This window comes from Brachycentrus maculatus, unplaced genomic scaffold, assembly GCF_059751285.1.
Source record: "Brachycentrus maculatus isolate JH-2025_06_01 unplaced genomic scaffold, ASM5975128v1 h1tg000423l, whole genome shotgun sequence".
NCBI lineage: Eukaryota > Metazoa > Arthropoda > Insecta > Trichoptera > Brachycentridae > Brachycentrus > Brachycentrus maculatus.
Window position 1 is genome coordinate 257,396 of NW_028281171.1, and position 57,004 is coordinate 314,399.

General features: G+C 42.1%; 3 protein-coding genes across 5 annotated transcripts; 1 reads left to right on the plus strand and 2 right to left on the minus strand.

Annotated features, from left to right (window-relative positions):
• Nucleotides 1–18,521: 18,521 nt before the first annotated feature.
• LOC148302660 (uncharacterized) lies at nt 18,522–21,574 on the minus strand. 2 transcript variants are annotated; one of them, XM_088271272.1, is made up of 4 exons: nt 21,507–21,574; nt 20,451–20,644; nt 19,532–19,699; nt 18,522–18,707 (listed from the first exon to the last, which is right to left on the minus strand). In XM_088271272.1, exons 2-4 carry the CDS (start codon nt 20,640–20,642, stop codon nt 18,531–18,533), a joined length of 537 nt encoding a protein of 178 aa, XP_088127398.1. In that variant the 5' UTR covers nt 20,643–20,644; nt 21,507–21,574; the 3' UTR covers nt 18,522–18,530. The 2 variants fall into 2 exon arrangements, with proteins under 2 accessions (XP_088127398.1, XP_088127397.1); XM_088271271.1 differs by lacking the exon at nt 21,507–21,574 and having other exon boundaries at nt 20,451–21,420.
• An 878-nt stretch (nt 21,575–22,452) lies between these two features.
• Nucleotides 22,453–46,115, minus strand: Gp210 (nucleoporin 210). Of its 2 annotated transcripts, none has more exons than XM_088271268.1 (31): nt 45,680–46,115; nt 45,187–45,337; nt 44,592–44,712; nt 43,554–43,632; nt 43,350–43,467; nt 42,332–42,569; nt 41,339–41,540; nt 40,701–40,884; nt 40,231–40,322; nt 39,985–40,152; nt 39,430–39,564; nt 39,259–39,350; nt 38,681–38,869; nt 38,284–38,417; nt 36,593–36,937; nt 36,079–36,264; nt 35,228–35,663; nt 34,937–35,146; nt 33,875–34,183; nt 33,571–33,656; nt 32,490–32,671; nt 31,949–32,093; nt 30,961–31,176; nt 29,877–30,197; nt 29,639–29,746; nt 29,054–29,186; nt 28,375–28,601; nt 27,820–27,969; nt 26,887–27,025; nt 25,821–25,874; nt 22,453–25,024 (listed from the first exon to the last, which is right to left on the minus strand). In XM_088271268.1, exons 1-31 carry the CDS (start codon nt 45,835–45,837, stop codon nt 24,855–24,857), a joined length of 5,478 nt encoding a protein of 1,825 aa, XP_088127394.1. In that variant the 5' UTR covers nt 45,838–46,115; the 3' UTR covers nt 22,453–24,854. The 2 variants fall into 2 exon arrangements, with proteins under 2 accessions (XP_088127394.1, XP_088127393.1); XM_088271267.1 differs by having other exon boundaries at nt 32,490–32,674.
• Nucleotides 46,116–50,639: 4,524 nt separating this feature from the next.
• Nucleotides 50,640–51,191, plus strand: LOC148302662 (uncharacterized). The gene has a single exon (XM_088271230.1). It carries the CDS (start codon nt 50,640–50,642, stop codon nt 51,189–51,191), a length of 552 nt encoding a protein of 183 aa, XP_088127356.1.
• The last annotated feature ends 5,813 nt before the right edge of the window (nt 51,192–57,004 follow it).

Below are 57,004 nucleotides of genomic sequence, written 5' to 3' on the forward strand. Positions count from 1 at the left end.
AGTATATTTTAAGAGCGAGTTTCCATTTTCACGTTTAACAAAATGATAGAATTCTTAAAACTTGTTTTAAGAATTCTATCATTTTGTTAAACGTGATCAGTAATAGTAATAATTAGGCAAGGAGTTTAGCCTTGCCTAATTATTACTATTACTCATCTAATTAAAACCGTTACTATCCCTGTACTGTGTTTTTTTTTTAACAGATTATTCTCCTTTAACTTTACTTGCCAAATCGAAAGAGTCTCTTCAAATCTTGCCCTTGTTTATAACCACGCATACTATTTACGTTTTACCCGATAGATTACAAATCAACTTTTAAAAATACATAAATAATTCAAAATAATTGCCATGAATTATAACGCAATAAAGTACTTACCTACTATAAATAAAATCTTAATACTTAATTGTAAATAAAACGTATTTTAATTGTAGTACATTAATGAAATTTGATTTATAGTAATACGATTTTTTGCATTAAAAAAGTATAGCATTAGTATGTTTGGTAAAATTAATATGCATATGTGTAAATAAGATTTGCAACACCTTGTAATTTGCCTGATAACTGTTCACTTTTCATGTGTAAGACATATTCAAAATATTTCTTATGTCAGTAGGTACATAACCAGTCACCGAGATTCTAGACTACTAGTTTCGAGACGTATCCGTCTCTTCATCGGGACAATTTCCACACCAGCATGGAAGTAACACTATATACGACGCTCCATAGCCATACCATAACCATACCATCTATTCACATACCTAATTACACCCACACAAATATTCATCATATATACGTTATTAGTTAAACTAAAGACTAATATCCAACATGCAAAACATATAATTGTTTTTTTTAATAATACCAACAAAAAAATAGGCGGGAGAGTTGCGGAAGTGAGTATTTAAAACATTAGTGACCCTTTAAGTGCGACAATATCCTCCCAAATAATTACAACGCGGCGGAAGCTGGACTTTATAGGTGCCGGTATAAATTTATAATTAAGAATGATACGAGTCTCTGTGAGAAATGCGACAATTGGGTCTGCTATACTATTTCATCCTCGTCAAACGAGACCGAAGGCGATATTAAATATTACATATAAGGTGGATAACTGATATATAAATAACAAAACGTCTATTTTTTTAAATAAAAAAATCGTGTTCGAAACAACCATTTTTTGACAATTCGACGAAGACATAAATATTATTTCTTTATTTTGTTTCAAAGAGATATTGTACAGCTATTATAACCACGAAATGTGAGAAAAATCATTAAAAATATAAATTTCTGGCCTAAAAAAATCCTATTTTTTACTAGAACTAAATACGAAAATCATTTTTTTAAAGTATTGTAAAATTTATAACCATGTCTACCTGGTAAACGTCGCTTAGCCCGACTGACAATTGACGTTATTTTCCGATTTCTAATCATTTCAGTTCGTGACTTCAACATAATGAGTTGTAAAATCATGTTCTCTACATTTCCATACTACCCATAAGGGCATAAGTTACTCACTAGCCGAAACTTCGTTTTGATATATTTTTTAAAACATTTTTGAACCTCAATTAAAGCTTCCCCAATGTAATCGTAATTACAATACCATAGCTTTCAAATGGGGCTGCTACAATCCATTGTCTGAAAACAACAATATTTATTGGTAAAAGATAACAATTTTAACGTTACCTTTTAAAAAATAATCTGCAAAAACGGTATTTTGGTAAACCAACACGACTGGTGGAGTTATTATTTATAAAGAAATCATATACTTGAACCATTTGATGGAAATTACAAGTTTGTGTGTATATATAATCTGCTAGCAAATCTGTTCACAGCATACGAGCATATAGGTACATATTATGGTACTCGTACAGGGATGTGCCCGCATAGATTCTCAGATAAAGAATGTAATAAGTCAGTCTTTATTTCATTACTGGGAAACAACGGGGCAGTAATAAAATGTTATGTTACTGGTAAATAGTGCCTGCGTAGTCAGTACTCCAAGCGCCGCGCCGGCAATAAAGCTATAATACTAAGATATCTCTCGTCTTGTGCTAATAAAACACAATTGCCTACACATACACAAACTACAAATTATCCTAATTTAGCGATACTCGTACACCAGTCATATTGCCCGACCGTTATATTTCCAGAATTGAAATTGCGGAAAACAATGATCGCTTAACTTCAAAAATATGAATATATAACGAAATGATGTTTTTTGCATCCTTTGAATCGTCATACGTACCTACGTGTATACGATTACATAACCATCACTCAATAAGTTCCTGGGATAGAAAAATAGTTTTGGGCGATCGTAAATTAAAGTTGCGAAGGATGCCTGACACCATAAAGGTATCAAAAGGTAGCGTATTCACCATTTTGCACCAAAATTCGTTCATGAGAAAACTCAGTTTGAAGTGTCGCATCTGTCGATCAAAAACAACAACGGGTCGACGATTCAGAGCACTATTTGGAGCTGTTTCACCGCAATAAAAGGGATTTTCTGTATGGTTTGTAACAATAGAGAGTCAAATTGGCGTCAGCAACCGGCAAATCCGCTCAAAGCGACCAAAAACGCTAATATCAACTGGCAAGTTTTTAACTTACATATTTTTGGATGAGCACGGTAGTTTATGAATCGATTACTCTTAAGAAAGAAAAAACCAGGAATAGAGTAAATTATATGCCGGTATTATTGCGTTAAGAGGAAGAATTATAAAAAAAACCGCACTAAATGAAAAAGTTTTACTAGTCATCCTGCGGTATCACATGCATTACTAGTAAGATATTATTGAACATTTACCATTTATTTTAAAATCTCTGATTTTTCCGAATAAGATATGTTTGTCTACCAATCGAATACAAATGAGACACGTTATAGTAATACTGAGAAAAAATGACCAATCTTAAAATGGATCAAATGACCATATATTCAAATGTAACAGAATCCTCTCGATTGCTTTTAAAATCAATAACTAATAACTTCTGGTTCTTGAAATCATCCAATTGATGCCATCAGTAAAGTAGAGATCAAATAGATTTTTTTTATGTATGTACCTACGTACATATACATATATATTTATAAATAAACTTGATTTTCAAGTGCAGAGTATGTGAGTAGGTACCGATATGCATTTTTAATTTATTTTTATTTAAGGGAACACACGAAGCTAAAAGAAGTATATTCTTCTACTCGTAATATCTCAGATAATAGATACCTCGTACTGGACCAAGAGCACGTCCTACATGAGGAAAATGCAAATTGAATTTCGTTGTCAATAAATGTATGCACAAATCGAGAATTAATTTGAGGAACGATGGAAGCGACATATATTATATTATCAAATCAGTTACTGCACATAAAAATAATATAAAGCATAAAAAGTGTTTACAAAATAAAGGGTGGATCATACCGCCCATATCACCCCTCTTTCTTGGAAATGTGATGAAAATTGAGAAAACCATTAGGCACTTTATCGCGATAATCTGAGTGAAATCGAAAAATTCGTTCTTAAATTATCTCCTCACTAACCGCAGGTATTTCCTTTTCTAATAGAATAAAATTTAGACGATTGATCGGGGCCATTTCTCATTATAAATAATTATTCGTGTTTACTAGATGTGTGGTTCCTCGAGCGCCCAATGAGGCAACTGAGCGAACCACGCTCTAACATTTATTTCATTTTCGCTAGATATTTACATCATTGTGATTGATGTTAATTTTAAATGGATAAAAGCTATAATTTTCTAAAGGTAAGCTTTAACTGTTACAAGTGCATCAACTGCATCATCATCATCGCCTCATTCTTATAGCAATGCGGGTACGAGCCAGCATGATACAATTCTAACAATCCGAATGAATACATGTTGGAATGGACGATAAGTGCCTTGTGTTAAGTGCAAGTGATCGTAGTGCTATTTATCCCTTGTCCTTCTTGGGGATAAATGATTGCAATAAAAATATAACAACGATATGCAATAGACAATACCGATCCTGGAACATGTGCTTAATCGGTTAAATTTTATAAAATAGAACGGTAACCTTAAATACCACAATTACGCCATCTCCCATTCGTACGCCAGCGAAAGCAGAAAACCTCAGTGACAAAACAGTCGTGTCGGGTCACGGAAGGGCGGAAAAGGAAGATAAAAGCGTTGGTTGCGTCCCGTTGGCACTGTGGTAGGCTGGCTGTTGGAAGTTGGCCATCCACAATGACGAGGAGCTCAACAAGTTGCTCTCAGGAAGGCGCCCTGCCCAACATCTTGGCCATTCTCCAGCCCATGAGGACCGAGAAGAAGGTGTTACGATTTGTCGGCTCATCTTTTCCTCGCTCCAGACTCAGTCCTTTCGGCATCCCAAGACAGATTGATGATGTTGCGGACGTCTGGCCTCCTATGAGGTGTAGCGGTCATCTGGACTTATTATATATATATATGTATTAGAATAGCATAGAAATAAGGTAGCATTAAGCATCAAATTGTCAAGCGTTTTATATATGTATTTTGATGTGTTCCGTACGGAGCGAATGCGGCGACTGAGCTCCGCCCGCCCGGAAGGGAGAGCGGGGAGCGGGGAACGCGGTCGCCCGCATAGAGGGGCCCGTACGGACAAGCCTCGGATAACGGGAAAAGTACCGTTACCTGAGTAACGGTACTTTACCGTTATACAGCGCCGTGAAACGCCGACACGGTATGAAACCGTGCCGGCTATGCAGCCTTATTTCTTAAATAAATTAGTGTGTGTTTTGTAAAAACCAAATCGGTCTTTTATTTTCACCATTCCTGTCGCTCCTTCGCCTCAAGAATTCGCCGCTGGACTTCGCCTGACTCGCCGTCTCACTGCACCAACAACGGACCGTTGGAAAGCCTTTCTCAAGGCTAGTGAGTACGCTTCAACACACGAGTCAGTGCGATCTCCCTGCGATCCTGCTCTCCGTACCTCAGTCTGGTATCCATTAGACCGATACCCAAGTCGGAGGCCCTTTTCAGGGCCAGTGGATATTGTTCGGCTACGCCGACCGGACTGAGCTGCGGTGAGTCTCTGCCACTTACAACGGCAGAGCCATAGCTGTGCTACAGACGACGGGCCCCCCAGTGGCATAGCGAGAGTTACGTCAGTAACATTTGGTCCTTCGAGCCGGATCTGGACCCCCCGTCTACAGCTACGATGCCGGCTTCTTTGCGATCGGGTCGCAACGCCGGTATGGATCCCGAGGGCCGCGAAGAGGATGCTGCCTCCGTTTCGTCCACTCATACCATCACGGGCGCTGAGCTGTGCCGTCAGCTAGATGAGATGGCCGAAAACAGCCGGAGGCAGAAGGAACGGAACGCAGAGTTGAGGGAAATGATCGACCGGCTGCAAGCAGCGAATGCAGCGTCGCTTGGAGGGGTTTCTGCTACGGGGAACGCGGCTTATTCTTCCCGTAGCGAGCCTAGGCCGGAGGACTCCGGCTCAGCTTCTCGAGCACCGGCAGACAACCCGGTTAGAGAGACGCCCTACACACACTCGCCGAGGCCAAAGGCTCACGGCCCGGCAACAGCGTACGAGCATCACCCGGATGAGTCCGGAAGACGCGGAGCGCAGGAGCGCTACGTAAGGCGTACCTACAGCGACAACAGAGGACCGGGAGAGCGTGACCCGGTTCGAGAGTGGGTGGATGACGCCCCCTCACTCTTCCCGCTACCCAGGACGATGGATCGAGGCGGTCCGGTGCAAGCAACAGTGCCCGGGCGAACCGATTTCTCCCCCTGGACCGGGGAAAGGGCATCGACCAGATGGTCGGGCCAGCCAAAATAACAGCGAGACACAAACCGCGAGAAACCGGCTGTAGCGCGAGAGAGGCGACACGTGTTTGTGTGTACTGTAGAAAGTTGCGCGTGCTGCGATGGGGCGCACAAACTCGCACGATGTGATATGTTCGAAACAAAGACTTTGAGTGAGAGACGGGCGCTCGCCCGCACTAGTTCCGCGTGTTTTATATGCTTGGAAGTGGGACACAGATCCAGGAGCTGCAAGGAGGAAAAGTGCGATCTGTGCGGCGGTCGCCATCATCGATTGCTACATCCGGACAATAGTGCACCGATCGATGTATTGATATCCGGTGTAAATACCGAGGAGGTACCAGTTACCTTCAAAGTTATACCGATAACGTTGAAGGGACCGCGCGGCCAAGTATCCATCGACGCGCTGCTCGATGACGGCTCCTCAGTAACTCTTATCGAACAGGGAGTAGCAACCGAGGTCGGGGCGACAGGCGCCGCAAACAACTTAGCCATTGCGACCTTGGGTGGTAAGGTTAACGCCGTGAGTTCACAGTGCGTGTCGGTATTCATCAACGAGTACGAGGTTCAGGCGCGGACAGTGCCAACTATGAACTTGCCATACCGGAACAAAGAAAGTGCGCGGGCCGGGGGCGTAAGGCCGCGGATGTTGATCGGGCTAGATAACGCCTCGTTAACGGCAGCGAGCGGCTCCCCTGTGTTTCAAGCGGACGGGCGGTTGACAGTAACTACCGCTTTGGGACCGGTAACATACGGGCTTACCCATCCAAAGCTACAGCGGACCACCAGTCGGGCTGGAGGAGTTGTTAAGTCTTTCCCAGGAGGGAAGGATGCCGCCGGGATGCTGCCAGGAGATGGCAGGAATCTTCACGCAGCGTATCACGTCGGAGTTTGCCGCATCGTGCCGGAGTTGTCCGGCCCACTGATGCCGCCGAGGGGCCACCTGTATCGTGGCGCGGCGCATCACAGCGAACGGCCGGAGATGTCCGGCACACGGATGCTGCCGCGGGGCCACCTGCATCGTGGCGCGGCGCACCACAGCAACACATCGATGCCGCCGAGGGGCCACCTGCATCGTGGCTCGGCGCATCATAGCGAGACGCCGGAGACGTCCGGCACATCGATGCTACCGCGGGGCCACCTGTTTAGTGGCGCGGTGCATTGCCTTGAGCGGTCGGAGCTGTTGTCCGACCCACCCCTGATGCCGCCGAGGGGCCACCTGGATCGTGGCTCGGCGTATCACAGCGAGACGCCGGAGACGTCCGGCAAACAGATGCCGCCGTGGGGCCACCAGCATCGTGGCGCGGCGCATCACAGCGAGACGCCGGAGACGTCCGGCACACAGATGCTGCCGTGGGGCTACCTGGATCGTGGCTCGGCGTATCACAGCGAGACGCCGGAGACGTCCGGCAAACAGATGCCGCCGTGGGGCCACCAGCATCGTGGCGCGGCGCATCACAGCGAGACGCCGGAGACGTCCGGCACACAGATGCTGCCGTGGGGCTACCTGGATCGTGGCTCGGCGCATCATAGCGAGACGCCGGAGACGTCCGGCAAACAGATGCCGCCGTGGGGCCACCAGGATTGTGGCACGGCGCATCATAGCGACTCGTCGGAGCTGTTGTCCGACACACGGATGCTGCCGCGGGGCCACCTGCATCGTGGCACGGCGCATCACAGCGAGACGCCGGAGACGTCCGGCAAACAGATGCTGCCATGGGGCCACCAGGATTGTGGCGCGGCGCATCATAGCAACACCCTGATGCCGCCAAGGGGCCACCTGGTTCGTGGCTCGGCTCATCATAGCGAGACGCCGGAGACGTCCGGCAAACGGATGCTGCCGTGGGGCCACCAGGATTGTGGCACGGCGCATCATAGCGACTCGTCGGAGCTGTTGTCCGACCCCCTGATGCCGCCGAGGGGCCACCTGCATCGTGGCGCGGCGCATCATAGCGAGACGCCGGAGACGTCCGGCAAACAGATGCTGCCGTGGGGCCACCAGGATTGTGGCACGGTGCATCATAGCGACTCGCCGGAGATGTCCGGCACACGGATGCTGCCGCGTGGCCACCTGCATCGTGGCGCGGCGCATCACAGCGAGACGCCGGAGACGTCCGGCACATCGATGCTACCGCGGGGCCACCTGTTTAGTGGCGCGGTGCATCGCCTTGAGCGGTCGGAGCCGTTGTCCGACCCACCCCGGATGCCGCCGAGGGGCCACCTGGATCGTGGCGCGGCGCATCACAGCGAGACGCCGGAGACGTCCGGCAAACAGATGCTGCCGTGGGGCCACCAGGATTGTGGCACGGAGCATCATAGCGACTCGTCGGAGCTGTTGTCCGACCCCCTGATGAAGCCGAGGGGCCACCTGGTTCGTGGCTCGGCTCATCATAGCGAGACGCCGGAGACGTCCGGCAAACAGATGCTGCCGCGGGGCCACCTGGATTGTGGCACGGCGCATCTTAGCGTCACGTCGGAACTGTTGTCCGACCCACCCCCGATGCCGCCGAGGGGCCACCTGGATCGGGGCTCGGCGCATCTTAGCGTCACGTCGGAGCTGTTGTCCGACCCCCCACTGATGACGTCGACGAGCCACCTGGATCGTGGCTCGACTCATCACAGCGCAGATCAAATCACAGAACCGGAGATGTCCGGCCCGCCGATGCTGCCGTGGAGCCACCTGGATTCTGGCGCGGCGCATCGCCTTGACCGGGGGGAGATATCCGGTCAACGTATAGAGCGGCTGGGGCTGTCCGGCCCACCTTGGATGCTGCCGGAGGATCGCAGAAATCTTCTCGCGGCGCATCACCCTTGCATGCCGGAATTGTCCAGCCAGACAACGATGCCGCCGGAAGACCACTTGCAGTCTGGCGCGGCGCATCGTTCTGACCGGCCAGAGCTGCCCTACTCGGATGCTGCCGGGAAATCACGGAGATTTTCGCGAGGAGCACCGTCTCGACCGGCCGGAGATGTCCGGCCCGGACCCGACGCTGCCGGGAGATCACTCGGATCTTCACACCGCGGCGCATCGCATGAACGAGCTACGAGCTAAAGAAACGTCCTGATGAGGAACCCACACGTCCTGCTGCATTCTGGGTACAGCGAAGCTGCACGGGAGGAGTGTTGCGGACGTCTGGCCTCCTATGAGGTGTAGCGGTCATCTGGACTTATTATATATATATGTATTAGAATAGCATAGAAATAAGGTAGCATTAAGCATCAAATTGTCAAGCGTTTTATATATGTATTTTGATGTGTTCCGTACGGAGCGAATGCGGCGACTGAGCTCCGCCCGCCCGGAAGGGAGAGCGGGGAGCGGGGAACGCGGTCGCCCGCATAGAGGGGCCCGTACGGACAAGCCTCGGATAACGGGAAAAGTACCGTTACCTGAGTAACGGTACTTTACCGTTATACAGCGCCGTGAAACGCCGACACGGTATGAAACCGTGCCGGCTATGCAGCCTTATTTCTTAAATAAATTAGTGTGTGTTTTGTAAAAACCAAATCGGTCTTTTATTTTCACCATTCCTGTCGCTCCTTCGCCTCAAGAATTCGCCGCTGGACTTCGCCTGACTCGCCGTCTCACTGCACCAACAACGGACCGTTGGAAAGCCTTTCTCAAGGCTAGTGAGTACGCTTCAACACACGAGTCAGTGCGATCTCCCTGCGATCCTGCTCTCCGTACCTCAGTCTGGTATCCATTAGACCGATACCCAAGTCGGAGGCCCTTTTCAGGGCCAGTGGATATTGTTCGGCTACGCCGACCGGACTGAGCTGCGGTGAGTCTCTGCCCCTTACAACGGCAGAGCCATAGCTGTGCTACAGACGACGGGCCCCCCAGTGGCATAGCGAGAGTTACGTAGGTAACAGATGACGTTTTATTTTTATTTTTTATAATTATCATCATCATTCAATTATTATCCAAGTCTTAATAAGCGCCCTTGATGTAGTATTTTACGAAAATGGCTCTACAAAAACTATCCAAATTATTATTATTATTATTAAAACTCTGCAGGGTCACTTGGTACGAGCGCCTGGGCGCTTGCTCGCAAGGGAGGAGTGAATGATGACATGTTTATTTGTATTAATTAATAAACTCATCCCTTTTCGGGAAGCGTCGAGACGCTAGATCCAGCAGATATTTTACCAATTCGACTTAAAAGTGATAACAAAAATAATTTTTGTTAGAAAATGCTGGTCGAAGTTTGTGAATACTCGTCCATTATATAATAATAAAGTGAATACGTGCAGTCCGAAGCGCTAATTTAGTTTCAATAGGTCTGGTAAATATACACTATAGTGGAAGTACAGTACTCGTATAGTAACTACACAATACACAATGGTTTCCCGTCAACCTTCATTCTGGTAAAACAAACGTAACGGTTGTTTATCACTTTGTGTGAATTTGCCTAAATCTTTTGTGACGAGATGAAAAAATACAGTTGGTACCGAAAATAATGAGAAAAACAACGTGAAGTTACATGCAATTACTATTTCTTACGCATAATTCTTATATTTAATTCTCGATTAAAATAATAAGTCACATCAAATTAACTTATAAAAAGTACTATATGACGAACAAATCAATTGAAGAAACTTCATATTTTATTAGTTAATTCGCACCCTTATCCTGGTGTTTGCCTACGCAATGTAGTGGTTAGCGTGCCGTGCCTGGAGATCCAGGGTTCAATTCCCAGAGGGGGTGAAATAAATAAACGTGATTGTTTTACTCCAATATGTATCTACATAATATCACCCAGAATCGCACGACTGGTCGTCTGTCTTTGCCTAACACGATTAATATAACACTGCATCGCTGTGATGCAGTCCCCTATGCACCAATGGGTGCGGATAAGGATTAAAGAGACATGGGATGACATCGCTAACGTCCAGTGGTCCATTGAGTGTGGATTTAGCATAATACGAGTAATATTGTACGCAGTGTAAACAGTGTGGTTAATAGAAAATGGCTTTATTATCGACTGGGCGTATTATTTCACGCAGTCCATTGTAACATAATAGTTCATAGCGAGGAGAGGTGTGTAGTGTGAAGTGTGTAGTGGAACAAGATGGCCGCAGTTTAATTAAAGCGGTTCGGAGGAAGGAGTCACTGACACCGCTGCTACCGCTGGCGCTGTAGCGAGGGGCCACAGGCTGAAAGTAATTACTACGGCTGTCAGGACGACAATGCCTCACAATTAAGAAGCGAATAATGATAGAAAATTGATTTCTAAAGGTCCCTCTCCGTGGAGTCTGGAAACATATTTCATTAAAATGACCCGCGAGAAATATCAATTTGCAAATGAATGCGATGTTTCCTTTCACACGTCCGACAATCGGCGACTCAATATCCATTTGGTAAAGCTTTTTCAGACGGGACGTCGCGTCGTACTCCTCTCAGCTGTACTGTGCTCGAGGCTGAAGGCTGTAGGCTGTGTAGGGTGCCAGTACCATTTTGTTGGACATGCACAATTCCCAGTGCTAACGTGATACATATTCGCACCAGCTCTTCGCAACACAACAATTATTTTATTCAGTTAACTAATTATGAATTTAAATTTCAGTTTCCCACCAATGCCATATTACTGTTAAAGAATTGCAGAGCTTCCGAATTCTTATTTGAAATCATAACTCTTTTTGTACAGGACTAGGATTTTGTTTCTCCTCGAGGGCCTCATACATCTTCACGGTAGATTTCACAAGCTTGTACGAGTAGGAGTATGCAACCCAGAGTACTACTTCTCTTTTGCTCTCTTAGTAGATAATATTTTCCCTACACATTTCCTTTAGCATTTAATATTAGTGTCCTTCAGCCTGTCCTCCTGTCTTGTGTTCTGTCTCTTTTCCAAATTCCTGTCTCTTTTTCTGCAAATGTATGTAAAATTATATAACAGCTTGGTACGCATATAACGCAATGTAACTGATACATTCAATTTCACAATAAATAAATATACTAACTAACTATCACGCCGCTTTACCGCAGGGATAGGCAGAGAGAACGCGACACCAATCTGCAGCCACATTCGTGCAGCTCCTCATACATGCCCGCCGATTATTCCGACTCCTGACCCGAGTACTTAGAAGTACATATTTGAAATACTTGATCATGCCAAATTTTCCTCGGACTTAAGTAAGTATCTGTGCTGAAATTTCGACTGTTTACCTGCCTATGTTCATATTTACATTTCGGGATGTTGGCATGACCCTCAAATATGACCCGCAATCTACTCGTACAATGAAACGTTATAAAGAGAATTGTCGTAATGGGTATAATAAATGTCTACCTAATAAGAATATAATAAAGATGTAGATATTTGCGCAGAATTTAGTTCAATTGTCTCCGGCGAACTACAAACGAATCTCTCGGTATTCCGTTGCATCCAGTCCTAGCACCTAGAAGTGGGTGGTTCGTGAACGACCGGATCTTAAAGATCCGTTCATTTACGGCGTTTGAGTGGCCGGATCTCATTTTTTAGTGAATCTAGTTCATTAACGCTGACCTTTCAACTCGTTTACTGAATCACAGATTCACATAGTCACTAATCATGGATTTGCTGATAAACTTCGGTCCGATATTCCCTAGTGACATTTATATAAGTTAATCCACAAATCAGCGAATCGTCGATGATTCTCCCTATGTGATGCAGAACCACTGATGCGGATCTTCCGAATGAACGGATCTCCACGAACACCTAGCCTAGCACTTAACGCCTCCCGTCTGCATAATATTACACGTTGTACCATATTTACTACGCAAAGTTGTGCAGAAATGTGAACATAAAAAAGCACTCGAGAAATCCGTGAGGTCAATGAAGAGCATGTTATTTTTTGGGGTAACGGCTAAAAACTAACAGAAAAGTCTGCTACGTTCAAACAGCAGGTAAGTATATTCAATTCAATACATAGTATTTTATTTTTATTGTCTTCTCCCGATAGTGCATAGGGCGCTGCATTGACTTGATGGCGCATAACATACTTCAAACTTCAAGAACAACGTCGCGTGATAGAGTTTGGTGATAAGTCAAACGATAATTAACATAACATATGTACCTATATTTAGACACAATGTTTCCAAATAATTAAAACGTGATTCACAGTTATTTTCATAACTAAACATCGAGCATTTTTTAAATATATTTTTAAAAATATATATATTTTTTAATAAATAAAATTCAAAATTTAAAAAAAAAATCTCGCATCAAATTTTTTCGTAATTTTTTTTTAAAAATTTTCATCTTCAAAAAATACCATTATAGTTTTTAGTGTTTAATTTATCTAATTTTATAAATAATTCAAACTACGCGACCGGGAGGTGCTATCGTCAATCGTTATTGTGTCAAAAATTGGAAGTAGTAACTATTATACTCGTTTCCAGTCTCTATTTTCGAATTGTCTATACGCCCAACCGGATTTAACGAAAAATAAGTCATGTAAAATGCGCTTCAGTTTTTTTCTATGGACTAATGCAGTGGTGGCGGTCTGGTTTTAATCCTCGTGAAAATAATTGGTTTAAAACTAACATACTTTTATTTAAAATATGTAAAATCAGTTTTCTGGGTGAATTTGTGTTTCTTTTATTATTAATATAACATTTCTTAGATTAGTTTGTTATTTTTTGCCGTGTTTCCTCTACCCACAGTCAAGGTAACAATAATCTTTTTATACTTTTTATTCAATTATTTTTTAAATTTCAAACATTTGGTTTGTTTCTCGCATTACTCATTTATAAAAAATGAGTGACAAAGAAAAACTTCCGGACCCTCCGGATGGAGAATCATATTCGTCACAAGCAACGATGGAGTCTGTCCCGGATGCGGCAGATTTCATCACAATTCAATGCCAAAACAAACCAAAAAAAAAACAAAAAATGACTTAACGTAGTGAGAGGAAGTCGAGTTCCGACTCGGATCGTCTCGTTCATAAAAGTCCAAGTCCACGCAATATTGTTTCTAATATTGTTACTTATCACTACAGTCCTACACCTCATATTATCACTCCTACAAAAAAACACAAAAATACCATCCAACGTTGCCCATCAACCAGTACAATCATTAAATTCCCTTTCAACAACAAACGGCTCCTCCGATGAAGCTTCTTTAGTGGAACTGCCATAGCCTTAGAAATAAGAAGGAAGACCTTCTTAATACACTTTACGAAGAATCTATATCTGTTGCGGCCGTCTCGGAGACATGGATGATACCGCGATCCAATATTGGATTTCGGGGCTACCATTGTCTCCGAGACGATCGCGAAGATGGAAAGGCGGTTCCACCCTTCTCATCAAAAACTCCTTACCATTCTCTCCCATCAATGTTAGACCTGAAGGTTGCTCTTTCCAAGTGACAGCCGCTAGAGTCTACGAATTGACCATCCTATCCAAATATATATCTCCATCCAACAAACCCTCAAAATCAATTCTTTTTTCTATTTTTCAGCAATTAGTCCCTCCTTTCCTAATCCTTGGAGATTTTAATGCCCACCACAGTCTGTGGAGTGCTCCGACATGCGATAGATTGGGAAGAGATATTATTGATCTCTCGGACGAACTGAATATGTGCATCCTTAATGATGGTTCACCGACACGCCTCCAAATTCCAAACCAATTACCCAGTGCTGTAGATTTAACAATCTCCAGCGCTGGAATTGCACTGACGCTTCACTGGAAAATCTTGTAAGACCCTCTCGGTAGTGATCACTATCCCATCATTATCGATTTCATGTCCAGTCACAAACATTGTAATCTAAACCGCTCTCCTGGGGGCTTGCACTGACCAAGATATATCACTGCAGGCGCCAATTGTAAGGACTTTTCGAAATCAGTAGAAAACAGGGTAAAGGAAATGCAACTCCAACCCAGCCCCATAGTAGGATAAGGAATGTACAGAGGCCATCCTGAAAAGAAAAAAACAGGCTGAAAATTATTCAAGAAACATGAGCCTCGAAAATTTCTTAATTTTCAAACAAGTGAAGGGTAAAACAAAGCATCTCTTGAGAAGTAAGAAGAGACAGGGATGGAAAAAGTTTTGTTGCTCTTTCCAGAGATACACCTCTTTCGGAGGTTTGGAGCATGATCTACCGATTTAGATGCTCTTTCAGTCCGCCAATCAGCCAACCTGAGACATCGGTTTGGGTGGAAGAGTTCGCCAACAGACTAGCCCCGTCAACCGCGAATAATTGGAATGAGACCTCTTACTCATACAATTTTAGAGAGAGAAGCTGGTTGCACCAAAATTTCAGTCTAGAAGAAATGAAGTCTGTCCTCAACCGCCTGAGTGACTCATCCCCAGGTATAGACGGTGTACTATACAGTTTCATCAAGCATAACAGTGACCCTTCCCTCTCCTATATCCTATCTATTATCAATGTTTTTTTTAATCTGGTAATATCCCCATCTCCTGGAAAACTCAATCAATTATCCCAATCCTAAAACCCAACAAAAACCCCAATTCCGGATCATTCTACTGCTCTATAGCCCTCTCCTCCACACTGTTAAAAGTAGCTGAACATATGGTGAAATATCATCTGGATTGGTTTGTGGAGAGCTCCAAAACTCTTCCCGAATCTCAATTTGGCTTCAGGAAAAGGAAGATCACTATTGAAAGCGTTTCTGTCCTGACTTCCGATATAAGGGTGGCATTCTCAAAAAATGAGTTTTTAATAGGAGTGTGTCTAGATATTAGTGGAGCGTATGACAATGTCATAATACACATTCTGGAAAGTAAAATGTTACGTCTAGGCGTTCCGTGTAAATTAACTTCATTTGTAGCAAACCTGATTCTTTCCAGACAAGTGGAGATTCCGGTACGTGGTCAGGCAACGGTAGGAAGAGAGTTGAGCAGGGGCCTCCCTCAGGGGTCCGTCCTGAGTCCAATTCTCTTCAATATCTATACGCATGATATAAGCAACGTAATCCTTAGACCCTTTGCTTTATTGCAATATGTGGATGACTTCTTCCTTTATTTGTCTGGTAGAGACGCAAAGACTTTGGAAACTGTTTTAAATACTAGTATGAGAAACATAAGGAATGAGTTAATGAAACTCGGCCTGGAACTATCAGCGAACAAAAGTAATGCTATAGTTTTTTGCAGACAGCGAAAAATCTCAGCCTTAAAAATTCAGCACGGAGATGATGTAGTCCCAACTGTGACACTAATTAAATTATTATGTGTAATAATGAACTTTCATCTTATATGGGACTCATACACAAACCACATAGTAAACAAGTGCCAAGCAGGATTGAACACGTTGAGAGCAGTCTCAAGAGTGTGGTGGGAAAGCCATCCGTTCACTCAGAGACTGTTCTACACTGCGTATATCCGCAGCCATCTCGATTATGTGTCAGTCATTCTGGAACCCTGTTCGAAAAAAAATCTTCAGAGACTTGACCCGATACAGTCACAGAGCCTGAGATTGATTGTCGGAGCGATGAAGTCCTCTCCAATTAACGCCTTGCATGTGGAGGCCTCTGATCCCCCCCTCGGAATGAGAAGACAATACTTGGCGGATAAATTTCCCTTAAAATGTTCGATTAAAAAGATAATCTTCTCTTTAAAAAATTAAAAAATCCCTCCCAATATGTGAATCTCTCCTCTTTTTGGAGAAACAAAAACCCCCCGTCATTAGTTAACAGTTTTAAAATCTACACTACCTTTAAAAATAATATAAACACTAAAGACCTTCTTCCCCTTTATCGCCATCCTTTCAGCGCCCATATATTTTCTCCAAGTGTTTTACTCTCGTTCAGAGTTCATAACCACCTCCAACCCAATAGAAATTTCCTCCAAATCCGGACTTCCAAGTGGACAGATTGAAAATCATCTTACCCACAGCCCACAGCCCACACGGGAGCGGCCTTTTATTGCGAATGCAATAAATTTCAAAAATTGTTTAAGCTTCACCGGGAAGCATCGATATTTACTGCGGAAAATATGGCTATTAGAGAGGCTGTAAAATATGCGTTAAATTCACAAGAAAACAAGTTCCTAATTCTGTCGGATTCTCTGAAGTCTCCTCCTTTCCTATACCCCAAAGATGAATGCTGCATCGAGACTCGATTCCTCTTACTACAAGCGACCTCGTTGAATAAAAAAGTTACTATTGCCTGGATTCCGAGCCACTGCAGCATAGAAGGAAATGAGAAGGTGGATTCCCTGGCAAAGGAGGCCGTCCTTAGTCCCCGCTAATATGTGAATAATATAATAATAATAATAAGCCCAGAATATGTGAATGAACTCAGCATCGATGACCTCCTCATTATTGTAAAGAAAAGACTTTTTCACTCATGTCAGGAATATTGGGATACCTCTGCCCAAATAAAGGGTAAAAATCTATATTATATATCTCCTTTAGTAACGGAGAAACCCTGGTTCTCTCGGATAACTGTAAACAAGTTGGAGACAACATCTACATATATGCAGAATGCGACTAAGCCACTGCTGTTGCAGTGCTCACTTGTTTAGAATACATGTCCGGGATACTGCCATGTGTGAATGTCGTCTTGAAGAGGAGGATCTAGATCACATGTTCTTAGGGTGCCCGTTGAATGACGGCTACCCGCTTGAGAAAAGAAAAGAAAATGCGCTTCTAAATGTATATATAAATTGTACGCCTGTAATATAAAGCAACGGTTCAAGATCCATCCCTTTTTGTGTGACAGGAATTTATAAATTCTTTGTCTCAATGGCGATGAAATATTAAGTAAATGGATATAGAAAAGTTTTTTAGTACCCAGACTGTAAAAAAAACGCTTAAAGCATAAACTAACAGTTTTAAAGAATTAAAAACTCAACTACCCAAATAAAAAATTGTTATGTGATTTCAAAAAATAGTTAGGTGTTTTTGCTTCTTCTGTTTTTCGTACCAAATGGTGTATGGGCCACTGAACTCAATTCTTACAGTTTGTCTTAATTAATAATTATATGAATGATATATTATAAGCTTCAGTTAGGAGCCCAGAATACCACAGTAAATATGAACAGATAACAATCGGTTATCACTGACTGTAATATGCCCATCTCCGTAGTATAATGGTCAGTACGCTCGGCTACCGTTCTGGAGGTCCCGGGTTCGATTCCCAGGGGGGTCAAATAAATACGAGTGATTTTTTTCACTCTAATATTTATTCCATATTACCCTGGACTGGTACCTGAAGCGGAGGGCTGATTTTTCCTTCATGTGTTAACGATCAAGATAACACTGCGTTTGTATGATGTAGTGCCTTATGCACCATTGGGGTGCAGATAAGGGTTTGAATTAATGAAAAGTAATATGCTAGGTTAACCTTTGGTCTAATATTAGTCGGCTATCGGGCCAATATTTCTTACATTGTTTGTGCTCTACTGTTTTTTTTTAATTTTTTCAAAACCATTGAAAAACTGTTTTTAAATCATTTGGTTGAAAACGTTTTGAACCTTTCGTCTATAACCCAGACTGACTTAAAATTTCCCAAGACCTTGTGAAGTTAAATCTAATATTGATAAACAGACGCTTAGACATACTTAATATGTATATTGCCAATTGTATTATTACCGATGTAACATTTATAGTTACAGTGGTTGATATGGTCGCAGAACATACAAAATGTGCTTTGTGACCATATAATTGTCACCACGAGCATAAATAGTCACAGAGTATTTACTATTTAAATTTTTTTATTATTATAAATCCAGTTCTCTGGTATCTACTTCTTCCTTCAACCGCAAGATATATTCTTTGATAGGGAATAAAAATAAAGTTTTTTTTTCATCATGAATCATTTATTTACATTGTTTAATGATAACATATTAGAAGAACAGGAAGTGGAGATGTCAGTATACGAAGTAGTCTCGGTGGAATTCCGCGGTGAGGAGACACTCTTGTGAGCGGAAGCGTCGGAAGAAGAATCGCAGATGGAGGGAAACGGGTTTGCGTAAATGTCAGAGAGCCGGCACTAAAATAAATAAAAAACAAAGTGTTCAAATCATAACAGCTTACATGGGATCTTTTTCTCCTATGAATCTGTTAATGAGTATAATAGTGTGGTCTACAGAATAACCGAGAGTTCACCAGATTATTTCACTGGGCTTTCAGGCAACTTGGGAAGAATTACTGAAAGCTGCCAGCAATCCTATAGCGTGTGTCCGCACTCTATCAGCTACATCTGTATCAGTATCTGATACATCTCAGAGTATTATGTAGTTATTATAAGTAGTGTTTTTTTATAGTAAGAAATAACTGCGAGGTGATTGATTACAGTGGGTAGATAGCAGATTTACTACATAATGTTGATAACTTTAACTTTACTTCTGGGCTTTTATGATATTTCTTATGACTTTGGAATTTTAAACTCAGTTGTTAAAAGGAAGGTTACTTTAAAGGAATTAATAATTGTTAAAACATTAAATGTTAAGCATTTTTCACCATTGCTCTGTTCGCAGATGAATATTATAATACTTATATATTTAATAAAAAAAGAAATTCTGATAATGAAAGTAAATTTACTTTGTAAATTTAAAAAAAAGTCTCCTCCGAGAAATTTTCTCAACTGCTTTCCTCTCTATTGCCGAAAAGCCATTCCTGAGCATTTAAAAATAAAATAAAGCACCGATTATAGGGGTGATAGAGAAATCAGATGGAGATTTTAATATACAACCTTATGGAAAGGTAAGAAGTTCCTTACACTTTAGCGAACCTCGAGGAATGTTCCTGAAATTGTTGTTAGCGGAATAACCTCAACATTACACTGGTTTAAGCAGTCTGAGTGGTGAGACTCACAGTTGGGAGGGGCGGCGAAGCGGGGCGGATGGAGTCCAGGTGACGCTGCACTTCCTGCTGCAGCTCCTCCTCCGGCCGAGTGAAGAAGGCCACTGCGCGCTCCGCGAGCCTGCTGCGAGGCTTGTCCTTCATCAGCCGACTCAGGAATACGGAAACCAGACCTGATATCTGCAGCATACATTGAGACTTGTAAGTAGTGCCAAATCCTGCCTCCAGAACAAGACAACACTTTTGTAATGAAACATCGTTATCCGCAAGATCAGCGGGGCGCCACTATAATATATAAGTTGCTTAGTTATAAGTTAGTTAGGTTAGTGCATATAAGGTTAGCTCTTTTTTTCCAACTTCACAAGTCTAGTATCCAGTCTCGAGAGGATGGGGAAGTGAAAATGTGAAAAATTACAAACAAATTTGTAATCCGATTGAAAATAAATATTTAATTTGCAATTGGCAGGAATCGGGCCGCAATACTAAGTCGAGCTTCTACCTACATATCTCTGTCTAACCACGCATAAGAGTATCTACTCAAATTGCGTTGATTCTATCATCTCTAAATACTTTTTTAATTTGAGTTTTACATGGTAAATACCACTATTTCTCAAAATCTATTGTGACACGTGTTTCATTGCATTCTGCATCATTTTCAAACACTGTACAGTGTTTGAAAATTATGCGGAATGCATCAAAACACATGTCACAACAGATTTTGAGAAATAGTGGTATTAACCAAGTAAAATTTTAATTAAAAATGGATAGATATTATCACAAAGTGACTGTGGAATTAATTAATAGAATCTCTAAATATGTTACATACTGAACCATTTGTTACAAATGTAATTAGTTATTTTATGTAATGTTTTTAATTGCATAAAAAAATAAATATTGATTAGAGTAAATTAAATAAACAATAACATCAAACCTCAGGATGTTGTGCGAGATATTCTTGGTTTTCTTTCCGCACTTGTACCGTCAGATCCTGCAGACCCTTGTGCTGGCCCGGTAACAGCGTCATGCACTCGCGCCATACTGCAGATGGCGCCTCCCGCAACCGGAACGCATGTAGACTCGGGGACACGCATGCGCACTCTGCCTCCGAATCCTCCGCGCACATCTCTTTACTCGCCGCCCACAAAGTAAACAAAATGCGGGGCTTAATTATTTATATTAATGAAAGATATAGAAACAATACTGAAGACTCGTAACGTCAGTAAGCAACCAGTAAATTGCTTGGTCATGCACAATTAGCACTTCTTGTGGATATCTCAGTGCATTGCAGCATCTAACATAATCCCAGATGTCGGCAAAACACGCTTTATAATAATTATGTAAATGCAAAGTAAATATATGTTGCATTACGCATAACAAGCGACTTTCATGTGTCTGCAGCGGTATGTCGGTTGATGGATGGTTTGTTCATCTACATTTCTCTACATCTACGAGTCATACATTTTATACAACCATGTATGTTCCATGAGACTTGTTGCCTGTCATGTGTGCAGAGAAAAGTTATTATATACCCTTAATGAACATTTCCTCATTACTTTTGGAAAAAAAATATTATTATAAATTTAAATAAAAAAAATATTTGATTCTACGGTCTTTTTTGTTTTTGACAGTGTTTCTGCCTTTCATCGACAATCTGTAGGTACTGAAAAAAATCTTACAAAATTTATTTATATATACATGAATGTGTTTTTTAATAGTTTTATAATCCCCTCACACTGTGAAACAACTATATCAATAATAGACAAATTCGACAAAATCATTAATTACTATTTGTGAAGTTTTTTTTTTTTAATGAAATTCTACAATCAGCACTAAAAGTAAACACCAATTCAAACATATTGTGATCATTTAATGATCATTTAATTTCTCTCAGATCTTCTTGACAGAACAGGGTTTCTTGACAGCAAAGCTATTGGACTGCTGACATTGTGTATTTCATTAGTTTACGCGTTAAAAGTGACAAACTTACCATTTTTGTTGAAAAACTGGAGAAAGAAGAATGAGCTCAGAATGAAATTAGATTAATTTTGAATACATACCATATTCCATAAAATCTTAAAAAGTTCCTACTTTCATTCCTGTTATTTAAAGCAGTTTTATGCTGGACGCACTCGCATGGAATGTCTCGGCCCTGAAAGTGCACTATTTATACTGCTGCTGGGAATTTAACCTTGAAGGTCTTTCAAAGATTGCATCCGGAATTAGGAACTAAAAAAAATTGGATATGAAAAAATGGTAGGTTCCGAAACTATACTCCCTTGCAAAATTGACCGCGGTACATTTATGTATTGGGAACCTATGTATTGGGAACGATTGTAGCGCCATTTGCACATGGCGAACGCAATTACGAACGAAAAAAAAGGCAATTTTAGCAATTATACTACTGCAACTTCTTCAAACCTTTATCCACACCCCAATGGTGCATAGGGCACTGCATCATATAAACGCAGTGTTATCTTGATTGTCAACACATGAAGGAAAGGTGATAAGCCCTCCGCTTCAGGTACCAGTCCAGGGTAATATTGAATTAATGTTATAGTAAAAAAATCACTTATATTTATTTGATCCCCCCCCCAGGAATCGAACCCGGGACCTCCAGAATGGTGGCTGAGCATGCTGACCATTACACTACGGAGGCGAACGGATACTACAACTAGCCAAATAATGTGTAAATGCCAACTTGCAAAGTGTTTGCTGACCTAAATTTGATACTAATATAATAATAATATATTATTATTAAATTTGATACTAGTGCCTGACAAACCCGTAATTTGACCAAGGGGTTAAATTTCATATTTTCATCAGAATCCACCATCTTCTTAATGTCCATGTAAAGGTTAATCATACTCAATTTGCTTTCATACCGAGAGGTTGGAACAGACAAGGTTACTTTGAATAAAAAGATAATATAATGAAAAAATACATATTTATTGAATCAAAATCATATAAATCACAACACTTTTATTGAGACAACATTCTGTCATGTGAATTCACAGAAAAACATAAATAATCCTTATCAAACAAAAAATACTTACATTCACATCAAATTGTTTTAAACAAATAATTCATTATAATTATATCCTAAAGAATAAAGCGAGCATTATGTACATAAATCAAAGCCCTGTTTACTAGAAACATTTACATTCGCAAGAAATTACAGTACCTGTCATTGAAAATTTATATTTATTTGTGTTCTTACCATATCCAAATACATTTTAATTTGATATTATCAGGTAAGCAGCTTGTGTTTGAAAATAGGAGTCGGGAACTCTGATTCAGAGCCCGCAACACTAACCAATAGACCACAACTCGGCATCACATTTATAAATTATATCCAAAATAAAAATTATATTAAAAACCATTTATTACTTAAAATACTAATAATTTTAACAGAACAAAAAAAATGTGTAGAAATTTTTTCCCTGTGAGTCGATTCTAATCTAAATACATTATTGAAAATCCAGATATTTAATTGAATTTTCACTGCATTTACTGAATCAGTGTTTCTTGTTATTCAATGCGATATAAGAATAGGTACTTTACATTAATTTGTACACATGGAGCAACAGAAAAACTAAAGAGCTCTTTTCTGTACATATTTACAAAACTAATCTTCACTAAAGACTGCTTCAAGGAAATGGTTCAAATTTAAATTTATAATTTTTAAATGTATTTTTTTTTAATTGCTAGCATATTGCTAAGAAAAAGTATTTAATGATTTTTTTTTCAAATACATTAAAAAAAATTATAATAGCATATTACTTAATTCAGTCTACATGTAATCACAATTGTGACAATATGATTTGAGATCGATATTGACATCTCAAAAGGATGAAGAAGTTTTATGAGATAGGAATCTGAATGTCTGGGTTTACGACCTGTTATTAACTAGATTGAGTGATATTTCATACTACTTGTAACATTTTTCATACTATGTAAAATTCACCATTGTCCCATGGTTGACAATCAAATTACTCAAATGTTATCTTCATTTTAATATCTTATTATCAAATTATTATTTTTGTGTATGTTGAAAAGACACAAAACCTAAAGTGGGGTAAAAAAATCATTTGTCAATTTTTTATCTACGAAATTGAAAATATGGTTAAATTTAATTTTGGTCTATGTTGCAGTATTTCTTACCTTGTAGAACTGTTTGCAAATATATTATTTCTAGACTAGAAAGTGTTATAGGGTGCAATTTATACAATTCTATTGTACTGTCAATTTAAGCCTTGTTCAGATGAAGCACTGACTTGCACGTCACAGTGCCGAGTGATTACTACCCGTACATATTATGACTTTTTGTTCACGTACACCACTGGATGAAACCAGAGTGAATTAAACAAACTACACCGACTTATCAGAGGGCAAAATTATTTTGGCACTCGCATATAAATATTTTCATCCAATCTAGGGTAGAAAGTAAAAAAAAAGTCAAAAAGTTATACAAAGTGATCGTCATCCGGATGAACGATACATACAGAGGCAAAAAAGGCATACATAAAAGGCAACAAATCAAGATTAAAATATCAATGCGGTTTTAGTCGGGAATATGCTTACATCAATCCTATCCGGATTTCGTGCCTTTAATTTAAAAAACCGGAGATTTATTTCTTTAAAAATAATTTGGTCACAGCCGCATCAAAGCTGTTTGAATCTTGTATCAATAGGTGGCACTCACTTTCACTCTTTATTTGTGTTTTATTACAGTAAAATCTCGTCTTTATGATTAAAATTTTTACGCTTTTCCACTTTTTCCACAGAAATACAAATTAACATAAATCAGCCCTGATTTTAAGTCACCCACAATAACGTAATAAAAATTAGCAAAAATAGTAGTTTTGCCGGGAAACAATAAGGATGAGTAATGTGACAGAAGGTAAAATCTTTGTAAAAAAAAAAACACGTTTGTTTCAGGGTTTTCAGAGTGCTAAATGTGGAAAGTGAAAATAAAAATAAAAAAAGTTGGAAAAAAGTGATATTAAATTATCATTTTGCTATAATTAGAAATGGTACAACTCCATTGCTACATGCATTTTTAATTTCCTCACTTTTATATTTGCCCTTATTCAGTCCCTTGGAAATTTGAAATAAGGTTTTACTATATTACATACATATTGATGCTGCACAGTGCACAGAGACTTCACGCTGCAGAATAATGAAGAACAAAAGCAATTTTAGCTATTGCCTTATGACAATATTTGACTCATATCTGGATCATAAGTCATTTGGAGTCATATAATTTTGGGTGCTTTATTTTGTTATTAACTCTGGATATAACTGTCTTCTGATAATGGTAAAGCCGTAGAGATGTCTAGAGGAAGCGCGGGTTGCGACGTCTCTCGGGCGAGGCGAGGAAGGAGGGGTCGCCGTACGCGGAGGGGGAGGGGGGCGAGAGGGGCGATCGCGAGGAGTAGGAGGCGGGGGCGGGGGGGGTGCGCAGGAGCTGCGACCCGTCCAGGCGGGACGAGTTCAGCAACGGAGCTGGAACAATATAATGCAATCCTTACAACACAAAAAAACATCAATTACACAAAAATTATACAATATCGATGATCTACAATCCAGTGTGTGGAGAAAAAATCAAATGTGATTTAAGTGATAAATATTTAAAACATTAAAGATGCTTTATGTTTTGTACCGACATTTTTTGGTGGAACTGCGTTTTATAAATTAAAACAAGTACAAGTTTTTTTCACTTTATTTTATTTGACCAATGATTTCCTAGTTACCGGCATCATTAGGCTTGTCTGATGATGTCGGTATCGACGAAACCCGGTCACTGGTCAAATGAAATAATAGTGGCAAGAACTGTATACTTGTTGATTTATTATGACATTAACTCTGGTCAGGCAGTTTTATAAGGATATAGATAGCCACACAAGATTTTCGTTTATTGATTTCGGTGCAGTGTTTATCCTGAAGAAGAGACGGGTAGCCCTCGAAACCGGTAGAAAAAAATCTCAGCGAGTGGTTATATTCTAACGTAACTGACATTATACTGATGAATATTGCTTAAATGGGAATAACATTTTTTTAATGTTTTGTGACTAGTTTGATAAATTTCAAGGGTCATTGATTTTTCCCGATGTCATTATTACGCTGTGATGTTAGTTAAACATCCATCATTACCAGCTGAAATGATAGATGCTACAATTTAGTCTAAAAAAATTGTTACCTAACTAATTTAATTCTGCAAAAACTACAAAAACAATAGCTGTAGAAAGTTGCAATTTAAGTATGTGTAGGAATAGCTCATAGTAATCTGAGGTACGCTTACCTTGAACGGGGATGGGTTTGGGCTTCAGCAAGGGAGATATGTAGCTGTTGTACACTGAAAGGGAAGTAGACACATAGTTAGTTGGTGGCCTCACTCCGCTACCTCAGGAACTTAGCTGATTACAAACTATGTTTGCTCGTGTTTAAATAATATGCAAAATTCAATTTTTAAATATATGATACAGCTGCAATTGCCATCGGTAAGATTGTTTTTAACCCTTTCGGGACAACTAGTTGCTGCTGCTAGCCACAAATTTAAAATAAATTGTCCAAGTGCCTACAGGTTTCTAGTTAAAACCATAGTGCAACATGTGTTGCCTATGTAACAGAAATAGTGCTTGTATAGATTTCATGTTGGTATCATTGTCTTCGAGCTTATTTCAGACTATTTATTGTGGCGATGTACACATGTCGGGGTATTTATAGGTTATCTGTATCTTAGTTAATCAATTTTGTGAGGTTATTAAACAAAATGACAAGTGAGTTATAGTATATTTATACTTTATAAAACATGGTCTTTGTTGCTAACCACCTGGCACACAATGTGTATTTTTAATTTTGTTGAGGGATAAATATTGTATCAATCTGTGTGCACACTTATTTGTAAATAATTTCTAGAAATAAAAATGTGTTAAGTAAAATATTTTTTATTCTGTCCTCAAAGGGTTAACAGTCCACAACTAGAGTTGCCCTTGCCCTTGCGGGTTCGATGACTTGAAATGTTATGCCATCAGCAGTTAGAAACAGAAATAGAGGATATTTAGAGAGAAACTAAAAACACATGTGTTTATTGAAACATTAAGTAACACATATTCCCTGAATTGTTATATTTATTATAACTATTAGGTGAGGTACAACTAAGTGAAATGATCAACAGGTAGTATCGTTTTTCTCAGTCCCAATTGATTTTCTGTAGAGCGATTTAAGTTTTAAAAGCGAGCAGAAGCGCTAAAGTTTACAGCTTCTTGCCGAACTGAAAGCCGACATATGGATATTTATTCGACAGACAAATCCTCAATGTTTGATGGCTCACCCTGCAGATGATGGAAGTGGGAGGAGTTATTTACCTATGAGGGTGAACACGGCGACGGCGGTGCAGGACACCAGCGCCACCAGCACGGGCAGGTGGTCCTGCAGCAGCGACAGCAGCGGGGAGGCGCCGCCGCCCGCGCACACTCCCTCGCCAGCGCCCCACGACACCTTCACCTGCACACACACACACACACCACTCATATATATTGAAACACATCAACTACTCAGCTGGAGTTGACATCTATGAACGCAGCGAGCAAATTTACTATTCTTTGCAGTATTGTTTGTATTCTTGACTCATTTTCAACATAATGAAATTAAAATTAAAAATATAATTAGGGTTAAACATTTTTATTTTTTAAATTTAGCAAGATATAACTTTGAAACTTTCGACAGTCTAATTATATAAACTGTAAGTGAAGGTTTCGTCACGTGTTGAGTGATGTAAATCTTGAATTGCCCAATAGAAAAGCAAATACATCACAGAATTCATGAAATATTACTTCTTGGTTCTAATATAAATTATCATTGGAAATTTTATGTTTTATGAAATGGCTCTGATTTCGCTCGGGGGTTTTAGACACATTAGGCCCTTTAACGAAAACATTAAAGGTAAAAGCTTACTTTGACTGCCCCCTCCAACAGACATTAAATCAATTCAAACATTAATTTGCGGGATTATCACTGGAAGCTCTATCCTTCCAATTCCATCTCAATCCGAAACCTGTTTTTCTAGTTTTTAGGATTTTTATTAGAATATAATATAATAATATCCACATTTCTCCACTATGGGGCACTCGGTGTGGTAAATATAAATACTTGTACGAGATGTACAAGATTGTCCAAATACATTATTAAGTGCTAAATGAATGTGAATGTAGTAACTCAAAACTGTATCTTAATAATGGAAAAATAAAACAATAAGAGGTCTGCAGTTACAGGATGTAGAGGGATGACCGGGAACTGACCTCGATGTCTTGATGAGTGAGCGGACACACGATCCTGACGTGCGCACCGGGCGCCCCCTGCGAGGAGGCCCCTCGCACGATGTACCGCCGCGTGCCCTCCCCCGCGCTCCAGGGGCCCTCCACACTGAGCGCCTCGCTGGACGGAGTCACCTGCAAACACCCAGCGGGATCAAATACACGACTCTCAACTACCTACATATCTTCTTTTGTGTCAATCCTGTGGATTGGTCTGCAGCAACAAATGACACCTCCTTAGCCACTCCGGTCTATTTTGCGAAACCCTCTTCAACTCCCCATACATCGCACAGCCCATGTCCTCGTATAAGTCGCAAAGATATTGGCGGCGTGGGCGTCCTCTGGCATTCCCTCTTTTATCAGGTGCAGGAAACCCTCCTGTCTGCGTGTCTGCGTCTGTCAATATCGCCTTTAGACCGGCCATCCCGAGATATCCCGCTTCCAGGGTATATAAACTCTCTATGAAAAGTTAATATTGCACAACGGGGACTATATAGCACCCCGTCTCTCGGTGGAGAAGGATGGGGATGGGGATAGTACCTGCAGTTGTTGCAGCAGTGCGGGCAGGCCGTGCACGCGCAGCTCGGCGGCCAGCGCGGGCGCGGGGGACAGCAGCAGGGAGGCGGGCGGCTCCACGCGCAGCGCGGGCAGCGTGCGCAGCGCCAGCGCGGGCGAGCTCGCCCCGCCCGCGTGCGCCACCAGCTGGGCGCTGCCGTTGGGCGCGCCCTCCACCCCGCCCGACCAGCTCACGCGACACACCCACGTGCCTACAAAACACCAATCAGAAACCGAGTAAGCGGTGACCGGTCTGCTGAGAAATAACTACCATTTGTTTGAATGGCCCAATAACTCGAGAGATTCTACAAGTTACATTTATAACATCATTCAGAAATGAAGACTCTAAGGAGCATATCTGGCAAGAGTCTACGAGATAGAATAAGGAACACTAGGATATGGGAAATATGCTAGATCCGAGACGTCGTTAGGTGGGGAAGACAACGAAGAATGCAAAGGTATGCGCATGCGAGACTGGAACCATCCAGACTCCCCCACATTGCACTCCACGGCCAGCCCCAAGGTAGACAACTCCCGGATGGAGGAGGCCACCAAAGAGATGTATTGACAGTTGGGAATCAGCATCGCAGGAGGCTAATTCATGTTTAAAATAAGCTACAAGGCCTACACCAAGCATAAGAAGACATTTATAAGTACAGGTCACCTTTGAGCACGTCCAGCGAAGGCTCCGCGCTGAGATGATCCCCGGAGTGGCGCAGCTCGCAGCTGAAGGGGAAAGGGAGGCGCTCCGCCTCGCCGCCGTCCTCTTGGCGCAGGCACTCTCCACCACCGAATAGCTGCAGAAAACTCCAACATTTAAACCTTTCTTACTCGTATCCTCCTTACCCGCATGTTGAAAATTACTACACAATTGTGAAGGACAATCAATTGACAGTAGTTTGAAAATGCCATAACAAGGCGAAACAATTGTCGCTTGTTTTATTTTTATGTATTTTTAATAATAAAATACAATTTAGATAATTTTAATCGGTTGAAGAAAAGTACCAAAAATAAAAGTGCTTAAAAACAAAGTTCTAATTTTATTTTATTAAGTTTTATAAAATGTGCCACAAAGTATATAAAATACAAGACTTTACAAGCAGGTCTAGGCGTCTCTGAGAATCGCCAGAAACGTTTGGCTTAGCTCCGGAGGGTCGGGAGACAGTGAGCACCAGAAATACAACCGAAAGCCTAACTCATTTGTTAACACAGTACGCGGACAGGATGGCGAGTATAAAGCATGGAGTACCACATTGGAAGTCTTGTCTCTCTCCTCCTTGTTGGCGAGCACCAGCGCTATATCCCTCGGCTTCTCATCCGTGATGACCTGCTCCTTGTCTCCATCCAGGAAGTAGATCTGGAAACACAATGTGACGGTGGGAATGAGTATAAATGTCACTTCCCTGCTGGCTGTAAAATAACAGCCCGGAGTAACTCTATGCGGTTGCTATTCACGAATGTAAGTGGAATGGAGTAATCCGTGTGACCTTGTCGGCGGGGCGGACGAGCACGTCGGCGGAGGCCCGCAGCTGCAGGCCCGGTGCGGTGAGCTGCAGGCGCGAGGGGGCGGCGGCGGGCGCGCGGGCCAGCACCAGCGCGCCGCGCACGTGCAGCGCGCCCGGCTGCGCGGCCGCCCAGCGCGCGCCGCGCACGCCCGAGCGCGCGCACCACGCGTCGCCCACCGTGGCCGTGACGCGCGCCGGCGACACGGCCGCCGCGCTGCGCAGCGACACATAGTCGTGAAGCGCCGCATCGCCAGCGCCATCCGAGACCTTCAGCACCGCGCGGCCCGCCTCGCCCAGCAGGATCTGGAAGTGTAGTAAGTCGTATTCAATCAATATTCTCAGTTACAAACCTAATACGGAAGGTCTGCTGATGACAGTCAACAGTCCGCCTTCTCCTGAGGAGTTTTACGTGGTTTCCTCCCAGCAATGAGCAAATGCAGAGAAGTTCCTATTTGACCCACACTAGATGATCCCTCCTGTTCCCAACACAGATTCAAATAAAAACATATTTAATTAGCTAGAAGAAACAAAAATCCACTAAATGATCTATAAACCTTGTACATAATAAGCAAGGTAAATAATAAATGCAATTCCCATCTAAAATAAAAAAAAAAAAACCTAATACAAGGATCTATCCAGCCAATACAGGTAACTCCGTTCATCGCAATCCCGGTGAGTGCGTATTTGATATAACGCGGTATTTTAAACAACACTTAACCAGCTTCATCACATTCCAGGAATCGTTATAATGTGTGCTCGCCTGAGCAAGCTATCTTCCTTTTTCGTTCACTCAATTTCCAAATACTACTTCCATCTTGCAGCCTATGGATGGATTGACGATCAAAGCGCAATAGCAGCATTCAAAGCCTATTATTTAAGAAAAAACGATGCGGCAACGCAGTCGCTTGTGTACATTAAAGAAACTGATGGGAGCGATAAGAGATGCCATGCGGATTCGGCAGAAACAATTTGATATTATGAAAGCTATCGGAAACGTGGAAGTATGAAAGCTATCAGAAGTCACCCACTCTTGTATAAAGGGCATTTTGATAAAATGAAGCGTTACCTCGAGGGAGGTGTTGGAGCTGTGCGTGATGTGCAGCAGGTCGGGGCGCGCGGAGGACGCGGCCAGCGGGGCGGCGGGCGCAGCGAGGCGGCGCCCGAGCGCGTCGTGCTGCGAGGCGAGCGCGCGCAAGCCCAGCCCCCGCGGGAGCGCGCGCAGCCCGCCCAGCGCGCCCGCCGCGCCCTGCACCTGCACCATGCTGTACCGGACCTCCACCACCTGGACACAACTTACTTATATGACGGAAGACTGACACAGATACGGGGTGTATTTTAAAAAGGTATGGACACCGGACACAAACACTGGATATTTTGAAAAGGGAATATGCAGTACGATGAATAAAATGAGGCTTGCCTTTCCGAGTACTTTTTTACTACATATACAGTACGTCCGTATACAGTGAGAAAAAACATAAGCCTTAATTTTAAAACTTTTTTTTACCATTTTGAAGATCCTGAAATTGACTTTTTGTAATAAAATTTGGAATACCATACGGAATTTTGCATATTGAGTATGCTAGATTTTACATTTTGTCACTTTGTACACCACTAATTCCCATTTCATGTCTGTACATTCTTATATAATACAAATACTTCAGTTTTACACATAAATAATTATGACATCGGTACGTGGCCTACGTACTTTTACCATAATCCCATGGAAAAAAGTAAACATTGCCATGAACTAAATTGACGGCATGGTACTGACCTTTTCTATCTATTGCCACATTTTGCCATCTGGTTTCATGAAGGGTAAATTTGCATTAAAAACCCTTTTTTTAAATAAATACGCCATGTAGAACTCCATTAAATTTTATATTAGAAGAAAATGCATAAATGAAATGAGAAATGTTAATGAAAAGAAAAAAGATTATGCCGGAATCCTAGATCAATGACCAGGCGTCGGATACATTCTACAACACTCGGGCCATCTGAACATGTTGTCAAGCAACCGAGCCGAGAACGCTCTTGCCTTGCGGAGGATGTCCTACCTGGACGGGCACGGTGAGGTGCAGCGGAGGGTCAGCCACGGACACGGTGATGACGGCGCGCCCGGTGCGCCCGCGCGACGTCACCACACCATCGGCAGAAACCTCCACAAGCGCTCCGCCCGTTATTCCTTCATCTTCCGTAACCCTGGAACCACATAATGAGGAAATTAGCAAAATCACCAATAGCAAGTTTGTATTTTACAGAGACAATTTATTTTATCATTTTGAGCGATAGATGCAGAGGGTTTTTTTTTAAATATGGGGTTCCATTATTTTTTACCTTGCTTATGATGCTCTTTAACGCATACATACAGTGCGCAATGGGCAGACTAAGAGAGTGAATGAATCAAAGAAAAGGTGTGAGAGTCCAAGGACAAAAGGTGGACATGATTAGATTTGCTGATGACATTGTTTTGATTGCAGATAGCAAAGAGGAACTCCAAGAAGCCCTAACAACCATGGAGGAGATCCTCATGAGCGAATTCGGCCTTCCGTTCCACTAGGGGAGGGTTGGGCATTGCGTCCTGTAGAGAGTGGGTACCTGTAGCGGACTCGGTCGGCGGGGTAGTTGGTGCGCAGCGCGGTGGCGGAGCGCGGGGCGAGCAGCAGGGCCGGGGCGGGGGCGTGCGCGGGGGGCAGCAGCTCCAGGGGGCGCAGCACCTCCAGCTCCAGGCGGGCGCCCCACCACGGGGAGCGCCCCGCTGTCACAAAGCCACCCTCACTCTGCTGCGCAAACATTACGGTACAAATGACAATGTTGATAGAATAACCACACATGTGATTTTGATCAAGTTTGCAGGAGAGCAGTTTTAAGTTTTTTCCTCTCGTATGAACATGAGAACAGTTGTTTTGAGAATTAGTTTTAAAAACTAATGAAGAAAAGTAAATATTTATTCATACTATCAAATGAGGTTGGTTTTTATCTTTCCAGGAGTATGGCGTACCGGTGCACAGAAATGGTTGATGGTTTCTGTTACGATTTTTCCTTCTAAATTGCGTATTTTTTATTTTAATTTCAGTAAAATCTCGTTAATATATGAATTTCATCATAATTTTAAAAACATTATGAAATTCTGGTCCCTTCAACAATTTCATAAAAATCTTTTAAAGAACGAAGAAATCTTTTTTTCATTCATTGCTTATATTACTTTAACAAAAAATATGAATAACTATCAAAAGAACGCCGCGATAGAATTCAAAAAGTTTTTACTGTAGTTTCTGTTTTCAGAAAAAAAATAGTTGTAATTATTACAATTTGGTGAATACGAAAAGAAGAAAATTCGAAATTATTTATATGTACATAAATAAAATCACTACCGTGGGACGTTGATTTATTATATTATGTATTTAGTCAATTTCACATTTTTGACACATCCTTTATTGATCAAATTTAAATAAAAATTTCTAATTTGCCAAATGATGATACCTAGCGGCATAGCGGCATAGCGCCAATAACCACTTACCTCATTACGCACTTATTTATTTTCTAATTAAAATTATATTGCAGTGTTGGTGGCAATGTGCTTTCTTTACTCCCGTTACCAACCAAATTATTATATCGACTTATTTTACATGAACAGACATAAACTCTTTTATCAGCTACTAAAGAACTAGTGACTCACAGTGACGTTGAGATGCACCGTGATCCGCCCGGCACGCACGGCCGTGAGGCGCACCGACACTCGGTCCGTGTCGTCTAGCTCCAGTTCTACAAGAAACATAACACACCATATTATAACAGGCACCTATAATTCCACACCATCCGACCCATCTCAACTAATCGGAAGAACCCTGTCCAGTATTCTGAGCAAAGCGGGTATCTAATCATTTAAATACGTATTATTTTTCATTCGTATTTTTGTGTGCTATATAATTACACAATGGATAAATTGAGCGGTGACAACAGCTAGCTGGGTTTCTTGTTACCTGTGTCGGCGAGGACGTCTGTGATAGTGGCAGCGCCGTCTCCGCTCACGGACCAGGAGAAGCGCAGCGCGGGCTCCATGGCCCCGAGCTCCGCGGGGCCGAGCCCGTCGGGCGCGCCCGTGGCCCACAGCGGGGCGGTGGTGCCCTCCAGCAGCGAGGTCACAGGCGCGTGCACGCCCACGCCCTGCAGCGCGCGCACGCGGACGGATGCCGTGGCGCGCCCCAGTGGTGTGGCGCCCAGGTGCGCCCGCGCCTCCACCACGGCCGTGCCCGAACTGAGCGCCTCCACCAGCCCCGTGGGCGATATCTCTGAAAACGACAATAATAGATTAACTATTGAAACATCGCTTCTTTATAAATGTATATCTCGATTAATCCCGTTATAGCTTTCTCGGGACCTACGCAATATGGGCAAGAACCGTCTATAGGGTAATGTTCTAAGCTTAACAGAGGAATATCTAGAAAACACCTAAAATTAACAGTAGAAAATAGAAAATTTATAAATTTATCCAGTGTTTCATGAGATTATGCAGAACAAAAAACATTATTAGTAGATCAGCCATAGCTAATTTAAATAAATTAAAGTTTAATTTATATGGTGCATGCTATGCATGCCAGCTATGGGGAGTGAGTTTTTCTGACATGGAAAATTAAAAAAAAAAAATATCAAATCATGGTACAAGATTATGAAAACAGTAAAAAATAGTAAAAAAAATATAACTCACGTTTTTAAAGATTCATCATCAAAAAATCGATTGCGGATTTCAGGGATCGCAAACCATCGATACACACTAAAAACACTCCACTTTTCACTATTATAGCAGGTATACAAAATAACAGTCACCCATATAAATGCACTGTCGTATATATACGACCATACGATTACGGCGGTCACCAAGATTTTAATTTAATAATGTTGTGTAACTACTTAAACATATTATTCTTTGGCATTATTTAGGCAGAGGATGTCAATATTAAGAAGAATGAGCTACATTTTGAGTTTTAAAAAAAGTTATAATTTAGTAAAAAGCAAAATTTAGTGCAATCAACCAAAGTACTCACTGACAATGCCGTCCGGCGAGCTCTCGGCGAGGGAGAAGGTGACCACGGCAGGGTGGGGCGGGCCGCCCTGCGTGTGCAGCTGCAGCGCCCCGCCCGCCAGCAGCACGCTGCTGCGCGGCGCCAGCTGCAGCGGCAGGAACACCTGCGTGTGCGCCGCGCCCGCCAGCCCGCCCGCCGAGAAGTCCAGGCGCGCCGGGCCCTCCTCCAGACCTGCCAATACCCGACACTCGTTATACAAAACAACTCCGCAATATGGTATAGAAAGGCGTATACGCGAGATAACCGACTCACCGGTGACGATGACCTTGAGGCTGGCCCCGGTGGACGCGGCCGGGTCCGGCGCCGCGCTGAGCCCCGGGCCGGCGACGGCCGCGATCTCGGGTGCGCCGACGGTGTCGGGCGGCAGGCACGCGCCCGTGCGGTCCGCCAGGCACACGCGCGCCTCGGCCGGCCGCCCGCGCTCTAGCAGCGGCGGCAGCTCGCAGACCAGCGCGCCGGCTGCCACCACGGCTAGCTCCAACGCGCCCGGCGCGGCACCCAGACACGCGTCGCGCGCCGTGACCGTGGCGCGGCCCTCACGCAGCGCCTCCACGCGCAGCGAGCGCGCCGGCAGTCCCTCGGCCGTCACGCGCGCCACGCCCGCCGGCGCCACGCTCACACGCACCGCGCCCGACCCGTGCAGCAGCGCCACGTGCGCGTCCACTCCCGAGGACATGTACAACACTAACTGGAATTTAAACATAAGGATTATTAAAACTGCGTCAAAAAAGTCAATTATTTCTAAGGAACTGAAAATATTACATAAAGGTTTTACTCAATGGGCAAAAATCAGTGGACAAAAACATTTTTCTTTATTTTTTTAACCTTTTCATCTCACCAATAGATGTTTTTTGTGAAATTCTAGTGTTTCAAAAAATGTTTTGAAATTGGATCATATATCATATATACTTTCGTGACGGTGACGTGAAGCCCCGTGAATTCCCAGGATTCCATATTCTTAGTCATCTTTATTGATATTAATATGAAAAATAGCTCCTAGATATTTGACCACACTCAAAATGTTGTAAATGAAAACATTCATCATCCGGGCCTCTCGGGATGCGTTTAAATCTATGCAAGTTATTACGTAAAGGAAGATTGACCTTATCCGTTTTCATGGCGAGCGGTCGCACCAGCTGGAGGGCGAGCGTGGCGCGCGGGGAGTGCGGCAGCGGCGGCGTGTGGCGCGCGCCGGCCGCGCGCAGCACGCTGTTCTCGTACCCGTACACCTCGCCCACCACCTCCCCCGCTCCCGACTCGGCCGCCTCCGCCGAACTGATGCCCAGGGACTGTATTGACAAAGTATTATACGGTTTTAGTACGGCGAGCAAAACAATTTTTTTTTTTTTTAATCTATTCTTTATTGGAAAAAATATTCAGAAGATTCACTCAGGTATCTTATGCGACTCCTATAGGACATGGAGAATCGGGTGTGTAGTTTCGAAAGATGGCAAAGTGAACCTTATCGTTCAGGAAACGTTGGTTTCGGAAGTTGTTCCACCACAAGAGCAAACTATATCTAAATCTAGACTAATCCCTCTTGACCACCGTTACTAGAAAATAAAAATCGTTGTTTGGAAAGTGACAAAATAGATCATTAGAGAAACAAAGAGTCACCATTGTGTGTTGGGCGAGCACGGGCACGGGCCAGTCTTCGTGCAGCAGCGCGTGCAGAGGGCCGGCGGGCGGGTCGCCCAGCAGCGGGGCGGGGCGCGAGCTCCAGCGCACGCGCAGCGAGGAAGCGTTGTGGAAGTTGCGCCCCGCCGCGTCCGTCACGCGCACCCGCAGCTGCAGCACGCCCGCGCCGCGCAGCACGGAACCGCCGCGCGCACACGCCGCGTCCGCGGGCCGCTGCAGCGCCAGCGCCAGCTCCGCGGGACTGGCGCACTCCACTACCAGAGCCGACTCGGCCAGCATCGCACCGCCGCGGTACATCTTCAAGCTCGTTTCTGTCTGGCCCAACTGAAATGCAGAATACGAGATAACATCCCCGTGCAGAGGGCGCAGAATTCGTATACAAGTATGCATGTACAGAGTTTCCCAACGTGGGTCGTGCGCTCCACCGGGGTGTAATTTGAATGTTTGGGGGGTAATGCGCAAACCATTAATCTTCTTCTTCTTCGTATGCCTTCTTAGGTCCCCCAACATTGGAGATCACTATGGCAAAGGCGATCCTGTGCCATCTGGAACAACTCCCATCCCGGTCCAGTCGCGAATGTTGCCAAGCCACGATGTTCGCTTTCTGCCAGGTTCTCAGCGTCCTTCCACTTTTCCCATCATTATTATTTGCAGAATGTAATACTTTTCTGCACAAATACATTACCCTCAATACATAAATCATTACTTCTTGCATTGTTGTCGAAAAACCTATTTTCCAAACCTATCATCGAACACAAGGATCGTACTTATTTCCTTTCGAGCAACAATGTTATATATGTAAATGTTATTTATTTATGAAAATAAACTATATTAGTATATTGTGTCGCACAAACAGCGTCTGTCCAACACTCCGCTAGACTGTGTATAGGTGTGGCTGTGACTTCTCCGCTCCGTCGCTCTCGGGGTCGTAAATCCCGAAAGTTATGAGCTGTAGGTCCGTGTAGTCGATTCGTAGTCCAGTGGGTGTGGCGATGGTCAAGTCCCAGAAGATTCCGAAGTCGAGGTAGTGGCGAAGGGTTGGTGAGGATCAAAGTGAAACGAAGAACTCGGTGTGAGTGGAATGATTTATTCATACAATGGCACAGATATTTATTTGCTCATAACCAGCGCGGTCCGTCGAAATCGACCGAGCGACAGAAATCTTCTCCCCCTACCCTACCTGCGCCAGGCCGGCCGCCCGCAACGTAAATAACACGTAATGACGTAAATACGACATAAAGACGCCGCGCGCGCCGCGCCTAGCGCATTCGGGATTCGGCGGTCATGGCGAGAGGTTCTCGTTGCGCTCGCCCGATTTCCCCACTCACAACGTAAATACGGTCTTACGCACCACGTATAAGACGCCGCGCGCGCCGCGCCTAGCGCATTCTTTATTTGATTGCCGTTGCGAGAGGATGTCGGTGCGCTCGGTCGATTTCCCTATGACATGTTTACATATATTTAATCCATAAATACGGTCCATTTTAGGGCCGTGTGCTCAGCTGGTCCGTTACATATATATTATATACGTGCATTTTTTATTTTCAGAAATTTTTAGGTTAATAAAAATTTGTGGGGGGCGTGGAGATTTTTAAATTGTTTATGCGGGGCATAACAATTAAGCGGGTACAAATAAGGTCGGGAAAAACTGATATACAGCCATACGGTACCCTGAGGCAGGCAACAGTGTAGACGTGCAGGTGCGGCGCGGAGACGGGCAGTGCGGCTGCGGAGACCGTGTCGGGGTCCTTCACCAGCAGCTCCTCGCGCACCTCGTCGCCCCCGCTCCAACTCAGCGGCCCTCCTGCGGAGAGAATAGAGTTAAGGTATTGTATATATATATTCCTTCACTTATTTTACTCATGAGCGAAATCCATTCTGATCGAGTCGTTTATTCGAAAAACAAACAATTATTTTAGGGTAATTGCAAAATATAAGCTCAATAATGTAAAATTTTAAGTGATTAGAAGTGATAACATCAAAAAAAAAATTATTCATAGATTAAGATTAACATATTCGCGGGAATACTAGCTGCAGGTGAACTAAAACCGTGTTCCGAGTAGTTACCTGAGAAAATGACGTTGGCGGTTGATCCCACGGTGAGCAGTAAAGAGGCGTTCTGAAGACTCGGGTAGAGGCGCGTGAGCGGCGCGTGGCACGCTAGCGCCACGTCCTGCTGCAGCGCGCCCATGCGCACACTCACGCGCGCCATGCCAGCCTCACTGCAGCGCACGTACAGCACCGTACACGCATCTCCTATTTTTTTTCAAAATTATAATTGAAAAAACATTAAACAACACGAATCTCCAATGCCTTAGAATATAAAAACAATAAATTAAAAATGTAAATTTAGAAAGGAGATTTAATTTGTGGCAAATATTGAAATTTCACAAAACTGGACGCATTCGACATACACGCTTTTGGAGATAAAAATCTTAATCTCCATCCCGTGAAGGATTGAAGAAACCGGTATGTGCATGTTGGCAGAATGACAAAAGTCACCTTCTCGGACGAAGAAGAATAGCGGGAAGTCCACACAGAAAGAGGCATCCTTGTCTTTACATAATAAATAAACCAATCAAGGAGAACAAACAAACCTCTATTATTCTGTTTTTTAGCTTCATAAATATGCAAAGCTTACTCACCGACTAGTTTGGAATCGGTCTCGGTGTCCGGAAGCGTCCGCTGGAAGGCGACTCCCTCCACGGTGCTCGCCTCGAAGGGCAGCTGGTCGCAGCTGCGGGCAGACAGAGCGGTGAGGGGGGTGTGGTGTGGCGAGGGGGGGGCCGGGTGGGTGGATGGGAGGGGGCACTGACCTGGTGAAGGCGCGCGCGAGGGAGTCCCCCGGTGCGGCGGCGTACAGCGCGAGGTGCAGCGGCAGCGGCGCGCCCACCGGCGCCTCGCCCGCGCTCCACGCCACCTCCAGCCGGCCCGGCTCCACCACCAGCACGCTGCAATGGAAAACACACAGATTAGATATTCTTCAAAGGCGATATTAATACTGATACTGCATAGTGAGAATATTTTGACTAAAGTCAAGAATCTCGAAGTGACACCACCTGCAGCACTAAAATTAAATATAAGTTAGGACGTAAGCAGTAACCGATAGTCCCATTTCCCAATGGACCTTAAATAATGCGCCTACCCTAGTTAGTAAGACAATTCTAAATTAATAAGTATAGACGACTCGCGTAGATATATTATATAATATCCATTTTTAATTAATGTTTTACTTAGTAAATACCACTATTTCTTAAAATCCACTGTGACACGTGTTTCCATGCATTCCGTATCATTTGTTCCGACTAGTCCAGTCTTTACTTTGCTCAGAAACACCCCGAAAGTAAGTTTAATAAAGCGCACGTCTATACCTGGCGGTAGCGGCGATGTGTGGATACGTGGGATGTGCGGCCGTGACGGTGGCGTGGCCGAGTGTGCGCGCGGTGAGCAGCCCCTGCGGGCCGACCGCGCACGCCGCGCCCGCGCCGCTCCACGCGTACGCGCCGCCCCCTCCCCTCGCCTGCAGCTGGTACTCCGACCTGCGCAACAGGTATGCCTTATCAGTAACTGCGATATTCCTCAGCAATGCAGTAATTCCTGTAGTAGCAAGCACATACCTTGCGGTAGAAGCGGGATCCCAGGGGAGCACTACTTCTGGCGGGATTATCTCTATCTTTGTAAATATATTAACATCGGCCGTTGTTGTAATCTGCAATATCAAAAATTAGGTCTATATTATTTTCTCGACAAATATAAAAACCGGCAATTTTACAACCACAGCTGACACGCCAGTCGACGATACCGCACTAATATGTCTTTTGGGCAACTACGTATGTAGTTGATACAAAATACGGATGTACGATTTGACGATACTCGGAATTCAAAACATAATTCCTCAGACACTTAGATTATAAAAAAATTTTGGCATCCAAAATGGTTTTATTGGCGATCTCTCGAAATAACGACAAAGAATTTCTCTTTTTGGTCAGCGTGATCGAGTTAAGCAGTCAACGAGGACGAGGACGGTATACACATTGCATATAACGGGTTAGTCTTGCCGTCGACCAAACTTCGAGGATCAGGTTACCTTAGGGTAGACTGGGTTGCCGGCCACGGAGAGGAGCGTGGCGGTGACGCGCAGGGTGCCGGAGCGCAGAGCCGTGCCGCGCAGCAGCGACCCGTTGACGTTGCGCCACTCCACCTGCAGCATGCTCTCGTCCAGCTCCGTGCTGATGCGCATGTGCGGGCCCACCGTGATGTGGCGATTCTCACTGTGACAAACCACACAATATTCATCAAAGGATTGATACTTCATTCCTGTCGCATTCTATTCAACTAATCCATACAATGAGATGGGGGAATTGTGGTATCAACCAACTTCTTGCTCTTTCTGACCTTTATACACACCCGATGGTGCATGGGGCACTGCAACAAATCGTAGTGTTATCTCGACCAGATAAAAGCCACGCTAGACCACCATTCGGCCATCCTGAACTTAAAACATATACTAATTATTTGAAATAAAAACGGCTCTACACACAGGTAGTGATGATATCGTTAGTATTAAGGTTTCATATTCTATCATGGCAGTACATGAGCAAAAACTCTGATTAAAACTAGGAAAAACAGGAAAAATTGCAGTGATAGAAGGGCAGTTTAATGTGCACTTGTCTGGGATTCCACCGTGTGAAAGTGAGGGAAGGGGGGAGTGGCGGAGAGCGGTACCTGTCCAGCAGGGTGACGTGCAGGGTGAGGGGGTGCGCGAGCAGCGCGGCGGGCGGGCGCACTTCGAGGCGCAGGCGTGCGGGCGCCACCACGCGCAGCGCCGCCTCGGGGGGCCGCGCGCCCTCCCCCTCCCCCTCCTGCTCCGCGCCCGCGTCGCGCAGCCACACGCGGCTGGCGCCCGCCATCACGCCCGTCGCCACACCTGCACAATGCACACCGTCCCATCAATACAACACTACAACACAATATCTAAAAGTCATACAATTAGCAATTGTAGCTAATTGTTTTTACCAACTTTACAATCTTTGCCACAAATACAACATCAATAATAATAAAATAAATGATAATATTAAAGTGCTTTGCGTCGGATTTTGGCTTTGTATTTTTGGATTGATTTTTAGATAGTTAATGAATAAATTTAAGCGACAAAAAAGGATACTGTCATTATCTCAGACTGGGTCTTTTGACTCCAGTCTGATGTCGGTAATGACGAAACCCGGTCATTGGCCAAAAAAAATTAAAAGACAAAACTATTTATGTAATAGTTTTTATTTTATTATATAAATTGCAGCTCCACCAAGAACTGTCAGTACAAAACTTATTTTTAAAAAAATATTTGAAGCACTAACTTTGTATTTCTTTCTTATTATTTTACTACTACTACTACCATCATGCCGTTCCCCCACAGGAGTAGGCAGAAAGGATGGAACGCCAAACTCTTCTGTCCTGACATCCATCCCCTCGAATTAAGCAGACTTTTGACACCACCAGATTTGAGATTCTGGTTGATTTTATTTTATTTTGATACCACCAGATTTTAGGTTCTGATTTATCATTTTATAAATTACAAAACAAGAATTACATAATAAACATAATTATTAATGTCCACCGGTTTGAGAGCAAAGAGCTTTTTCCTCGAGACTAATAAATACAATTTGAGTAATAATAATTAGGATAGACGGTTGGTTTTGCCATTTGTATGTGAATAATTACCAGTTTTAGGATCGAGCGTGGCGATGCGCTGGTCGTCGATCTGCAGCGAGTACTGCGGTGAGGGCTGCGGCACCGGGGAGAAGCGGCCCTCGCGCACCTGCACGATGCGAAAGGGCACCGAGTCGCCGGCCAGCAGCCGCACCTCCGCGGGCTGCAGCAGCAGGTTGGCCACCACGCGCAGCGCCACCTCCGCGCCGCCCACCCCCGCGTACTCGCGGGCCGCCAGGCGGATCATCACCTGCGGCGGGATGTCGCCAGTTACTGGTGCCCTCAGTGCCATACATAGTAGTCGTCAACGGTCGGTACACGTGACTGTCATGGACCGCTGTAGTAGCGCTACACTACTGTACCGCACCAGAGGTACATGAATGGCGTTACATCATCAACGGTCGGTACAACGTGACTGTCATGGACCGCTGTAGTAGCGCTACACTACTGTACCGCACCAGAGGTACATGAATGGCGTTACATCATCAACGGTCGGTACAACGTGACTGTCACGGACCGCTGTTGAGAGCTGGGGTACATAAATGTTGAAATACAAATGCCAATGGCTGATAAATGATGATATTAACATCCTTTAAAATATGAGTAATTTGAATAGCTCCAAAAACATGAGTGTTACATGTATGAAATGTTAAATCGAACACTGATTTGTTGAGTCTACTAAGTTGTATTTTATTGTTAAAAAATCATGCCTAATTATGGCATTTTCACACAACATTCGTTTGAAAATGCCATAACTAGGCAAAATAATAGTCACAAAATTGATTTTTATTGGTTTTTTTTAACAGTAAAAAACCACTTAGTAGACTCAAAAAATCAGTGTTTGATTTAATATTTAATACATAAATTAAAATGGAATTCTACAAATTAAAGGCCAAATCCATAAATAAACGAGTGTTATATGATTGACTGTAAAAACACAAATTATAAGAATGACTATCAAAATATGAGACGTAAATCAGTGAGAAAGATAATTGGCATTAATGAGTGATCGGGAAGGGAGAGGCAGTACCTTGGCAGAGCCAGTCTTGACTCCCTCGATGAGCGCTGTGTGGCCGCGCCGACCCGCCGCCTCCAGCTCCTGCAGCGCCGGGCTGGCCTCGTAGGACGACGCCGAGAAGGACATGATCCTGCGCAAGGGACACATCGCGTTACACCGACACACCGACCCACACGCCGACACACCGACCCACCCCCCGCGCCACCGCCTACCTACCTGATGACGTCGTTATCCTTCAGCGGGGACACCAGAGTCCACAGGAACTCCACTCCGTCCAGAGTTGAAAATTCATTGCCTGAAAGCCATATCAAAAATAGCTTTATTTAGTCAAATTCAACTCTCTAACTGCTGACAAATAATAAAATGTCATCATATCTAGAAATTAGCATAAATTTTACATACGGAGGGTTATAATCGGAGGCAGTAAATAACACAAATTCAATGTATTTTTCAAAACTTAATAAAACTAATCCAGGGAATTTGTAAATATATATTAAATTGATAAGTGTCCACTATTTGCGATAAATACTTTTTAAAGTAAGAACTTCTTATACGTGTAAATTACAAATTAAAGAAGAAATTTAATATGGTGAAAGATATTAAATTTCCTTAAACCACTTTTTTAAGTATCTTTGAGCAAAGTTGTTTGGGAAGATTATCAGCGAACTGATATATTATGCCCTTTACGAGGATCATTAAAGCTAGTAGAAGATGGATTTAGGCTTCGGCAGGTACAGAACCTCTTTTGTACAATTTTGACATTTTTTCAATGACTCATTGAAAAAATATTACGCAATAGTAATTACAATATCGAAACACTTGTTGAGCGTTGTTCACAGTGAAAGAATAACAGCATCTCACTTTGGTGCCATGTTGATGGCTTGAAAATTTTGTTAAATTCTCCATCCTTATCGGTGCGATTTATCTAACGAAAGATTCATAGCTTCGGTATTAGAGTACGCAGAGTCTTCTAAATGATCGGATATTACCCACCCCTTATCCAAACAATGTTTTGCGGAATTATAATGATTTTCAAGTGTAAAATATCCATTTTCAGGTTAGTTGTCTCTAGTCGTGTCAACATGTGTATCTTACTAAGTGAGTAGGTATATATAAGCGCATATAGAGCAGTTGTAAATTTTTCTTTGTTTATATTTTTTTCATGTTTTCAAATTAACCGAGAAATCGATTATACGGAAAAAAAATCACCATCCATTCTAGAAAATGGGGGGTGTACTGCATTAAAGACTATACCTTGGTCATCGTAAGCTCGAATCTCGAAGGCTTCCGGAGCTTCCTCCACATACAGCTCTCTCGTGGTGGTCACCACCTCCAAGGACACTATCTTGTCCACGATCACATCGCAGCGCAATACCTGCTCGTAAAAAAATATTAAAATCAAATGCGGATATTTCACTAAAACAATTGGGAAAATTTCCGACAGTACTAGTATCCTCGGGGCGCTAAAATCATGTCAGAACTCAGGGAACAGGTAGCGAGAAGATTCTTACCAGTTTCTAGAAATGGTACCCACCAGTAATCGCCATGCCGAGTATGGGTAATCTTCTCTTCTCTCCTACCCAATGGTGCATAGGGCACTGCATAGTATTGTCACAGTGTTATCTCGATCGTTGCTTACACGAAGGCAAAGTGATCACTCCTGCGCTTCAGGGACCAGTCCAGGGTAATATTAAATAAATATTTGAGTGTAAAATCACCAACATTTATTTTCACCCCCCTGTGGAATCGAACCCGGGACCTCCGGCACGGTAGCTGTTTAGCTACCATCACACCACGGAGGCGGACATAGCCATAGAAATAGGTAATAGCGAAGGTAAATAAGGGTGACCTGCTTGGTTCGGACGTCCTCGGCCAGGATGATGGCGGTGTTGCGGTGCGGCGCGTGCGCGGCGCCCGCTACCACAGCCGCGCGCGAGCACTCTGCGCCCCCGCCGCCCGCCAGCGCGCGCACCGACGCCACGTCGTCGCGAGACGAGCTCCTGGAATACAGGCAATACGCGTAATGCTCGATCCGCGCCGGTCACATTTCGGCGTTTTCAACAAAACACACAAATATTGTTAACAATAAGTAACTTTTGTTACCTTACGCGATCTCCGTACTATGTTATCAACCAAATATTGCGCTTTATACGAACATGAACCGAGCTTTCGGTATTAAAGGGTAGTTAAAAAAAGATAAACAATATCAGTTCTCACTTATGCGAGTGAAGTACATATGCAACGATTAACGGCAGGTTGAAACATTTGAATTCGCGTAAGATTATCATTTTTACTTTATATTCCCGGCAATGTTTCGAGAGTAAGGTTAGGAAATGACTTACCATTTGTAACAACCACCATCGGATACTTCTAGCGTGAAATTGACTTGAACCGTGCTCAGCAGAGGAATAAGCACTCGAGGGACGTTTAACTTAGCGGATAACGTCCAATGAATTATTGTTATTAGAAAAATAAGCGAAGAAACTTTAAACCGCGCCATAACGACAAACACAGCGCGGAAAACATCAAAAAGCGCTGCGGCTATATCATACGATATGTCAAAAAATATTTATCATATACATACTAAAATAGTTCTTACTGCACCCTAACCTAAAGCCTTTGTTTTTGTGAAGGAATATATATATATAACACAATTTTTAGCCCACGGTTATAAGTTCCCTTGTATTTGAAAATAGAGTCGAGCGAGTGTTTTAGTCTAGAATTTTCACTCATGAATTACATGAAATTATAGTAACTTTAAACAAAAAGAGTAAATCCACTCACGAGTAGGTATAGGCATAGGCTATAAAACTTTAAAAGTTGAAGCCTGAGTAGGGTCATGATAAGCGGTGTTGCATAAGCCGTAACTAGATTTCAGAGTCACTTGGACGTTGGGTAAATCAAAAAAAAAAAGTGTGATATATTCCATAAAATTGGTGATTAAAATATTCCATTGAAAAACATATCTTCCATAAAAGAAGCCGGTACTTTTCCATGACAATGCACCCAAACCTTTTATTTTATTACGGAAAACAACGCGGCAAAGATCATTCAATAGGACATAATAAAACTTTGGGTACTTTTAAAAAAAATCTTTCTTAATTCGTAGGGTAATATAATTCCTTTCCTAGACTATCACTTTTAGCTTGAGCAGTTACAGACATAAAGGTTTATTACGGGAGAAAACTAGTACTTAGAGAATTTCGGCTATTGGCAATGAATGCATTATACGTACCCGCCAATAAAATATATTTTCCACCCATTGTTAAAACTCAGCCTTTTCAAAAGCCGTTAGGATGGACAGCCCGCTGAAATCCTACGAAACACAATAGCGAGCCATAAATCAAGTGCATTTTACTTTTGTAGGTACATTTAGATCTACTCCTGTATTGGAGATTTTATTTTTATTTATTTTTTATTCATTTAATATATTAACATTTTTATTTATAACATAATACATTTGAATCATTTATACATATGGAGAACTTTTATATTTCGATTCGCTGTGCCTCTCCATAAAAGAGTCTGTGCTCTTGTGCTTGGAAAGGGACTTACACTCGTGGTTTAATGTTATATAATAAAAGATATAATAGTTTTTTAAATACATTTTTTAAAGATTTAAATGTATAGAGCTTTATATTTTTTCTTAAGGATTTTATATCATCTATTTTTTTAAATTTCTTTAGGGAGTTTATTGAAATGTTTGATTGCCAAATATTTAAAGTTTTGCTGAAATTGCTTGGTGTTGCATTTTGGAGTAGAAAAATCGTTTGAGAATCTCGATGATAAATTTAAATAGTTGTCACCTTTAGTATTTGAAAAACTGCGTTTTTTTTTTATAAATGGATTCTATATTTGGGACTAGAAATTTTTTAAATAATAATTTTGTTGGTTTTATGTTTTTTTTTTCAAGATGACTTTAATTATGGTTTTCTGTACTACAGTATCTACTCAATGAATTAGGGCCACGCAGAATTTCGCGCAATTTCTCAATTCAAACAGGAATAACTCAGAGAAAACCTTGAATAAAACAACATTGAATTTTATTTAGACATGAACACTTTATTACGCTTAAATTATGCATATATTTTCATATAAATATAGTTAGTATTTAGTATTTCCACCTTTGGCAGAAATAACTGCCTCAATTCTTTTTGGCATACTTAAAATGCACTGTTTTATCATGTTTTTTATCTCTTCGTCTTCTGACCAAATTTTTTGAATATTTTTTTTAGACAGTCTACTGTCGGATTCGGAAATGAGTATACCTTATTTTTTAACATGCTCCATACGTTTTCTATAGGATTAAGGTCCGGAGAATTTCCAGGCCAGGGGAGCAAAGGCAGATTTTTGTTAGACAAAAATTTTATTATTGATTTAGCCCGGTGGCAAGGTGCCCCATCCTGCATGAAGGTGTATGGACCTTCTGTTGGGTCGAGTGTATGGTAGAAGGGCAATAAAATTCGTTCGAGGACCTGCTTATAGGAATTTTGGTTCATTGTTCCTTCCACGAAAAACAACGGCCCAGGTAAATTGTTAATAATACATGACCATATCATTGTTGCAGGGGGGTGTTTGATAACTTTTACCACACAGGCCTCATTGTAACGTTCCATTGGTGTTCTCCTGACGAATCGACGGCTCTCTGTCACGGCTTCTAACTGGCACTCATCACTAAAGATGACCTGAAAAATAATGAAAATTTAAGTTTAATTCAAATATATAAGTTTATTTACTAAAATGATATGTTGAAAATTCAATTTAAATAAATACCTTTTTCCAATCATCTACCGAGTAATTTCGATGTAGCCTGGCCCATTTTAATCGATCCGCTTCCATTCGTGGTGTCAATTTTGGTACTTTTACAGGGCGCCTGCATTTCAGATTTACTTCGTAAAGACGTCGGTCGCCTCAGTGTTGATACCGATATATTTATACCCTCTTCTTCCAATTTAATTTTTAATGTTTTTGCTGATGCACTACGGTTTTCTAAGGCACTTTGAACGATTTTTCGATCAGTCCTCGGTGTTGTTTTTCTAATCCTACGACAGTTCTTTCGCCGATTGCTGGTGGCGGGTGACTGATTTTTTATTGATTTTGAAATTCTGTCCACTGTTTGACGAGAAACGTTTTCTTTTTTTGAAATTTCTCTATTAGATAGTATTCCTAGCACTATAACACTAGACTTTTTTTCCTCAGAAATGTCTTTACTTTTTCCCATTTTGTCCTTTTCAATAAAAACACTTGTGTTTACAAAAAAATATATATACTTTATGAACTAAAATTAAAAATTAAGTTTTTTTCACAAGACACGATAACTATATAACCTCTCTGAACAAAACAACAACCAGAACTCAAGAAACTTCACTAATAAATAAGATATGACTATTTTTTGAACTTTCAACTATCTGTCTACCTGTGCTAATTAGGGACCTTTTTCAGAAAAAGGGTTTGAAATTTCGTAAAGGCTTAAATAATCCAGGTATATTTTACATATTATTGAAGGTAATATACATGATATTAGATGTCAATAGAAAACTTAAAGTATTTATGTAAAATAAATATAATAATCCAAAAGATTTCAGAGTATTCAAAAAAATAATGGGTGGCCCTAATTCATTGAGTAGATACTGTATTTTCACTGAGTTCAGTATGTTGTTGTATGAGCCTCCCCATGCAATAATGCCATCAAAGATTATATACTGATGCCATACTGTAGTAGTGAGTGTACGATAGCATAGTAAACTCTTTTTAGGTTGTCGATGGTTAGTATGTTTCGGATTCTAATGAATATATATATGCATTTTCTTATTCGTTTTACTAGTTCATTAATGTGACTATGGTATTTCAAATGTTGATCTATTATTACACCTAGATATTTTATTTATTTTTTTTGGACATAAAACAGAACATATGTTTTTGCAATTTGAATCCCTGCAGTCACCATTGTGAATTGTAATTTTTATATTCGTCGGTATTTTGAGTTTATGGATACAAAATGGGATAAAGAATGTTTTATCTGTATTTAGGGATAATAGATTATTGCCAAACCAGAATTTTAGGATTTTCATATTGTTACTGCTAACGGTACCGGAACACTTTTCATTGGGAAGACGGAAACGCGCAAATGAAGATAATCATTTATTTATTAAAAATTACAAAGTTGTAAGTGTGAAAATAACAAAATTTCACCAATACATCGAAAATTACAAAACACAAGGGGCGAGAAGAACAAAGAGACACCATTATAAAAACAGAGCGAGCGCGGCGTATACACGTTTCGAATCTTATTTAATCTGAGCACCCAAATATTTGTCCGCCACCCCTTAAATACTATTTTAAAGGCGTTTTGGGGTTGGGACACTATTTGTAACATTTAAAACTTACTGAACTGCGTCTCTTTGTTCTTCTCGACTACCTTTTTTAATACTATTTTAATACATCAATTATTCTAAAAATACACAAATTTTGGCCGAAACACTCCCCTCCGTGAAACCAATCGGTTTCACCAAACGGTTCCCTTACTGAAATTCACTCGAGAGTTATCAATAAACATTTCAAAATATGTAGGTGACAGAGAACACAAAAAATAGAAATCACATTATCATTAACAATTTTTTTAAATAATGCCTTCCTTCACAAATAAGGGTCCGTATACACGATAAATCAACTTCAGGGAGGCTCTTTTCTCCGAATACTTGTTTCTAGAGCTAAATATGTGGATAAACAAAAGTCATAAATTATACTAATACTGATGGATATATCGAGACGTTTTAAATTTCGTCGCCAATTCTGACGTTTTCAAGTCGTTAAAGAAAACATACTTCACTTGAATTATAGGTCCAGTGTTATTTGACGCGCCACGTGTCACATGACACGTTATCTCCCCGATTCATAGAATAACAAACGAAACCCATTTCGCCCATTTAACTAAATGCAGGCCTCGTCAACCCAAGTTGATGGCCAGATGTGAAATGAAAGTACACATTGAACCAACAAAAAATATGTGTAAAGTATAAACATTGTTATCAATTTTACCAATCAAAATTATTAATAAAGACACATAATCAAACAATATTACCAATTCTATTTTTAAACAAAACCAATTTTATCAATGGCTACTCAGTGTGAGATTTGAGTTTCGTTTCACCGTTATATATGCATTTTATGTAATTACAAAAACTTGATTGGTCTTGATAACCCAAACACGATTTAAAATACATTCTAGGTTACATACATCAAAGGTTCCTGTGGCGAACGGATAGCCGGGATGAACCCGAAACGTACATGTTGACATCGATGATGTTCGGCGCGAAATGCTCGCCCAGTAGTGCCCAGTTTGTCCGCGACAAGGTCGCCCAAACGTACGCACACGAATTTCCGGCCGCCGCGGCGGCCATACAAGGACGAATGTATATGGATGACTATTTGGATGCGACCGACAGCGAAGAAGCGGCCGCATCCCTCATACATGGCCTGAGGCAGGTGCTCCTAAGGGGAGGCTTTGAGCTCACGAGGTGGGCGTCTAATAAGCCAGGAGTCCTGAAAGGCATTGCGGAAAAGGAAAAGGCGGAAAATGCCATCAGAATAGGAGAAGCAAATACAACGGAAAGAGTTCTGGGTTTAATGTGGAACCCCAGGAGCGACACGTTTCTCTTCGAATATAGGACCGAGATGGCCTCGATCCCCGAGAACCCCACCAAGCGCCAAATGCTGAGCGCGACGATGAGTATTTTTGACCCGGTCGGCTTTATTACGTGCCTCACCGTGCGATCAAAAATTATCCTACTGGCCGTCTGGCGATCAAAGACGGGCTGGGATGAGACGCTGTTGCCGGAGCACTCTGAGAGATAGTCAGAGTGGCGCCGGCTGATGGAGAACAACGAATGCAGAATCCCGAGATGTGTGCTACAGTCTAAAGGGCGACTCGTGACGCTGCACATCTTCTGCGACGCATCAGAACAGGCTTGTTGTGCGATAGCCTACTTCGTGATGGCCAAATCGAAAGTGGCCCCCCTGAAGCCGCTCTCCATACCGCGCCTAGAGCTACAGGCGGCACTGATGGCGGCACGGATGGCTGCCACGATGAAAGAGATGCGCGACGCCGTGACGGAACTACGGAAGGATGGAAAATTGTTGGCGGAGCTGACAATTCGGAACATAAGATGGGAATACATACCACCATCTTCCCCACACATGGGTGGGGCATGGGAGAGGCTCGTTAGATCGGTAAAACGAGCTCTCAAAGCGACTTTAAACGAACAGGCTCCGAAGGAGGAGACCTTGAAAACGATACTGGCCGAGGCAGAGTATTCAGTTAATAACCGTCCACTGACACAGGTAACTCTGCGGCCCGAGGAAGATATACCCCTTACCCCGAACCACCTGCTCATCGGAACCGCTAATGCGCACCCCACGCTGGCGCATCACAACGAAGACGACGAAGGAGCCTGCCTTCGCAAACAGTGGCGGATCGCCCAGAGATCCGCGGATATGTTCTGGCGGCGCTGGCTGCGAGAATATCTTCCAACGTTGGCCCAACGGAAGAAATGGCGCGATCCCGCGCCTCCGAACCAGAAGAACGATATGGTCGTAATTGTCGACCCCAACCTGCCGAGGAACTGTTGGCCGCGTGGAATAGTGACCCGAGCCGACCAAGTAGCAGACGGCCAAGTACGCGTCGTGGAGGTAAAACCCCCTAGGGGGGTCTACACCAGGCCGGCCGCAAAGATCGCGGTAATAAGAAGAGAAGGCGCGCGACCCATCCCCGAGAATTCAGGTGCAGACTAGCTGCACGGGGAGAGTGTTACGGACAGATCGCACACCCCGTGCGGCGGCCCTGAAAAGGAATTCCAGCCGTCTGGTGGCGGGCGAGACGGTCGCCCGTCGGGCCGCGGCCCGAAGAAGGGCCTCTAGGAATTTGTATGGATTTATATGGCTTCGGCACCACTTGTATAAAGAAATGTATTAGATACTAGCGGACCCGACAGACTTCGTCCTGTCAAAAAGATTTGTAATGTGGCAGTTTTTTGTTTCTACGTATTTTATAGTCGGGGCAAAAAATTCTCCTGAACAGAACCGTCACCCTGGTGATAGGACGTTGTGAATAAAAAATAATTAAATAAAACATATTATATAAGGATTTAAAAGTAATCGCTTTATTGTTAATCATGTGAATCATAATTATTATCAAAAAATAGTTTTATTATTAACAAAAAATAGTTTTATTATCATTGTAGTGCTTTATGATATACGATGTTTTTTGTTTGATTACCTGGCGCATAGACAAACAAATCTGATGGTTTTCCAACACGGGAACAGGCAACATACAATTGACCATGTGAGAAACATGTGTTTTCCAGATTTATACCACAAACACTTAATGATTGCCCCTGGGACTTGTTTATGGTCATAGCAAAAGCAAGCCGCACTGGAAACTGTAGTCGTTTAAACTGAAATGGCACATCAGTCGGAATAATTGGGATGCGCGGTATGAGAACATCTCCTTTATACTTTCCTTTGAGTATAGTTGCTTCTATCACGTTGTTTAGTATTTTTTTTTTATCGCTAACCGTGTTCCGTTGCAAAGACGCGGTTGGTTGATATTTCGCAACATTATAACAACCGATCCAACCTTTAATTGAAGATTGTGAGGTGGCAATCCTGGCAAGTCCAGCGAGTTTAAAAACTCCGGTGGATAGTTGACTACATCATCTTGGTTAGTAGCCGAATCAACTGATTTATATATCCTCGATTCGCCTGTAATTTGTTCTTGAATTTTGAAATTTAATTCATTTATATCAATGTTTTTTGCACCCAATATAGCTCGTTCGCTCAACCAATCATGGTTTCTGTAATTTTGAGAAACATTTGGAAACACCTTCTGAATGAGTTCATCTTTTGATCGAGTTAACTGACAAAAACTTTGAGGAAAGTTAATGCAGCCAGTTAACGTGTCTATAGGAAATTTGCCATTACCAATGTCAATGAGTTGTTTAGAGAATATGTTTCCAGATTAATCATTTTGCAACTCGACACGCATATTCTTGCTTAAATGAAGTACTTTGACATGTTTCCACAAATTGGAGGACTTTAGACATGCATTGAGTTCATTTGCTGGCGTTGATCGTGGAATCACTGGCAATGTTTGACGAAAATCTCCTGCTAATAAAATCAATGCACCATCAAATCGGTTATAATTGCTCCGTAGATCTTTTGAGGTTCTGTCTAAAGCCTCCAAAGATTTTTTATGTGCCATCGTGCATTCATCCCAAACAATAATTTTACATTGCTGCAAAACCTTTGCCTCTGCAGAGTTCTTCGAAATGTTGTAGGTTGGAGTTTCATTGCTTTGCATATTTAATGGCAATTTTAGTGCTGAATGGGCTGTTCGACCACCTTCAAGCAAAGTTGCTGCAATTCCCGACGAAGCGAGTGCAAGTGCAATTTTATTTTGTGAGCGAATTGTTGCTAATAATATAGAAATCAAAAAAGTTTTTCCTGTACCACCAGGTGCATCTAAGAAGTAAATCCCGCCAGTTTCATCATTTGTTACTTTCATGAGAGTATCAAATACATACTTCTGTTGTTCATTCAACAGCGGAAGATTTGTTTGAATTAATTCTTTCAAAGTGTTGAGATCATACAGTTTTTCTCGATGGAACTCTTGGTTAAAAGCATCATGCATTGGACGATTAGGCGCGGCCAGACCTAATTGAATTAATAGTTTGTTTGATATCATCAAGCACATGTCCTCAATTGAAATCAATGCTTCATTGTAAATTTCTTCACTGATTTGTATATTTGGATTTCCCATTCTATTCCGTATTTGATATAAAATATCATCACACATATAATCCTTGTACTTGATCCACAAATCAATTGGGTTTGATGGGAAGCTTGTAGATATGATTATTGAAAACAATGTTCGTATTTGATGAGCGTGTGATGATATTACAGCATCATTGAGAGTTTGATCCCAATGAGCGTCATTTTCTAGCAATTGCAAACGTTGACAGGCTTCTCTGTAGGATCCACACAATTCACCATCAACAGTTCGTAAATGTTGGAATGATGTCGGGCCACGTACATTGACTAATAGCAGCCGTAAATAAAAACATTCATCTTTGCTTGGATGTACTGAATAAATTCGACCAATCGCATCGGTGGAATATACATCTGGGTATCCTGCAACTGGGTTTCCTTGTTTCCGTCGTATAAATCTCCTTGAGGATTGATTCCAGGTATAATATTTTGGCATTTCAGAATATAACAATGTTTGTGCAAAATCATCGTTTTGGCATGTCCAAAAAAAACTGGTTAATGTCGTAGATGGTGGCTGAGCAGCTCTTTGTACTGCATTCTGTGCTGTAAAATACACTCTTTGTCCATTTTCTAAATGCACAGCTAAGTGAACAACAACAGGGTGTCTCTCATGAATAGGAAAAGAAAATATTCGCCAAACTGCTTCATTACTACTAACATAGCGGCCCATTTGGTATTGGGTAACTTCATCATTGGAATTCTCTGCCCCAATTCCAATCACAGCCATATCACTCCCTTTGGTTACATATTTGCAAATGTATTTAATAGATTTCACTGAATGGCAAGATTCAACGTTGATGTGTGCTTCATCATTCATCAAAGACATTCATCTTTGATAAAAATGGGTGAATATGGAACAATCCAGCGATTATCTATTTCAATATCTTGTTGATTTAATTTGACAACTGTTGATTCTTTATTTGATTTTTAATACAATAGCAATAAAGCTCAAATTGACTACGTTTTAGTTAGAAAACGTTTGTATGGGAAAAAGAAAAGGGCTGTTTTAAGGGTTTTTCCGGCAATTATTCCGGGAATTATTAGAGAAAAAAATTGGCCAAATCGGTCAAGGCGAATTTGAGTTATGCGCTTACCAACATATTTTGCGATTCATTTTTATATTATAGATAAGTAAGGATGAGAAAATATGTTAAATGCGCCTAGATATTACGGATACTGTGTAGAATAAATATGATAATTACGGATATTGTATAGAATAAATATGTCTTGAATGTAATAACGAATTGTTGTACTGTTGTAACGGCACCGGTACGGTATAAAAGTGTAGCCCGTCCGGTGCCCCTTAGAGAGAGACAGAGATATGGCTGTCTCTCTCCCCCGGCCGCTGATTGGCTGTACTTTCCCACTGTCGGGCGATCACGGCCGGGAATATAGATGGCGCATTTTGAGATAATAAATTAGTTCTGGTGTGACTGTTGAAATCTGTGTTTCATTTCTCCGCTCCCGCTCCTTGGACGACTCGCCGCGCCGCCAGCCTGAACCGTTTCGCCTCATTGTACCGATTCACGGACCAGTTTCGGAAAGCCCTTATCAGGGCTATTGAGGTTGACTTGTCGGTCCAGTGCCCGCTCTTCCCGGCTCATACATCCAGTCACCTCCGTCCGTATCCAGCTTACAACTCGGTACGGCGGGGCCGTCTGGAACGTCACCCCTTACAACGGTGGCAAGTTGGTAGATTCCGAGGGCCAGGCGTGTACATTTCTGAGATTCATCGCACGTAACCCACGCCGGTTATAGAGAGGTACATTATTTTTTTTTGCTGGGTGTGTTTTTTTTATCAATTATATCATTTATTATATTCCACATTCTCTTACTGTCATTTTCTGCAGAATCTATTTTTATTTTGTAATATTTTTCTTTGGTATTTTTGATAAGAAAAAAAAGTTTTTTTCTATACAGTTTAAAATATTTTTTTAGGCTTTCGTTTTCGGGATTTTTTCTAATTTTTTTTTTATTAGACTTTCTTTATGTCTTATAGACACAATAAGTCCATGCGTGATCCACGGTTTTATTGGTTTAAATTTTGATGATTTTTCTAAAGGTTTGGTATTTGCTGGCATTCATGATATGAGAAAATTTTTCTTCGAATAATTTAAAGCATGGGTCGGCAACCTTTTGTTGTAAAAGGGCCAAATATTTTTCATGGGGATCAGTGCGGGCCGCACTTGCAGTAGGTATACATACATACAATATTTATGTACAAATATTTTAGTTTTAAAAATAAAACGCTAAGTGTATATTTTAACGACATTTATTGTATTTAATAAAATCAATGAGATTCCCTTCGCTCCCTTTCTCACTTCCTTTCACTCGATTGTGTATAATATCGTCCGTCATGTGCGTTGCGGCGAGAATCTCGCGGGCCGCACCAAGATGTCTCGCGGGCCGCATGCGGCCCGCGGGCCGCAGGTTGCCGACCCATGATTTAAAGCATGTGTTTACATCGGTACATTGGAATAATTCTTCCCATTTTTCGGAGTTTAGTTTATTTAAAAGTGAATTATATTATAATAGAACTTCCAAGAATTTTAGTAATGTGGTTGTCAAAAATGGGTACAATTGGTGAATGTTACACGTGTGTAAAGTGTTTACTTAAACCTGCCTATGACGGTCGTCACCCTCGTAAATACCCAGACTCCCATATTCTTCTTCATCTTTGATGAGATGTCAAAAAATAATATGAAAATAACTCCTGTGTTGGAGATAATCCAGATTTAGTGAACAAGTATTTTGACACATTCAAAATATTGTGTATGGTAACTAAGCCTAATTGTTTTAGAAATTCATTTTTCCTCTCGACCGAAAAATTATTTTTTCATAAA

What these genes read in the sequence shown, in the direction of transcription:
- LOC148302660 (XM_088271272.1), bottom strand. Translation starts at nt 20,642, where the DNA reads ATGTGCGCGGAGGATTCGGAGGCAGAGTGCGCATGCGTGTCCCCGAGT. An exon ending in ATCTCGCACAACATCCTGAG is followed by an intron (nt 19,700 to 20,450) that starts GTTTGATGTTAT and finishes TGTATGCTGCAG; the next exon opens with ATATCAGGTCTGGTTTCCGT. An exon ending in CTTCGCCGCCCCTCCCAACT is followed by an intron (nt 18,708 to 19,531) that starts GTGAGTCTCACC and finishes TATTTATTTTAG; the next exon opens with TGCCGGCTCTCTGACATTTA.
- Gp210 (XM_088271267.1), bottom strand. Translation starts at nt 45,837, where the DNA reads ATGGCGCGGTTTAAAGTTTCTTCGCTTATTTTTCTAATAACAATAATT. An exon ending in GATCCCGCTTCTACCGCAAG is followed by an intron (nt 40,153 to 40,230) that starts GTATGTGCTTGC and finishes CCTGTTGCGCAG; the next exon opens with GTCGGAGTACCAGCTGCAGG. An exon ending in CCTCAAGGTCATCGTCACCG is followed by an intron (nt 35,147 to 35,227) that starts GTGAGTCGGTTA and finishes GGGTATTGGCAG; the next exon opens with GTCTGGAGGAGGGCCCGGCG.
- LOC148302662 (XM_088271230.1), top strand. Translation starts at nt 50,640, where the DNA reads ATGTTCGGCGCGAAATGCTCGCCCAGTAGTGCCCAGTTTGTCCGCGAC.